Source organism: Perognathus longimembris, chromosome 6 (genome assembly GCF_023159225.1).
Source record: "Perognathus longimembris pacificus isolate PPM17 chromosome 6, ASM2315922v1, whole genome shotgun sequence".
In the NCBI taxonomy this organism is placed as follows: Eukaryota; Metazoa; Chordata; class Mammalia; order Rodentia; family Heteromyidae; genus Perognathus; species Perognathus longimembris.
In genome coordinates this window covers 35,200,800-35,272,888 of record NC_063166.1, presented here as the reverse complement: position 1 = coordinate 35,272,888, position 72,089 = coordinate 35,200,800, and positions in this window count along the sequence as shown.

Here is a 72,089-nt window from a genome sequence, read left to right as displayed (position 1 = left end):
CAAGTAGTAGAGCACCAGTCTTGAGCAAAAAAGTGAGAATGTGAGGCCCTGAGTTCAAGTTCCAGTACTAGCACCAAAAAAGAAAAGGCCATAGGAATGTATCTTGTAATCCTCAGATTGTGGCCTGCATGGCTCACTGGAGAGGTGGCTACTTGCCCCCCCCACCCCCAATTTTCCATGTGGCCACCATTTGCAAATTAGTGTAAAGGCAGTATCACAGTATCTGAAAAATTGCACTGACTCACATGCTAATTAATCCTGTAAAGACTACTGTTCTCTGCTTCAAGCCTTACCTGTTTAAACCAGGAGTCACCAGTGTTGCATATGAATATAAATAATGATGGTCTTCTCCCTCCCCTCTCCTGTTGGACAGCTACATAGCCCTTCTGGAAAACACACACACACACACACACACACACACACACACACCACACCACACACACACACACACACACACACACACAAAAGCACTTCTGATGCTCAAACTCTGCAGAGCTAGCTGCTCCATAGAGATGGTAGTCTGCTCCTTGGCTGGCAGGCTCCTTCCAGTGCGTGCTTGCTGATTCCCCACCATGCTCGTCAGAGCCATCCTGGGAGGTTGGATGGAAAGTTTTCCAAGGCTGTTTCTTCACAATTATCTCAGAGCCCAGAGTACTCTGTGCCTGGGAGCCTGGCCCCCCAGAAGTTTCCATACAGCCAGGGCTGTCTTCTGGGTCCCACTGAAGTGCTAGAAACCTAGCTTCAGGCCACATCTGCATGGCTGTGAAAGCTTCTGGAACTGGGACCTGTGTGTTCTCAATCAGCGGTCCTCACAGTGTCCTCCTCTTCTGCACGATTCTACCTGAAAGTGTGGCACAGTGCAACTTCATGGTGAAATGCAGTCAGGTGCTGCATATTCATGTTTTGGTCCAAAACAAGGCAACAACTAAGGTTCCAAAAAATTACAATGGAGCTGAAAAATTCTCATCATCTAATGACTTTGTAGACTCCACAAAATCAAAACACATCCAGCCAGGGTGTGTTTCTCACATGTCTGTGGTGACACTGGTACAAATACACCTACCACACTGTCAGTCATAAAAATCAGCACATACAATTATCTCCCATGCAGAACACTTGGTAATGATAGCCAGCTACACTCTGGTTTATGTGTTTACTTTATTGTATGTTTGTTATACAGTATACCCTTTCTATTTATAGAAAAAGTTGTGAATAGTGAGCTGTGTGATCAGGCTGAACAGCCTCACACCTCTGTGTTTATGTCTTGATTGTCTCTGGAGGTCATGTGACTGCCCTAGAGCAGGCAGGTTCATGAATGACACACTAGGAGGTTCACACAACACACAACTACCACATATCATCACTATTCTCAGAGAATGTCCCCACTGCTAAGTGACACAAAGGATCAGATGGACCACTAGTTGAGATGCCAGGAAGAATTCCCCAAGTCTCTCTACTGTGTAGAGTCACAGAGAACTTAAGGGCCTTCAGCCATCTTTCTCCTTTCCATCTCTGTGAATCTGACTTATGTGGGAATCCGATGAGCACATAGCATTTGTCCCTTTGTGTCAGGCTTGTTTCAAGGCTCAGCCATGTTGTAGCATGTGTCAGATTCCCCCTTCTTTTCTCAATGGTGAGCAATGTTCCATTGTGTGTAAATGCCACGTCTCCTGAGTAGCTAGGATTATAGGTATGAGCCACCAGCATCTAGCTAGCATTAATTTTTTATATTTATGCTGGTACTGGGGCTTGAACTCAGGGCCTCTTGACATTGCTTGGCGTTATTGCTCAAGGCTGGTGTTCTACCACTTGAGTCATACCAGTACTTCTGGATTTTTGCTGGTAAACTGGAGATAGGTATCTCACAGACTTTTCTTCTTGGGTTGGCCTCAAATTGAAATTTTCAGATTTCAGCCTCCTGAGTTGCTAGAATTACAGGCACATGTGGCACATGCCACATTATTATTTATTTTTATTTTTTTGCCAGTCCTGGGGCTTGAACTCAGGGCCTGAGCACTGTCCCTGCCTTCTTTTTTTTTTTTTTTTTTTTTGGCTAGTCCTGGGGCTTGGACTCAGGGCCTAAGCACTGTGCCTGCCTTCTTTTTGCTCAAGGCTAGCACTCTACCACTTGATCCACAGTGCCACTCCTGGCTTTGTTTATGTGGTATGGAGGAATTGAACCCAGAGCTTCATGTATACAAGGCAAACATTCTACCACTAGGCCATATTCCCAGCCCCACATTATTATTTTTATGATTTGTCTTACTGGGTATACGGTAGTATTACTATATAGATTTGATTTATGTTTTCCTAATGATTATTGTAAAGATCTGTAAAAGCTCTTGCATTAATTTTGTTTGTTTCATTGTTTTTATTTTGTGGTGTGGGGATCAAATCCAAGAGCTCATGCTCGTAAGCACATGGTCTACCACTGGTCATAGGCCCTTGCTTCTCCTATTTCATTGATTTGTAGATTCATGGGATTGTTTTCAAGGTAGCAGGTAGAACCATTTAGAGTCAACAGGTGCTAATGTATCAAGCAGAACTGTCTCCCTGAGCCCTGCAGCAAGCATGTGGTAGAGAACTGGAATATTGAGTTGTTCTAAATGGAGGAATCATTAGATGTTCTTGATCATGGTGGGGAGTGGGCAGTTAGAAGGCTGAGATAGAGATACACTTGCCATAGGAAGAGCAGCTCAGGAAGCCACTGAAATCAGACGATCAGCAAGTGAAGGCTTCCTACTTCTCAGCATTCCCAAAGTAGACCCTGAAACCTGGATTTCTGTGAAGGATTTTATTAATTAAATAGTATCAGACAGACTAACAAAGAAGATGGAAGCAGGATGAGGGAAGAGGGAGATCTCTCAATGCTACAATATTAGCCAAGTATTAGTGGTATGTATTTGTAATTCTAGAACTCAGGAGGCTGAGACAAGAGGATCACCATTTTGAGGCCATCCTGGGCCACATAATGAGGCACTGTTTTGACAAACACTGTGGTTTCATACAGAGGTCCCGTAGAAAGCAGTGTCCACCTTACTCTGTGGTGAGCCACACTGCTCAGGATGTGCTAAGGGTCTGGACTCAAGGTTGAGGAGTTGGGCTTTCTCACTCTGGCATGGTAGTCCACCATGAAGGGCTCCGTGTATACAGTGGAGCGCTGCTACTGCTGCTGTGCGGGCCCAAATAAGGCAGATGACTGGGGTGTTAGGGGAGGGAACAAGCAAAGGACTGTGTGCTAGCCTGTCTGCATCCATTTCCTGAGCGTTATTAGAATAGTACAGACTAGATAACCAACAAACAGTAGAGGTTTCTTGGTCTAATGCTCTGGAGCCTGGGAAGGAAGTTCAAGATCAAGAGGTGACATCTTGTTTACTTCTAGTGAGGGCCTTTTGTAGCTTCAACTCATGGCAGAGGGCAGCACACAGTATCAGAGACCAAGGTAGCCAGAGAAATCTCTCTCATATGACAAAGCCCCTTCAAGTAAGCTGCCCACCTATTCTTCCATGAGTGGATATTTCCATTTACTTTGGACAGGTCTCACTTCCCCATACCTTCCAATGGCAATTGCATTTCAACATGAGCTTCCAAGTAGAAATTCCACATTCAAATCATAGCAGAGCTCCTGAGAACCCTGGTGGCCTGCTGCTCAGAGCAAGGGAGGGGTGAGATGACGCAGCTTACAGTGGCCCTGCCAGGGTAGGAGCATACCAAAGGTACCACTCTTTGACAGAGACCAAAAGAGAAAATCAAAATGATTCTGGTTTGGCATATGCTGATATTTTGGGTTTGGGTACATGAAGGCCACACTGGACACATGAAGGGGCTGCAGGTCGGTGATCTGGGAGGTGTATTAGGCCCCAAAGTGCAGTACAATCAGAGCCAGGGGAACACAGAGGGCCTTTGGAGCAGACTTCTGTGGATACAAGTCATCCCAGACATGCAAGGCCTTAGTGGGTAGAGTCAGACAGCATCCCAGGGGAGGAATGAGGCAACTTGTTCATCAGCCAGGATTCATTGTGAGAACGTAATTGCATGGTACAATAGTAATGGTTGACAGTCCTAAGCCTTGATCTTGTACCCTGCCCAGTGTCCAAAAGTCCTGTCCAGATGTGATCTGACTTCACCTCTAAAAGCGGCTTGCTACTGTTATCTAACTCCACCGGTGGGACCATGAAGACACAGGGACCAAGGTCACTCTACAAATAGGAAGATGTTCATTTTCAGTCTTAGTAATGGTCTCTAATAATACTTGTTTAGGGAAAACACTCCTATGGTAGAGATGATCACAGGAGCATTGCTCTAATTGTTTAGTTGTGCCTCCTGGGGCGTTGTGGTCATATGAGATAATACACTAAGGGCTTCCCACTTGCCAGGCTTGCTTACTTGGCTGACATTCTACCAAGTTGAGCGGCACCCCACAGCCCAGCTTTTTGCTGGTTAATTGGATAGGAAGTCTTGCAAACTTTTCTGCCAAGGCTGGTTTTGAAACTTGATCCTTTAGGTCTCCTGAGTAGCTAGGGTTACAAGCATGAGACACCACTGCCTGGCCACAGCGCCTCCTGGTCTTTCAACTCAGTCAAGTTTCCCTCCTCTCTCGGGGTTGTCCTGAGAACTGAGCCATTCAGTCTTGCTATAACAAAGTACACTTTTTGTGGGGGTCAGTTGTGGGGCTTGAACTCTGGGTGTGTGCACTGTCCCCCAGCTCTTCAGCTCAAGGCTCTAACTCTACCACTTGAGCCACAGTGCCACTTCACAATTTATTTTTCGTAACCATTTACTGACATTTACTCAGCACCTTGTACAGCATGAGGCTATCTGGGCCCAGCACCTTGCCTACATCAGAAAGGGCCATTTTTACATGGACTTTTATGATGGCTCCTTGCTGCTGCCCATATTGGCATAAATACAGAGAGGCCTCCAGCATCAGGTGTTTGCTGTAACCCATTTTCCAAGCTGCATGTGACATGTGTCTCCTTTTTCTCTGAGAGACAACAGGCTAACACAGTGGTGTGCCTTTTATAAACAAACTCTTAGAGAAGAAGGTGGAACCTTTTCTGTGTGGCAGAGAACAACAGATAGGACAAGGTGAGACTGTGAGCATATGTGCTGAGAGGGTGATGGGTGCTCATGCCCTTCATCCTGACCAAACCCAAGTCTTCTAATCTCATTGTTCTTCCAGAGGATATAGTGTGACATGGCAGTGGGCAGGGGCAATGCTGCTGTAGATGGCTTGTGCAGAGCAGCCCTAGCATGTGTCTGTTGTCCCAACATGAACTCCTGTGACTGTGGTCACCTCTCCTTTAACTCTGATAATGTTTGTATGCATCCTCATTTTTCATCTGTTTGAGACTTGCCTCTTTGTGATATTTAACTTTGTTTAGTTCTCACTAAATTTGTGCCTGAAATTTTATAATACTTGGTTTATAAGTATTCTACAGGAAACCAGTTGGAGAAATACTGAGTGGTAAACAGCCAGGAAAGTACAAGGAACACTGGATATAAGATTGTAAAGGGCTGGAGAAGGTAGCTGAAGGCTAGAGCACTTTTCCAGCAGGTGTAAAGCCCTAGATTCTAATGGCAGCACTGTAAAATTGGAAGAGAGAGAGAGAGAGAGAGAGAGAGAGAGAGAGAGAGAGGAAGGAGGAGGAGGAAGAGGAGGAGGAGGAGGAGGAGGAAGAGGAGGAGGAGGAGGAGGAGGAGACTGTACATATGTTAGAACAAATGGATTTCTAGTAGTAACGAACAAAAACAACCCAAAGATCATGATGAATAGACTGTGTTACAGTAAAGCATTACACAAATGTCTGTGATCATTGTATTTCTGTATATGAGTCATATGGAGGGCTAATCCATCCAGCATCCCACTTTCTTATAAACTCATCTGAATATTTCTCATTTAAACTTAGTATTGAATTGTAGATCTAGATTTGAATCTGTTAACTCTGCTACTTGGGTGAATCATGTGATCTTCTTAATATTTCTTCCATCTATTTTGAATGAAGATAAAATTAACTTCTACCCTAAGCCATGCTTAACAAAATGCTACTAGTGATAAAATGTTAAATAGCACATTCATGGATTTTAATGTAAAATAAAAAAAAATGCACACAAAAAACAAAAACCATATGAATGAGGACTCATGGGGTTTTTGTGAGAATGAAAGAAACTGCCTGCATACACAGCCTACACTGGGCTTGGTGCACAGTAGGTCCTTTGTAGTAGCTTTATGTGGAATTTGTAATATATGAGATGTAGCTACCACTAATTGCCTACGAGATCATTGTAGGGTTCCTAGATACATATGCTGATACTGTGGCTTGACCTCAGGGTATTAAATTCTTGCTTGGCCTTTTCTGTTCAAGGTTCTTGCCCTACACTTGAAATATCCCTCTACTTCTGACTTTTTGTTGTTGTTAATTGGAGCTAAGAAGTTCTCAGATTTATCTGCCTAGGCTGGCTTCACATGGCTTTCCTCAGAACTCAGTCTCCTGAATAGCTAAGATTTTAGGCACCAGCCACCAAAACTGGTCTCCAAGGGAAATTTTCTTTTGTGCCTTTTCATCTCCTACAGTCAAAACAACTTAAAAAATGTGTCTTGGCTTCTCTAACCAGTTCCTCCCTAATTAGAATAAGAGACTGTGGGCATGAGTTGAGTTCATCACAGAAAGCTCCAGTGGCATGGTTGTCATTGTGGCTGGCTGTGGCCAGGACTGATATCATCTGATCATCTCACTTCCTTCAGCCTGTTTTTCTCTTTATGTATGTGTTTATGTAACTAAAAGGGAAAGTTTCTGCCAAAACTCCAGAGGGAAGTGGTATCTATTTTTGTGCCCATGAAGTCTTTGTTTCATAGTATTTCCACTGTGAGAGAATTGGGACTATCCATCCATCTGTCCATCCATCACCATTTACTAGATGTTTATTGCAGACTAAACAAGAATGTCCCAGATCCTGATGCCATGTAGGAGTATCGATTTTTCTCTGCTCATTAAACAATTAAAAATAAAGGAAGTGTTTAAAGCAGACATCAAGTTTATTTAAGCAAAAGGAAAGGAGCAAAAGGAAGGTAGCAAAGGACTCTCCTAAAGAGGGGGCCCAAAAGGTGCAGCCAATGGAGTCCTTTCAAAAAGAAGGCTTTACAATACAGGACTCCTCCCATATCTCCTCTCCTAGGTCTTACATTGCTGGCTTGATGGCTCATGCATGCTCCCCTGGCTCTTTTCATTGGTTGAGTGGACACCCAGAGCATTATGGGAAGAAGCATTTTAGTGGGTACTAAGACACTATGGGAACAAGAAGTGCATGATGGGCACATGTTATCTGCCATTTGTAATGTCTACCATCTCTACCTAATAGTTCTCTTTTCTTTCCCTTCATCTCATGGAACTTTGACTCTCAAAGAGATGATAGAGCACCTATGCCCAATGGAGGCCCACACATACTGACCTGTTCATTACCTGCAACCAGGACTCTTGTCATCAACAGTCCGGAATAAGCCATGACTAAATTATAACTCACAATTCAAAGTCCCAATCTAACCCGAGTTTTAGACTTCAAACCCAAACTCCAGAAGTTCCAAATGGCAGATCCCTACCTCCCTAATAGAGATAGGATAAAGGGCAGAGAAAGGAGAAAGGAGATTAATTACATGACACATGACACACAAATGCCATAGGAAAATAGACTGTTAATATCTTTTCAGCCATCTTCGAGTTACAAATATTTGCCTTGAATTAAATAGAAAGAGTTCCAGGAAGAGCTGTGAGGCTATGTATAGTTAAAACAACTCCAATCACAGATACACACAGGTGGTCAGAGGTGTTCTGATAGTCCATTGTCTCAGAATTGGTCAGATGGAGCCTTGTTTCAAAATGAGTCATTGACACCTGAAAGGTGATCCATTCTGTCTGTGCCATCCTGGCTTCCAACATGGTTGCAAAGGGACTGTGGAAGAGAATTGCTCAGGACTAAGGACATGGATACAAAGTGGAGGTTGCTGGGATCCCAGGTGATTTGTGGGCCAAAGTAAGGGGTCAGAGTTTCTCAGACAAAAAGGAAAAAAATTCAACCCTTAAACACCATTTACATTGATATCTAGTTTTAAGAAAATAAATGAAATAAAGATTGAATTCTTTTTACTTGTTGGTGGTCAGTCAGACTGTTGTCTCTATCTAAGGCAGATGGGGAAATTATATTATTGTTAACAATACCAATAGACTCAGAAATTAGAATCAGGAAGTAAACTGGAAAACGCAGTTATGTTCCCATCCATCACCTTTGAAATGTTAAGTTACAAAAACAGGAGACATGAAAGAGCTAGCTATATATTCCTTTTCTTCTGAAATGATTAAAAAGCTGCAAACTCCCCTTTTCTGGAAATGGGTTGAGAAAGAAAGAACAGAAGACCTCTCTGGAGGAACTCTTATTCACCCAGAACCGTTGTGTAAGTAATAGCAATTCTGTTTGTTTGTTTTTGTTTGTTTTTGGTTTTTTGGCCAGTCCTGGGCCTTGGACTCAGGGCCTGAGCACTGTCCCTGGCTTCCTTTTGCTCAAGGCTAGCACTCTGCCACTTGAGCCACAGCGCCACTTCTGGCCGTTTTCTGTATATGTGGTGCTGGGGAATCGAACCCAGGGCCTCATGTATACGAGGCAAGCTCTCTTGCCACTAGGCCATATCCCCAGCCCGTAATAGCAATTCTGATATGACAGGACCACATGTATTCTCCCAGCTCATCAAGTATGAAGACTATATAGGAACCACCATTTTGATTGAGTCTCTAACTCCCATTTCCTGCATGAGGCAATGTATCTTGTCTATTTCTCCTCTGTTTGCTCTGCTAGACTAAAATACACCCTTGCTGAAAATTTCAGCTATGAGACACTCCTGTTCCTGAAATGCTTTCTGTAAGTGGATCTCAAAGACAGGTGATTTTGCATGGAAATTGAGAAGCAGAGGGGAGCTTCCCCTATCCTTCATTGATACATCCTCCAAGCAGAGTTGTAGGTTTACGATTGTCTGATACTTATGGTCATCTCCACTTCTAAGATGAAGTTGTTCAGACTTGCCATTCAGTATTGGACATGAAGGTTTGGGAGTCTCCTGCAACATGTTTATACTATACAAAGCTGGATGCATTTGCTACAACACAGTGAAAGGGCCAAGGCTTCTGCTCAATCTGGGGGAACACCTGTGAGTAGGGTACATGTCCTCCTATTACCAGATTGCTGACTGGTGATGCTCCAGGGAGGAGGGCTCCAAAAAGGAAGGATGCCTCTGCCTGACCCTTGGATGTTTTTGTTATTGCAGACAAGAATTCAAGGACATATTGAAGTTCGAGGCTAAGAATGTTTGTTGGTTAAACAAACAAAGTAAGGATAGAAGATAGTTCACAACCCAGACATGGATATGAGTACAACAAAAACAAAGTCAATGAGTGTTTAACATCACATGTATTTATGGTTAAAAAAAGTAGGCTGCAGGTTGCTCATTTCACATTAAGGTAAGTATTCCCATTTGCTCTGACAATGGGCACATTTATTCACTCTTGTTAGGCTTTTCATAAATTGGGCTTAGAGATTTTAAGGTGGAAATGTTTGTTAAACTTTGGTTTCTGATGTCTGGGCATCCCTTCAAAGAAAGGCTTGATTAAAGCCCAGATGCCCTATAATAGATGAGTGGATCAAAAAAAAAATGTGGTGTATATACATAGTGGAATTGTACTCATCCATTAGAAAGGTTATGTCCTTTGCAGGGAAATGGAGGTAAGCCAAGGTCAGAGAGACAAACAGTGCTTGTTTTCTCTCATACATGGAAGCTAGATATAAAATAAAATTGGACATAATAACTTATATTGGACTCTAGGCATCCACACACAAGCATACTAAAGGAGGACACTGTTGGAATAGGAACCCAAAGACATAACAGCTCTGAACATTTACGGTACCATTTATTCAAATGAATTCCAGAAAACGGAAACGTGGGATTTGTTGTTTGTTGTTATTGTTTCTCTCTCTCTGTCTCTCTCTTTCTCTCTCTGTGTATGGGGGGGGCTACAGAAATGCAGGGAGGAAGGGTAAACAAATTCAGTCATGGTATTCAGTATATACTATGTACAAAATTATGCAATTTGTGAGCAGGGATGGGAGGGAGAAACTGGGGGGAAATGAAGGAATAGGTAACATTGTTCAAAAAGAATTATACTCATTACCTGACTTATGAAATGGTAACCTCTTTGTACAATATCTTAATAATAACAATAAAATTTTATAGTTTTTAGTAAAAGGAAAGGCTAGAATTTACCACATGCTTCCTTCAACATGGGTGTACATCATTGACATAAGCAAAACTTTTAAATACATTTTCTTTTTTTTTTTTTTTTGGCCAGTCCTGGGCCTTGAACTCAGGGCCTGAGCACTGTCCCTGGCTTCTTTTTGCTCAAGGCTAGCACTCTGCCACTTGAGCCACAGCGCCACTTCTGGCCATTTTCTATATATGTGGTGCTGGGGAATTGAACCCAGGGCCTCATGTATACAGGGCAAGCACTCTTGCCACTAGGCCATATCCCCAGCCCTTTTAAATACATTTTGTTCCATGAGGAATCATTTTTCCAAGTGTGTGTTTTTTCCAGGATATGATATATCTCTTTCTTTAAGAGAAAGAGGGAACAGATGTTGCTAAACAAAAAGAAAGTAATTTACATATCACCTGAAATGGAAGAAATGGTATTAGTGTTAAAGTCCATAAACTTTGTAAGCTACACAGAGTAGAATGATAATTTTCATCAGTGTGAAGTTTAAAATGTGTAGTGTGAAATATATGTAGTAAATTAAACTCAATCAAAAAACAAATCCTTGATCAGTTTTCAGAGGATACTAATTATTTTGGGTAAGCAGACAAAGTTAGAAAGAGAAAACTGCTCATTTCTTTTTCTCTCTCTAATATTGCAGCTTATGAGGAGTATAAGGCTTAAGGCAAAGAAGGTAGTACTCAATTTCTCATAGAGCTTGTCACTAATACAGTGTTGATTTCTGCACATCTGACTACTGTTTTCAATTGCTGATCTCTCTATCTACCCTGCATCGCTCCTAAAGTGTCTTCAGATTTGAGGGTGGGAAGTACAGATTTTCTAAAGTTAGGAGAAAAAAAGAGAGGCATGTGTAAGTGGCAAAAATGTTCAGGCATAACGGATGAAACTGTAACCTCTCTGTACATCAGTTTTATAATAAAAACTTCAAAAAAAATGTTCAGGCATGTAAATATCAGGTTGTAAATTAACAATTACCTAACACACCAGGCACTGGATCAAGGGTTAAAGCCAGATGAGATAGACAAAATCCCCGAGATTCTTATCTCCAACTAACCTGCAAAAAGCTGGAAGAGGACATGTGGCTCAAAGGGTAGAGAACCAGCTCATAGGCAAAGAAGCCCAGAGATTATGAGGCCTTGAGTTCGATCCCCAGTACTGGCGTACACACACACACACACACACACACACACACACACACACACACACACTGCTCAGTCATCAACAGTCTAACATTAAGCCAAGAATTTTCTAAGGTCAGAATTTAGAGTGTAATGCAAAACAAAATCCGAATTTCTCTGTCTCTAATAACAAGGCTGTCTTAAGAATACTGGTCAGCTCTTAGTAATAGTTGCAAAAAATGGGTTAATGGAAAGATTTTATACTTTGTCAAGATAATTTCTTGTCAGGTTTTTAAATACTTAGAAAATGGAATGTTGACTGTATCAGAGTTCAATTATCTGTGTATATGTAAGACTACAACTGTGGTGCAACTATTATTTTTAGTAACTCTGGCACTATTAGTGCCTGTATATCTGTGACTAATAGTATGTAGATCTATGCATCTGAACTTTATTGTAATTACTATCCAAAAATGCTGTATGTAATAGAAATAACTCAACTAATTGCTAAACCGTTTATAAGATTTTAACCATCACTATTGTAAGTTTTTTCTCTCCTGGAGTTTTTGCGATCAAGACCATGGAAAATAACTCTAGCAAGTACTCATTTGTCAAATGAATTAAGTTTTAAGTATTTGCCTCAGTTAATTTTGTTTTGTATTTTTCCATAAAGTTTTATAACTTTTGTCAGTTGATGTAGGGGACACTTGGCACTTCTCCAGCCAGCAGGAGAAGCGCTGAGCGTATCCCAGGGGAGTAGAGCCAAGAAGAGGTAGAGAGCCGCATAAAGCCCACTGTTCCCAGAAAAGACACGCAGGGGATCCCGGGAGAAGTCAAAGCAAACATCCGAGGATTTATTTTGGGATTGCATTTATAAAGCAGTAATGGCGGCAGGAAGGGGAGGGATTTGGAGCGGCTAGCTAGGCATTGTGATAGGCTGGTTAGGCTGTCCACCAAGAGTGACATCATGGGACTTCCCCTAAGGGCGGTTGTCAGGGCCCCCAGGACCACCTCTGGGTTCATCACCCGCGGCCATCTTGGCGCACACGTTGTCAGAGGCAGGAGGCAGGGCTGGTTAGAGCTGCCTTTCCCTTTCTGGACCCGGAGAAGGCAGGTGGGGCTAGCAGCCACACGGCCCCAGGGCTGGAGAAGAGGGGGCCCACTAGGACCGCCTCTTAAAGCTGCAAGCCAGTGCCCCACAAGTTGACATTCTGCAGAAGTTTAGCCTCTAACAAAAGCAACCTGTGTAGAATTTTTGAGATGCTAGGACATGACCTATAGGACTGACAAAACTAGACTCCATAAAACTATCAGGTAAGACAACTCCAAAAGCCACTCTACAATCCTTTTGTTAGCTTAAATTTGGCCAAAAGGATCTGATTAGCACTGACTCCCACTGACCTGTTCCGTTTCCTTTGCCATAACACAGACTAGATCATCTTGGAGAAAGCTAATCCCAGGGACAGAGGATTTTTCTTTTTGGCAACCACAGACAGTTTAAAGAAACACTGCACAGAAAAGGGAGGGAAGTTGTCAGAAGACAAATGGAGTCACTTGTGCCATCCCTTCCCAACAGTAATCCGAGAGACTTTAAAGGGGGTATTCGTACATTCCTGGCCATCTGACATTGAAGCCTTCCAGGCATCTCTGACAGAAGGTAAACACATTTTGGGCCAAGGCTCTCTATTTAATAGAGACAAAGATGACTACTACTACTTCTATCCTTCTAATAGTCTATGCTCATGGAATTATTTAGGACAATTTACTTTATTAAATGTCTTCTGATTTTGCTTCCCGCTTGTTTTCTGCTTTACAGTAAGTACTTTTGACATATATTTCAGCTATTTAATCACGTTCATGGGTATGTAAAATAAGATTATCTGAAACCCTAATTCTATCAATATGAAGAATATTTAAACAAAAAGAATTGTAAGAGATGCTAAAAACAAACAAGCAACAACAACAACAAAAAAACCCTGCTTTTGTTGGGCCCAAGAATTAACCAAAAGGAGCACAAAGCTTGCATCTTTATCTCTGTCTCTCCAGTCACTTTGCAATTACTTGGAATCAGAGAAGGACAGAACTTACCACTGCTTAAGCACCTCTTTGTAGGAACTGAAACTACCTCTAAGAGTGTCCTCAGGACCCTCCGCCAAACAATAATGGCTTGTTTATCTAGTGCAGTGATGACAGGGTAACCGTCTCTGGAGCCCTTTCCAAAGGAAGGTCTGAAATCTGATCCAGGTTTGACTAACGACTAGAATCTTTTATCAGTTCATGCCTCCCTCCTCCTGCCCCCACTTCTCTGCCTATTTATGTATAACATCCAGGGCCCTGGATGTTCTGAAGGGCTGTTTTCCTTTGGCTACTGTGGACTAAGTCTCTATTCTCTGCCCTTTACCATGCCTTTTTGGCATATAGAGGTAAGAAGCTGAACCTGGCTTGTAGAGCATCTGGAGTTTGGGCCTGAGGGATGAAAACTGTTTTTTTCCAGCACCCATGGCTCATGCCTTTTATCCTAGCTACCAAGTAGTCTGAGATCTGAGTATTGTAGTTCAAAGCTAGTTCAGGCAGAAAAGTCTATGAGACTCTTTTCTCGAAAATGAGAAATGGCTCAAGTGGTAGAGCATCAGCCTTAAGCAGAAAAAGCCAACCCAGAGAGCAAGACCCTGAGTTCGAGTCCTAGACACACACACACACACACACACACACACACACACACACACACCCTCTGGTTTCAAAAATATAGATTTTAGGTGGATATTTGAATCTAGTATTGGCCATTAATAAGCAAGTGGCCATGAAGAAGTTACTTAAGTTCTTTATGCCTTGACTTCCTTATTTGGTAAGTGGGGAAAACAATAGCTCACTCAGACTATTGATGCTGAATTCAATGAATATATAAATGTACTTAACCCCCAGCACTGGTGACTGGAAGTTTGTAAGCACCCAATAAAAGTTAGATACTATTATTACCCACACTGAGTAACTCATGAGACTGTTGTCACTCTGAAAATTTAAAGCAATAGTGTGTATAAGTAGGTGTTTGGTAAACTATAAGTAACACTCTATTGTCTTACTTATCATTTGTCATGGTAATAGCTGTGGTTGTAGTGATTTTTTACTATGAATTTTCTTTGTAATTACATGCTCCATGAAGGGCCAAATGACTCTGTTACTTCTTTTTTTTTTTTTTTTTTTTTTTGGCCAGTCCTGGGCCTTGAACTCAGGGCCTGAGCACTGTCCCTGGCTTCTTTTTGCTCAAGGCTAGCACTCTGCCACTTGAGCCACAGCACCACTTCTGGCCATTTTCTGTATATGTGGTGCTGGGGAATCGAACCCAGGGCCTCATGTATACAAGGCAAGCACTCTTGCCACTAGGCCATATCCCCAGCCCTCTGTTACTTCTTACCTAAGAAAATGTAGATTTGAACCAAACATCTTTGATTCTCAGGAACAAAACATAGACTGTATTGAAGCAAGAGCAAACTCGCCCAGAGTGACTGTTAAAAGTGAAATAAACCATTGTAGAAAATGTACTGGATCTTCCCATACACAGTTGTTTCTCCCTCCTACCCACCAGCATTTATTCCTGGGCAAGGATTCCTGCCAGCTATTACAGTTGGAAATGTGTGGCCAATGATGTCCTGTATATCAAGAAAAGATTCATCCAGGGGCTTGAGGGGAGATGCCACAGGTACTTAAGACTGACAGCTGTCCCCACTGGAATCCCACTAGTGGGATTCAGCTCTCTGAAAGCAGGCTGAATTTCTCAGCAAGGAAAGGAAGAACTCCAAACACCAACTGGCCCTCATAACACTGGATGGGTACGGTACATGGTGACACTTCCTTCTCTCATCCCTGTGGCAGACATCACTAACAGATGATGTTGTTTTTTTCCTGCCAAAGCAAGACAGAGGTTCAGAATTCTTCCCAACCAGATGTGTTACTGGGAGACTTGGGTTCTTATGCAGGATGGGATCCAATTTTAATACAGTTCCCACTAGAATCTATCCAATATTCCCAAGGATGGTGGCAATGGCAGACCCTGTTGGCTTCCTACTTACTTGTTATTCTTCTCTTCCTTTTGCTTGGTAGAGTCTATATTGTGCTATTGAGGTATTTCATTTCCCAGCCTCCTTCACAGTTGCAATGGTCATGTGTCCTAATCCTGGTCAAGGGGACATAGGGAATGCCTACTACATAACTTCTGGTGGTAATTTTCTCCCTGATAAGAAGATACTTACAGAGTGACACATAATCTTTTGTAGTTGAGACTTGCTTGAGGATGCCATGACTGAGCTACAGCAATTGTCTCATACCTATAAATAACTAACAATAAAGGCAAAAATCAATACTATGTGAATGGTGGGGTGGAGGAGAGAATGAACTTGAATCCCACTCTTAGTTGGATAGTCTGTTGTCTGTGGCCCTAAGAATTTTATATATTTTGGCTGGTCCTGGGGCTTGAACTCTAGATCTGGCCTCTATCCCTGAGCTTCTTTTGTTTAAGGCTAGCACTTGAGCCACAGTGCCATTTCTGGCTTTTTTGAGTAGTTTATTAGAGATAAGAGTTTTCACCTGGACTGGCTTTGAACTGCAATTCTCAGATACCAACCTCTTGAGTAGCTAGGATTACAGGCATGAGCCATGAGTGCCTAGCTCAAAGTATTATTATTATTATTATTATTATTATTATTATTATTATTGTGTACTAGTATTGATACTTGAACTTAGAGCCTTGCATTCTCACTTGACATTTCAGCTCAAGGCTGGCATTCTACCATTGAGCCACACCTTCATTTCTGGTCTTTTTCTGGCAGTTCAGAATCTACATGGTAGCACCAGTCCTGTGTACTCAGGCTAAATCTTGAATTAGAGGCTAGTGGCTTAAGAAGAGATGGTGGAGGAGTCAGGATCCATGTGCACTTTCAAGCCCAGCAGTGAAAACAGTGGTGGCTCTGTCTACAGCTACATCTAAGGTCTGGTTAGACTAAACTTGATAATTCCCAGCTACAGAAGTGGTGGCACTGGTACAAAGCAGAGAGCAGTTACTGACTATATTATTTCTTTTTTTCCAGTACTGGAGATTGAATTCTGGGCCTTGATATTTCTAGGCAAGTATCCTGCCACTTGAACTATACCCCTAGTCCTTTGGGCCTTAGTTTGTTTGTCATATAAAGTCTCATGCTTTCACTTGGGCTGCCTCAAACTGTGATCTTCCTATCTCTGCCTCCTGAGTAGCTAGAATTAAAGGCATGCACCATCATACCTGGTTCTGACTGCAAAACTTCGAAGCCTGGCTCTCTACCCTCCCAAGAGGTGTTTTTGTTGCTGTTAATTATTTGCTTATTTTTAGCATCTCAATATCTTTTAAATTCTCATTTTGCTTAATCTAGCAAATTTGGTTTCTGCTTATGTGACTTTCTATAATAAAATACCTGAAACTATATAATTTATAAAGACCAAAAATGTATTTCTCAGGGTTCTGGGGGCTGCAAAGTCTAAGAACAATAGAACCTACTTTCTCAATTGTTTGGTAAAAGATGTATCCTCCAGAGAAGAGGAATGATTTGGCCCTACCTGGGAGAGCAAGCTGACTGAATGTATCAAGATGCTGGCTCTACAAGGGACTTAATCCCACCTATCACATACAAGTACAAGGCCTCGGGGCCTACCTAACCATCTCTAAAGGCCTTAATATATGACATTAGCAACACATGGAACTTGGAAGAAAAAAAAGCCACATTCAAACCATAGCACTGCTGCTTACCACTAATGATCCTGACTGACACTGTAGCACATAGCCAATGGCCACTATGGATTCCTGTCTGAAAGAAGCCCATTGTTAGTAAACTACTCCCTGCATAGAAACAGATCCAACTTTACATCCCAGTGTGTTGAGAAAAGTCTCCATAAGTTTCTGTTTACTCATTTGGATTTCCATAGTGAGAAAGATGATGAAACTCAATTTGTTATAGTAATCCTCCAAAACCACACACAAAACTATCTCTGGTTTCTACTTCCAGGGAGGAAATGAGATCTTCACTTGTCTCTCTCCTTTCCAGTTGCTCAGAATGTTCTCATTGACCTAGTTTCTATAGCTAAGAGCTTCTTTTGCAAACAGTCGACAGCCAGCTAATTCAGAATGTGTTCTAGCTGTGATAGGATCCTTTCCTGCTTCCCACAGATGTCAGCCTCCTTGTAAGCTTCATGTGTCATAACCTTCAGCCTTTAAACCAGCCCTATGCTTATGGGGACACCTGAGATATGGGGCCAGCCAGCTGGCTCTGGCTTACAGCAATTCCCCTTCAGATTCTATTTTAAGTTCTTTGATGGGATGTTGTAAGTGAAGCCTGAAATCTCAGCCAGAAGTGATAGAAAGCCAGAAGAAGACCCAATGTCAGACCAGATGTCAGACACCAGGTAAAGACTAAAGGTAGTCTTATTGGATTCTAAACAAAGTGCTATTGCAAATATTGATTTCCCATCTCCTTTCTCATCTGCAGCCCCTTCTGTCTTCAGATGATTCATAATAAAAATAGCTACTTTTAATGAGCACTTAATTTAGTCATCAGCCTTGCAACAAACTAGACGTTATTCTTGTATAAATAACATATCATATTTACAATTTAATTTTCCTATCTCTTTTGTAAGGTAATCATTATCACTCTTGCCTTAGTCTGTTTACTAGCATATGAATGGACTACCACAGCCTAGGTAATTTATAGAACTACAGAGGTTGATCTAGCCCAATGTTAGCATTTCCCTAGCCTCAGGTCCTTAGTTCCTCCCATTAGCCCCCAGATCCACTCATACCTAATGAGCCACCCCTACTCACTACCTAACTACTTCCCCTTTACCCCCAGAGAGAGAAGCTGCCACCTGGATAAGGTGCAGATGCTATGTAGCTCCCTCTCCCGTGGGAACCATGGCCCCACTAAATAAACCTCCTTATGAACCTTCTTCTCCTGCCTGCGATTATCTCCGCATGGTCCTCTGGGATGGCCAATACCTATGCTTTCATTGGTGCCGAACCTGGGATAGGCTCCCCGGTGGATTTGCTCCCCCCATTTCTGGGGGTCCCAGCTGCTTCCGGGACCTATTCTGCTGTCCTAAGCCCACCCAGACGACCACCGAGGTAACTACTCCTGTGAGCGCTCTACTTCCATCCACCACAACAATCTACAAATTTGCCCTCACACCCAGGGTAAGTGATCATCTAAAGGAGGGCTCGGATCCGATTTTCCGATTTACCGTAGGGCCACAGGGCCATGGCTTCTGGGCCACACCAAAAATCTTGGCGTCAAGTTCCGAGCCCCACTCAATGACCGTAGCATAGGGCCACAGGGCCGCAGCCACAGGGCCAACTCCGCGCTCAGTCCGAGACATAGTGATTGGGGTGACGATTCCATCACTGATTGTCTCTCACATTTCAGCTGACCAGAGTAATATCGAGGATGCTTGGTATTGACTCCTCAGCTCCGCTAATCACTTACCATGGGAGGGGCACAATCATCCACCACAACAGATTTGAAACTCCAACCAGGGTGAGTGACCATTACCCGGGATCTTGGATTTTCTCTAGTTCAGCTCTGCTGGTCACTCATCAAGTGGGGAACAGTCTAAAGCTGCTCACAATCTTACAAATTTGGACTTACATAACTTCAATGAGTGCTCGGGCAGATGGAGTTCTCTCTCTCTCTCTGTCTCTCTCTCTCTCTCTCTCTCTCTCTCTCTCTTACTGTCTCTCTCTAAACTCTGCCTGCCTGCCTGTGATGGGCTGGTACTAGCTTCCAAAGGTACCAATATTTGTTTAACATCTGCTTTGATTGATGTTTGTTAAGCTTGGAGATTCGATTAAGTTCTGCTTGTTGTTGGCTAAATCCTGTTTTCTCTAGCATTGACCACGTGGACAATAGAATTAATTCTAGCAAGTGCCATCTTGGTTCCATCAAAGTTCCAAAAAACTCTTGGAGGTGGAGTCCCACCCATTCCCCAGGTAATGGGCATGCCAAATTCCTCGAATTCCTTGAGGCAGGGCCGGGACTTGGGAGACTCAAGCTCCTGGTAACCCCCCCCCCCCCCCCCACTAAATTCTGTAACTGCCTTGCAATTCAAATGCTAAACTGGTTTCTCAAAATGTGGCTTCTTCATTTCCTCACCGGATAATCTGTAAAAATTTTTGTTTCCTAGGAAAGGTTTTTTTGTTTTCTAACTGACCACATGGTTCTAAAATATGGGCAAAATAATATAATTTTGCCATTGGAATTCCAAAAAACTTACATGGCCAATTTAAAAAAAAATTCTAAGCATGCCTCAAAGCTTGTGCACTAGTGTCTGTATGTCTGTCTGTCTGTCTGTGTTGGTAAAACATGTAAAAATCTGGCATCATGGTTTCAAAATTACTTGCTTTTGACTACTATTTTAACTTACTTTAATTCTTGTGTTAAACTGTTCTTTGCAGCCTGTGGGTGGAGTCACAGTGAACAGCCTAGAGGCAGTCCTGACTCTTATCACCAGACTCCAAGCCAAAAGAAAAAAAAAAACCCAGGTTTTAAACCCAAACTGAACATGTTTGGGTGCAAGAAAAATTCCAAAATGGGGGCTGGGGATATAGCCTAGTGGCAAGAGTGCCTGCCTCGGATACACGAGGCCCTAGGTTCAATTCCCCAGCACCACATATACAGAAAACGGCCAGAAGCGGCGCTGTGGCTCAAGTGGCAGAGTGCTAGCCTTGAGCGGGAAGAAGCCAGGGACAGTGCTCAGGCCCTGAGTCCAAGGCCCAGGACTGGCCAAAAAAAAAAAAAAAAAAAAAAAAAATTCCAAAATGTTCTAATATACAGCATGTGGTATAAGTACAATGATGTAAAACCAGTGTGTTATTCCTTATGTCCATCTATGCTAAGAGTCAAGTGTACATCTGATCCTGACAATTCTTTGGTATAGACTAAGATTTTGCTTCTCCATTTTTTCTCTCCTATGCTCTCATAAACTCTTTAAGATCAAGGGACCAGAATCATTTTGGAATGAGTGTGGCTGCTAACCTCAACTTTCCTGACCCAGGATTAATATTTTGCTTTATAGGATGCAGGTCGAAATGTGTGCTAGCTGCATGGACTGTTGAAATGTGTGCTAGCCACATGGACTGTGGCAGCCCGTGGCTACAGGAAGCTGCCTCCACAGTTTGCTCCCAAACTGCCTGGTTTCACTACTAGTGATTCCTTATTCTCTCTCTCGTGCATGGAAAAATGCTCAGGAAATCTAGGAGTCACTGGTGATCTTCCTGTGAAGATTTTGACAGGCCCAGAGTGCTCCTGCCCTGGCTCTGGACCACCACCCCCAGGTTAGAGTTGGGTTTATAGCAGGCCTATGATGACAGAGTTGCAACTGAGACTTACTCCAAGGTTAAAAAACATCAGAGTTGTGTTTGGTGGCCACAGAATTGCATTGGGGTAGCATTGGTGTCTTCCCCCTCCATGTCTCAGAAACTGTCATGACTGCTGCAGACTGCAGACTTGGTTGGCCTTTGGTCTGTGTGGATTTTGTGACTAGCAAGATGGTTAAAGGCCCAAGCCTCCTAAAATCTTTTAAAGTTGTCCCCCTGCTTAAACCAGTAGGGAACCAGCCTACAAAAGCCATAGTATTCAGAGTAAGCAACCAGGGAATACTGGGAGATTTCAAATGTCTTTAACCAGTCTGTGTAGAAATTTACAGGCAACCCAGCAATGACAATCTATCCAGGGGACTCTGAGAGATGCCACTACAGCCTTGCCCAGATCCAACCCATCTCTCTTGCCTGCCTCCATCACACCTGAATAATGAAGCCTGCTGATCCAGGATGGAAGGCACAGCCACTTCGGATCTGCTGAAGCTGAGACTTTTACATTGTCCTGACCCTTTGCCCTCTTAATTGTTATTCATTTGTGCTCTCTTCCACCTGCCAGTAAGGTTAAATGATATGATTTGATTTGATGGCACATGGATCTCATTCAGTCTGCTGTTCTCTAAGTGTTACATCAGAACTCTGGCAAGTACTTGTTGGTCAATTCTCAACAAGTTACAGGTAAGCTCTACTCCTATTGTTCTCCTGTTGCTCTAATTGGAACTAAAAAGGGCTTTTATGGCTAAGACTCCTTGGATTGCAGTTCGAAGCCAGCCCTGGCAGAGAGAAAAAATCCGTCTAAAACTCCATCTCCCAACTAACCAGCAAAGAGCCAGACTGGAAGCTTGGCTCAAGAGAACCAGCCAAATGCTGAAAGTGGCACCGTGGCTCAAGTGGTAGAGCACTAGCCTTGAGCAGAAGTGCTCAGAGACAGTGCCCAGGCCTTGAGTTCAAACCCTGTAAATGCCAACTGGGACCAGCTATCCAAGCAATGAGCACCTAGACCTTCAGGATGAGGTCAATCCTGACAACGAGGAACCATGAAGAGGAGTAAGAGGAGATGAAGTCTCATCTTAAATGGAGTCAATTTAAACTTGCCCTTTCAAAATTAATCAGAGCAGGGAGATCAAGATGAATAGTTGTTTACCCACCTAATGTCCATACCTGTTCATTTTCCATCTGGACAGAAACTTGCATTCTTGCCTTTGTTACTTGCTATTTGTACACACACACACACACACACACACACACACACACACACACACACACACACACACACATATATTAGCCTCTGACTGGTTACTCCCAACCAGTCCACTATCCCTAAACACTTCTTTCCTGCCCCCAGTCCAGTTATTCCTCCTTCCTTGTAATGGACCACCATTGGGTTTATGTTCCAAATGGAACTTTTCTGGCTTGTGCCCAGGGTGTGTTCTCCCATGTTGTTCATGTTACCTGGTCCTGTGAACTTGTCAGCCTTTTGCCTGACCTTTTCAAAAGTCTCTTTTAACAGGATAACATCCCTCACCCAGGTCGCCACCTAGGAACTTGCAGTTCAAGGCCATCCTCTTACTACACTGCTGTGCCCAGCGCAGATCTGGACCCTGAAGACCCCAGGCCCAGGGACTCCTTGATGTGCCCAAGATGCAGGAGGTAGCCAGAGGAGACCATGACACCCATTGGCCCTATTAACCATTCTCATGGAAATGATGAGGACTTTTACCAACCAAACTGGACGGTACCAGGCCAAATCACGAATCAGGGACCCCTGACTACTTCACCCCTTTATAGCAGGAAGTAGCTCCAGAAGAGACAATCTCCGCCCATACTCCTGGCCTGGTACCCCTCCTCTGTTATTAATAAACAATAAATGGGGGAATGTTAGCATTTCCCTAGCCTCAGGTCCTCAGCTCCTCCCACTAGCCCCCAGATCCACCCATACCTAATGAGCCATCCCTACTCATTACCTAACTACTTCCCCTTTACCCGCAGAGAGAGAAGCTGCCACCTGGATAAGGTGCAGACGCCATGTAGCTCCCTCTCCCGTGGGAACCATGGCCCCACTAATAAACCTCCTTCTTCTCCTGCCTGCGATTATCTCCGCATGGTCCTCTGGGATGGCCGATACCTACGCTTTCACCCATGTTTCTAGCAGCTGGGAAGTTCTAGAGCATGGTGCCATTAGGAGCTTGCCACAGAAGGCTTTCTTGCTTATTCATGATTTGGTGGAAAACACTACATATCCAGATAGAGCAAGTGTACCACAAAGCTAGCCAAACACAACCCACAGATCCATGACCACATGTGTGGGTCAATCCATTTGTAAGAGAAATCCCTTAGGGCTTAATCATCTCTTCACAGAGTCATCTGTTCTCACCTTTTTTTTTTCCAGAGAAAAAGCTTTCTTTCTTGTTTTAATGACCACAATAGAAAATACAGCAATGATAGTAATAATTCAATCACAGGGAGATCTCACCACCACATTTTCACTACTTGGAAAGCAAAGAACACACTGAACTTACACAGTAAGGCAGAGCCTCTTCTCTGTGGTACAAGTCAGTGGCCACATGGCTAAACCAGATGCTTGGGGAAGAAAGGCCTAGAAGGATAGTGAAAAATGCCTTTTTGTCAAGTAAATTATGGGCATTTACAATTCAAGTAGGAAAAAGTGGATAAGAGGCCGAAACAGGGCACTCCTGCATGAATACCCAGAGCAGGCAGGGCAGGTGTTGACATTATGGAGCAGAGAGATAATCTGGATGCTTCAGCCTGGAGGATGGGGCTGAGCACATGAACAAAGCTAGAAGTCAGAAAAGATGCCGAGGGGCCTCAATGGCTGTCTCCCAACCTCCTGGGTACCCCACTCCCAATCTCTCCCCAAAGGAGCTCCTCAGAGGCTGGTCTTCTGAGTCCCAGAAACACAAGTTGTTGGGGGGACTTGAAAGTGACTAGTACAGCCTCCAGTTTCTTTCTTCCTTTTTTCTTTCTTTCTTTTTTTTTCTTCAAATTTTTATTATCAAACTGATGTACAAAGAGGTTACAGTTTCATACATTAGGCATTGGATACATTTCTTGTACTGTTTGTTACCTTGTCCCTCATACCCCCCTCCCTCCTCCCCCTTTCCCTTTCCCCCATGAGGTGTTCAGTTCACTTACACCAAACAGTTTTGCAAGTATTGTTTTGTAGTTGTCTTTTTTTACCCTGTGTCTCTCAATTTTGATATTCCCTTTCAATTTCCTAGTTCTAATACCAGTATACACAGTTTCCAATGTATTCAGATAAGATTACAAAGATAGTGTAGGTACAACCACAGGAAGGTGATACAGGAACATCATCAATAATAGAAGCTACAGATACACATGGGATGTTGAAAGTAGTTACAACTGTGATATAACAATCGTTTCCGTAACATGGAGTTCATTTCACTTAGTATCATCTTATGTGTTCATAAGGGTATAGCTATTGGGCTCTTGTGATCCTCTGCTGTGACTTGTGTAAACCTGTACTAATTATTCCCAATAAGGGAGACCATAGAGTCCATGTTTCTTTGCGTCTGGCTCACTTCACTTAGTATAATTTTTTCCAAGTTCTACCATTTCCTTACAAATGGGGCAATGTCATTCTTTCTGATAGAGGCATAAAATTCCACTGTGTATATGTACCACATTTTCCTGAACCATTCGTCTACTGAGGGGCATCTGGGTTGGTTCCAGATTCTCGCTATGACAAATTGTGCTGCAATGAACATTGTTGTGCTTGTGGCATTACTGTGATTTTGTTTGCAGTCTTTTGGATAGATACCCAAAAGTGGGGCTGCTGGGTCATAGGGGAGTTCTATGTTTAGCCTTCTGAGGAATCTCCATGCTGCTTGCCAGAGTGGCTGAACCAGTTTACATTCCCACCAACAATGAAGTAGGGTTCCCTTTTGGCCACATCCCCTCCAACACTTGTTATTGTTGGTTTTCTTGACATATGACATTCTTAATAGGGTGAGATGAAATCTCAATGTTGTTTTGATTTGCAATTCTTTTATAGCCAGTGATGAAGAGCACTTTTCATATGTCTCTTGGCCATTCTCATTTCCTCATCAGAGAAGTCTCTTTGTAAGTCTTTAGCCCACCTGATGAGAGGGCTATTGGTTCTTTGCGGTTTTGTTTTGGAGGAAGGTAATTTTTTTAGTTCTGTGTATATTTTAGATATGAGACCTTTGTCCGTTGAATGGCCGGTAAAGATCTTCTCCCAGTCTGTGGGCTTTCTGTTTATCGTACGAGCTATGTCCTTTGCTGTGCAGAAGCCCTGCAGTTTGACGCAGTCCCATTTGTCCATCCTTTCTTTGATTTGTAGCCTTTCTGGGTCTTTGTTAAGGAAGTTCCATCCTGTGCCAAGGAGCCCAAGTGTTTCTCCTACTCCCTCCTTTAGTGTTTTCAGGGTGTCTGTTTTGATTTTGAGGTCTTTAATCCATTTGGAATTGATTTTGGTGCAGGGTGATATATAAGGATCTAGTTTTAGTTTGTTGCAGGTGTTGAACCAGTTTTGCCAGCACCATTTGTTAAAGAGGCTATCTTTCTTCCATATTATTGTTTTAGCTCCTTTATCAAAGATTCAGTAGGCATAGTTCTGTGTGTTCATTTCTGGGACTTCAATTCTGTTCCATTGGTCTTCAGGCCTGTTCCGGTGACAATACCAAGCTGTTTATGTTACTATAGCTTTATAATACAACTTGAAGTTGGGTATTGTAATTCCTCTAGCACTGTTCTTTCTGCTTAGGATTGTTTTTGCTATTCTAGGTCTTTTATTGTTCCATATGAATTCTGGATTGCTTCCTCTATTTCATTAAAAAATGGTGTTGGGATATTAATGGGTATTGCATTGAATTTGTAGATACCTTTGGCAATATTGCCATTTTGATTATATTAATCCACCCAATCCAGGAGCATGGGAGGTTTTTCCCTTTCCTTAGTTCTGACTTAATTTCATTTTTCAAGCTTTTAAAGTTCTCATCAAAGAGGTTTTTCACTTCTTTGGTTAAGGTTATTCCTAAGTATTTTATGTTTTTTGGGACTATTCCAAATGGAGTTGCTTTCTTGATTTCAGCCTCAGTCTTCGGGTCATTGGCATAAAGAAAGGCCGTTGATTTTTGAGGGTTTATTTTATATCCTGCAACTTTGCCAAAATTTTGGATCAGCTCTAGTAGCTTGGGGGGTAGACTTTATGGGGTTCTTTAGGTATAGGAATATGTCATCTGCAAAGAGAGAAAACTAAACTTCATCTTTTCCTATTTGGATCCCCTTTATATTTTCTTCTTGCCTAATTGCTATGGCTAGGAATTCTAGTACTATGTTGAAGAGCAGGGGAGAGTGGACATCCCTGCCTTGTTCCTGATTTTAAAGGGAATGGCTTTAGTTTTTCACCACTTAGAGTTATGGAGTTATGCTTGCTGTTGGTTTGTCATAAACTGCCTTAATTATATTCAGGAATGTTCCCTGGAATCTCAGTTTTTCCAGGGCTTTTAGCATAAATGGGTGCTGGATTTTATCGAACGCTTTTTCCGCATCCAGAGATAAAACCATGTGGTTTTTTACCTTGCTCCGGTTGATGTGGTGGATTACATTAATTGAGTTGCTTATATTAAACCAACTTTGCATCCCTGGGATGAATCCAATTTGATCGTGGTGTATGATTTTTTTGATGACCCGTTGAAGTCGATTGGCCAGAATTTCGTTGAGAATTTTTGTGTCTAAGTTCATCAGGGAAATCGGTCTATAGTCCTCTTTCCGTGATGAGTCTCTGCCTGGTTTTGGGATGAGGGTTATACTGGCTTCATAGAATGAGTCTGGTAGTGAACATTCTCTTTCAATTTCATTGAAGTGTTTGAGAAATATTGGTGTGAGTTCTGTTTTGAAGGCCTTGTAGAATTCTGCAGTGAATCCGTCTAGACCTGGGCTTTTCTTGGATGGGAGATCTCTTATTGGGGTTTCTATTTCAATGCTGGATATGGATCTTTTTAGAAGGTTTAAATCTTCATGATTGAGCTTGGGAATATGATTTTTTTTCTAGGAAATCATCCATTTCTTCCAAGTTCTTGAATTTGTTGGCATAAAGGTTTGCAAAATAGTCCCTTATTATTTTCTGAATTTCGGTTATTTCTGTGGTGATGTTGCCTGTTTCATCTCTTATCTTGTTTATTTGAGCGTGCTGCCTTTGTTTTTTAGTCAGGTTTGCCAGGGGTCTGTCTATCTTGTTGATTTTTTCAAAGAACCAACTCTTTGTTTTGTTGATTCTTTTGATGGTTTTTTTCATCTCTAATTGATTTAATTCTTATTTGATTTTAATTATTTGCTTCCATCTATTGACTTGGGGTTTGGCTTGTTGTTCTCTTTCAAAGAAATTAAGGTATTTCCTTAAATTATTGAGTTGCTGTTTCTCCAGTTTGTTGGTGTACGCACTCCGAGATATAAATTTTCCTCTGAGTACTGCTTTTGCTGTGTCCCAAAGGAGCTGGTACTTTGTGTCCTCATCTTGGTTGAATTCCATAAACATTTGAATTTCTGTTCTAATTTCTTCAATGACCCACTGATGGTTCAGCAGTGTGTTGTTTAGTCTCCATGAATTTTAGGATTTTCTGTGGTGGCTGTTTGAGTTGAGCTCTAATTTTATTCCATTGAGGTCTGAGAGAATGTAGGAAATTATTTTGATACTTCTGAATTTGTACAGATTTTCTTTGTGCCCTAAGATGTGATCTATTTTGGAGAGTGTTCCATGTGCTGCGGAGAAGAATGTGTATTCAGTTGTTGCTGGGTGAAATATTCTGTAGATGTCGGTTAAATCTAGTTGGTCTATGCAATTACTTAGTTCTGTAGTTTCTTTGTTCAGTTTTTGGCGTGTTGATCTGTCTAGAGGTGATAGTGGAGTGTTAAAGTCCCCAACTATTAAGGTGTTTGGGTCTATGAGTGTTTTTAGAGTCAGTAGTGTTTGTTTGATGAAGTTGGGTGCTCCTGTATTTGGTGTGTAGATATTTAGAATGGCTATATCTTCCTGTAGGAGAGATCCCTTTACTAGTATGTAGTAACCTTCTTTGTCTCTTCTTACCTTTTTTCATTTGACGTCAATTTTTTCTGATACTAGGATTGCAACTCCAGCCTGCTTATGGGGGCCATTTGCTTGATAGATTTGATTCCAGCCTTTCACTTTTAGAAGATGTTTACTTTTGCTGGATAGATGTGTCTCTTGGAGGCAGCAGAAAGATGGATCTTGTTTTTTGATCCAACTTATGAGCCTATGTCGTTTGATTGGAGAATTAAGTCCATTAATGTTGAGAGTTAGGCTTGAGAGATGATCGTTTGATCCTTTCATTATCACTATCTTGCTAAAATCTGTGTCCTCCTATGTCTTTGTTTTGTTTTGTTTTTTGTTTTTTGCCAGTCCTGGGGCTTGGACTCAGGACCTGAGCACTGTCCCTGGCTTCTATTTGCTCAAGGCTAGCACTGTGTCACTTGAGCCACTGCGCCACTTCTGGCCATTTTCTATGTATGTGGTGCTGGGGAATTGAACCCAGGCCTTCACGTATACAAGGCAAGCAGTCTTGCCACTAGGCCATATTCCCAGCCCCTCTTCCCATTTCTTGATCTGATGTTTACTAGTTAGGGTTCATTTCTCTGTCTGTATTGGGATCTTGATTATTTTCCCTGTACAGTACATCTTTGAGGATTTTCTGTAAAGCTGCTTTGGTGGATATATATTGTTTCTGTTTTTCCTTACTGTGGAAGACTTTTGTTTGACCTTCGTCTATGAATGAGAGTTTGGCTAGGTACAGTATTCTTGGTTGGTAGTTATTTTTATTTAGTGTCTGGTATACCTCATTCCAGGCTCTCCCTGCTTTCATGGTCTCTGCTGAGATGTCTGGGGTAATTCTGATTGCTTTTCCTTTATATGTGATTGTTTGCTTCTCCCTAACAGCCTTAAGGATTCTTTTCTTGTACTTTATTGATCCTGTTTTTATCACAATGTGTTGGTGGGATGTCCTATTCTGGTCTGGTCGGTTTGGGGTTCTAAATGCTTCTTGTATCTGTATAGGCCTTTCCTTCTGGATATTTGGAAGTTCTCAGCTAATATTCTGTTAAATATGTTGCCTATCCCATTAACTTCTTTCTCCAAGTTTTCCTCAATACTTATTATCCTTAAATTGGGCTTCCTGATCGTTTCTTGAATCTCCTGTAGCAATCTGTTTTGTTGATTGGACTGGATTTGTATTGATTTTTTCTCTTTCTCCATAGATTCTAGGGAATCTTCAGCTCCTGAGATTCGATCCTCTGCTTCAGTTATTTCGGACTGTAGGCTAGCTACTTGATTTTGAATATCTTTTCCTTCTGACTGGTCTTTCCTGATGATTTCCGTGTTATCTCTTAGGTCTTGCATGGATTTCTTTACTTCATTAATTTGGTTTTGAGTGCTGTCTCTCAAATCTTTTACCTCAGTAGCTATCTTTTCATTTGACTCTTGAATATCATTTATCTTTCTATTTGTTGAGGCTATGAAATCATCTATTACTTTATGGAAGGATTGCTGTATTGATTCAAACTTTTCATTTAACATGTTTATCAGTAGACTTTGTAGAGCGTTTTGAGGGTTCTCTTCTATGTCTTTGACTGCTCTGTTTCCTGCTTGTTTTGAGTGGGAGAAAAGACTCCATTGTTTGCCATCTTTCTTGTGTTCCTTCTGCCCATTTGGATTGGGAATGCCAATCTACAAGCACCTGTGAGCACCGTTTAATACCCAAAGCAGCCCTTACCAAGCACTGTTGTGTAAATCTTATAAGTTCACAATTATATACAGATACCTTGTATACTTGTCTATAAAATTAGATTTGGTGTTTCTAAAGAATACAATTTCAATATAACAACCAATCCTGGGCCCTGTATTCAGTAGTTTCTTATTTACTGTTACAACCCTATGAGCAATTCTTGTTCTTATATTAAGTTCTTTTTGGACTGGCTTTCTTTATGAACCCCTTTGATTCACTGTGATTAAGCAGGGATACCCTCTATCCAATAACCAGGAGTCAAAGGAACCTGGAAGTCCTGGCAGTAAGTCAGGAGGGTAAGTTAGAGGTAGTAAAGAGAATAGAGTAAAATGTATTGAGGGGGTTGATGATTTTGGTTTAGTTTCAGTGGCGTGGAAATGTGGAGAAGAGTAGAATCAGTAGAAAGAACAAGGTTAAAATGATAAACAATTGAGAGTTAGCAGAAAAGAGTGGAGGTAATATTCGTAGGAAAGTAATTTTTAAAGAAAGAGAATGTGAAGGGACAAATAAAGAAAAAATACTGGAAGACAGATGCACAAAACAGAGAAAAATTATTTTAAAAAGAATAAAATAAAAAGGAAAAATCCAGATAAACGAACAACCAAAAAAAACCCAAAACACTTGATAAAACAAACAGGTAAAAATGGAAAACAAGGGTTGGGAATATGGCCTAGTGGCAAGAGTGCTTGCCTACTACACTTGAAGCTCTCGGTTCAATTCCCCAGCACCACATATATGGAAAATGGCCAGAAGGGGCGCTGTGGCTCAGGTGGCAGTGTGCTAGCCTTGAGCAGGAAGCAGCGAGGGATGGTGCTCAGGCCTTGAGTCCAAGGCCCAGGACTGGCAAAAAAAAAAAAAAAAAAAAAGAGGAAAACAAAAAAACCAACGACGTTTTAGAAGTGAAAAAATTTAAAAAAAAATTTTTTTAAAGTTTAAAAAATGTTTGAAAAGAAAAAAAAATGGACTCCGCCTTGTTTGGGTGGTCTTTCCCCAGTCTCTGGTTTCCTTGCGATGGTCTACAGTCTTTTTTCCTGATTGGCTGGTTTGACTTGCTTTCAGTTTGCAGGGTGTGGATCTGTTTTGACCCTTCTCCCCTGTTGGTGCAATCCTGGGTTTCTGTGGTTCACACAGCTTGCAGGTAGTCCTTGGGCATCCTCTGTAGATGGGGATGTGAGCAGTCTCGGGAACTGTGGCTCCTCTGTCTGCTGTGGGGCCGTGGCCTTTAACGCCTGGCTTTGAATAGGCTGTGCACTCAGCAGGGTGGGGTGCCTCTGGCCTGGTTTACCCGGTTGAGAGTTGCTTGCTTGGGGGAGGTTCCTCCCTCCTGGGTGGGGAGGCCACCTGGTGGAGCTGGCTATGGAATTCAGCTCCGTTTCCGGCTCAGAATTGGGCTTCCTCTGTGATGGGACCATTTATCTGTCTCAGGAACTGTTTGTTCCCCCTTCTGTTGTTTCCATGCCACTAGTAGCTGCTTGCCGCTTTTGCCTGGGCAGGGGGTGTTCTCCTGGGCGGAGCTGCCTCTCACTGGTTGGTCCCTCTTGCCCTTTTCAAAGATGGCTCCTTTGTCCTCGCTTTCCCCAGGCCTGCTTTAGTTCCAATCTGGTCTGACCCTATGCCAGTGGCAAAGATGGCGCTTTGCTCTGGCAGTGGAGGAAGGGCTACCTTCCAGAAGCTGCTCTGTGGGCACGAGTGAGAATATCTTTCGTGGGGTACTCACTCTTTCTCTGCAATTTCACCCCGTCCTTGCTCAGCTGCCATCAGGAGGATTTTTCCCTGGTCTACGCTGTGTGCTTTAGCCGCGCGGAGTGCTGGTTGCTGTGCCAGGCACTGTGCCAGTGCCGGCACTGGCGCTGCGGCGGGACGCCACCCGGAGCTCAAATCTGTGTTTTCAGACAAGCAAAGTCTATTTTTCCTTCCTGGCCAGAATCCTCATACTGTTAGAACTTACTCTGGCTGTCTTTCTAGGAGTAAAAGTTTCTATGGGGCGAGAAAATTGCGATGTCAGAGGGAGCTCAGCTAGGGCTCTGCTGCTCCTCCGCCGTCTTCCCGGAAGTCCCCCTTTTTTATTTCTGTTTCTAGGGATTGAGCCCAGGACTTCACACAGGCTAAGCAAGTGCTCTACCCCTCTGTCCATGCTCCCAGCTCTGGTTGTCTTTCTATTTTGTTTTTGAAACAGGGTCTCTCTGCTAACTTTGTCCAGGCTGGCCTTGAGCTCAGGATCCTTCTGCCTCTGCCTCCTGAAAAAGTGGGATTGAAAGCGTGCATTACACACCTGGCTCCAGCCTTTGCTTTCTGCTATTCTCTCATTCAGGATGGGGTCCCCTTCAAAGTCCTCAGAGTACAGAAATAGAGTCCTGTGAATTTCTAAAGTCCAATTTGATTTGCTAGGAATTCCAGACCTTTGCCTTCAGCTACAATTTTCTGGAATCAACCACTGCTCAGTTGATTTCCGTCAATGATTCACAAATGAGCAAAAGTGGGGATGTCCACAAGTCTGGAATAGATAGTTGAGGCTCACACAGGGCACCCAGCCTGTCCCTCTACAGAGTTTGGAGCCTGGTTAGCAGTTTTTCTGTAGGTCCATCCTGCAGTGGGCAGAATGCTCAGCCTCCAGCCGCTGGCTGCCTCCACCACAGCTCCAAGCTAGCTGTGACACTGCCAAGTTCCCCCAGGGGGACAGGAGAACACCTGTGTGTGTGTATTTTAGAAGCAGCAATCTGGTGGGAATGCATGCTATGGGAACCCTGCTCTCCTGGCTTCTATCACTCTTCTGACTCACAGAGACCCGGGCAGTGAGAAGCTGACACAGGGGACCAGGCTACCCTCCACTCAGAGTGGGGCTCAGTGTAGAATGAGGAGTTGGGGGCACCCAGATGCTGAGGTACACACACCATCTCAGCATAAGCTATGTGATTTGCTGGGGTTTGTGCCCAGGGCAAAAGGAGACTGATGCCTCTCCCTGGGGACACAGGGCTTGAAGGAGGACCTGAGGCAGTGTGGGGGGGTGTCCGGCTGGAGCCATCTGGGTGGGGCACGACCATTGCCATGGTTACCAGACAGCATCCAGCCTGGGAATGGCCTCTCCAAGGCCCCTGTGTGGATCTTTCTCTGAGTTCCTTTTCTACCTCAGTGGCACATTTTTAAGGTTTGCAGTGACTCTGGTTCAACACGAGTGGGTGTGTTCATCTTACATCCTGAGAGTCATTTGTCTTTCAGGCGGTGATGTTTCTCATGCTGGGAAGAATCATGTCCCTTCCTTGCTCAGTGTGCTCCCTGTGGCTCCTGGTCACTGTCTGTGGTATTTCTCTAACTCTGATCTCAAGATTCTGTTCCTCTAGGTTTCCTGGACTTCATCTGGGCTATGGACTCTATGACTCTGGGATCTTCACGCCAGATCACCCACCCTCTCCCCATCTTCTCACTGAGTGACCTAGGTCAGGGCCCATGGGGCAGGCTGGGCGGGAGAGGCTGGAACAGGGGAGTACAGACAATGCAGGCTCCAACAGCTCCCTGCAGCCCTGGTCTCACCTTTTAAACATACCCATCAAGAAGAGTTTTGATGGAGATGTTTAAACCATAATAACACTCATTTCAATGTAGGAAACCTCAGATACAGAGTGGCTGGGACGTTCTCATCCAAAAGTAGGAGAGGAGAAAAGTTGACATGGCCAGAGAGTGAGTCATTGTGCCAGGAAAGGCTGAACATCAGCCTCCTTGGCCAAAAGCCCTGGTTCATATCATTTGCCTATTCCTTGGAGTAAATATTATTCTCACTGCTGAGTGCAGGTCACCAATGTGCGGGAGGGGATGTGCACACTTGGCTCTTAGCCAGCTCAACTACCTCAGTGGCTCCTGTGGTTAGCAGATGGAGTGTTCAAGGATATAAATGCAATTCTAATTTGCCTATTGGTAGTATTTTGGCTCTGTGGTCCTCTAATAGTTTGGTAAAACCATAGTGTCAGGCTGTAGATATAGCTCAGCCCTGAAGTACTTGCCTAGCATGTGCCCAACCCTGGATTCCATCCCCAGCACTGCCAGGGGAAAGAGAGGGAAAGAAAGAGAAACACAGAAGATAGGGACACAGAGACAGACAGACACAGAGAGAGAGAGAGAGAGAGAGAGAGAGAGAGAGAGAGAGAGAGAGAGAGAGAGAGAGAAAACAAAGGAGTTTGCTAATGTGATACTTTACCTAAGCCTTTTTCTCAGAGGGTGTAGGACACCTGACCTTACTGTCCATCTGTGGGTACTCACCCACTCCCTATGAAGTTATATTTATACTAAGGGAAGCAGTGTGGCTTATGGCAGCTCCTCTTTATAAAAGCAAATAGTTAAAGAAAAGCCTTTTGCTGTGACTTAAGAGATGTAAGGCAAGGATTTGCTTCCAAGAATGATTACCCCTACAGGTATGCAAAATATCTGGGCCAACATTAAATTTAATCTATGATTTTATTCCTGTCAGCTACAGACCTCATCATTCCCCTATGTCTGGGATGCTCTTGTTTAAACATCAAAACAAAGTGCTTCTTGCTTAAGCCCTGCTTACACGCAAAGAGTGTAGCCTCATCAACAGGAAGGTGTCATAGAATGTTGATAGCTAGAGATGCTAGCTTTTCTGTTTCTCAAATGACCCTGCATAGAAAAGTGAGTTAACATAAACACTGTTTCAGTAGAGGAAAGACAGATTTCTGACTCTCAGTAAATCTCAAAAAGACTTCCAGGTCTTTTATATGAAGTTAGTGAAATTATAAGCAATCATTGAGCTGAGCACTAATGGCTCACACTTATAATGCTAGCTTCTAAGGAGGCAGAAATCTGAGAAACAAGGTTCAAAGCCAGCTTGGACAGATAGATCCAAGAGAATCATATTTCCAATTCCACTAAAAATCTGCAAATATAAAGAAGTATGGCTCAAGTGATGGAGTGCTAGCCTTGAGCAGAAAAGCCAAGCAAGAGCACAAGGCCCTGAGTTCAAGCCCCAGTACTGGCCCCAAAAATTGATAATTGGTGGCTTAGTTGTGGAATGGTATCATAGGCAGGCATGTATGATCTGGGCAGCTGTTCTATTCTTTCCACAAACTTACTGAATGTGTCTTAGGTGCCAGCCACTGTGCACTGGCCCAAGGATACACAGAAGAGTAAAACACAGGCAAGCCCAGGTAATGAGGCAGATGAATGCTATCTGGATTAGCAGTCCACAGCTTGAGGCCCTAGCCTAGCCCACAGCCTGGGCTTATTAGAACACAGTCCCACCAGGTCATTTTCTCATCTTCTGTAACCTGAACTCTGGCTGGTGAGAGTAGCTGGGACAGAGACTATATGTTTGCAAAGCAATGAAAGTAACTATGTCCATATACATTCTCAGAATTACTAACAGTAAACTTAAGTATTAAGAGATAAACTTAAAAGTAATGACAAAATATGATTTAGTAAATTAATAAGTCAGGAATAACATTGCTTATCATCTCTCTCAAATATTATACACTGTACATAATCGTATGTGCTGGACTTTTATATGACTGTCAGGGTAAAGGGGATGCACAACCCACTGACCTCAGGATGCTATGACCTCAGGATGGCTAGGATGTCATTGACCACAGGAATTTTACAGCTCCATTAGAGTTTCATGGCATAGCCATATTACCTGTAACCTGTTGTTCACCAAAATGTCACTGTTCAGTGACATTATCTGGAGCCACGGAGAAGGAGTTTGCCACTCTGTGGTCTAAAGAAAGAGTATGCGGGCCCAGACTAAGGTGCCAGTGGGAATAAAGATGAGGAAGCAGAGGAGGAAATGTGGGAAGTGGAATCCATAGGGCGTGGATGAGAACTGAGAAAGGGCACAGGACCAAAGATAACGCCCATGCTGCGGGAGTCCAGAGCAAGGAGATCTCTGCTTGTAGGTTGTCTCTTTCCCACCCCATGGGCCTTGAATATATGGCATCCCCTGCATATCCGATTGCCCAGAAACATGATGTCTTTATATGTTTTCAAACATTCCCCATGTATTCCTGCAAATGTCTTATTGCAAGGGAGGATCTTTATATGTCAAAGGATCTTTATTTGTCTTTATATAGAGAAACTTTAAGTATCAGAGGATCCTCTCTTTCTTTTTCTTAGAAATTTTAGGAATATTTAGGGAATTTGGGAATATTGCCAACTGCTTTATTTAATGATGCCATAGAAATCAAATAACAGATGGATAGTAGAGTAATATGGAACTTGGCAAGTTAAAACCTATAAAAATGTTTTTCATAACTAGTAGCATGACTAGACTAAACCAAAATAAAGCACTATTTGGTAATTTAATCTTTAATAGGTAAAAATATAGCAAAGCAGCAACTGTGTGATTTGGGAGTAAATGCATTATTTCCTTACCTTAATTAGGGAATTTATGATAGGATGAAGGTACCTCAGTTGTGATATTGTAGTGTTGAATGTGAACTAGACCTCCTTGGGCTCTTCCTTGTGGACAAACTTTAAGAGACTGAGGATGTTCAGGGGGAAGGCAGGAGGGCTCTGCAAGCAGTAGAATCCCCCCTTGCTTCCTACCATTTTTAATCTTCCTATAGCTGGACTTTTGTTTGTTTTGTGTGTACTGGGGCTTGAACTTAGAAACTTGCTCTCTCACTTGGGCTTTTTTTGCTCAAGGAGGTGCTCTGCCACTTGAGCCACACCTTCACTTCCAGGGTTTTTTTTTCTTGGTGAATTGGAAGTAAGAGTTTCTCAAATTGTCTGCCTAGAGTGGCTTTGATAGAACTTCAGTCCTCAGATCTCAGCCTCCTGTATAGCTAGAATTTCAGGTGTAAGCTACCAGTGCCCAGCTATAGCTCATCTTTGAGACTAACGAATAGCTTGTGTTTGGCATAATTGCTTGTGTTTGGGTTGCTGGCTTTGCAGAAAAATCACAAATAATGAAAATGAGGCAAGAGAATCCCAGGAGACGGAGTGGATACTTCTGACTGAAGAGGTTTCTGCAGACCTTAAGGAATGGGCTCCCCAATCAGCAGAGTCCAAGTCAGGACAGGACATGGTCGGTCAGGAAACAGATACTGAGCTGGCATGATTGGATTTTCAGGTGGGGGGACTGGAGAGAAGAAAGGAAAAGAAAAACAACTGAAGAGGCAGGAAATCTGGATATTTGTGGAAACCTTTTCTGTCTCTCTGCCCTGACCTGATATTTGGTCTCAGCACCTTATGCTTGGTTCTTCTGCTGAGCCATGCCATCAACTTGTGATTAATTTTGAATATAGGTGAGGTATTCCTAAAGACCAGGGTGGGGACTGGCATCCTTTCAAGCCTTTCCTTGGGTAGAAATTATTGTCCAGCAAGTGGCAATCTGTAGAGCAGCATTAGAGAGCTAGATGCCCTGTGTTGTGGGTTTTCCTCTCTCATTACCAACATCTCCTTTCTGGTCCCTCTGTAATTTGTGCTTGATTACCTATTACTGATTGCCAGTGTTGTTAACAGTGAGTGGACAAGACATTTGGGAAGCATGAGCTGTTGAACAAGCTCTACTCTGAAATATAATAGTTTGGTTGGGTTTTCATTTGCCTGGGGCTGCTGTGAAAATTTTTAAAACACATGATCTGGGTCTGGCCTGGAAGGAAAATAGAGAATCTTAAAAAAATGACAAGTGCAGGTGTGTGAATGCAGTCCGTTACTTAAAGTCAAGATGTCACAGATTTCGGTGGAGTTGAGTTTCTATCTTTTTCAAGGTCTTAAGTCAAAAGCAATGCATAACTCTTGAAGATAGTTTCTGAGATTCCTACAAATAGCAACAATAAGAATGTAGAGCAAATTCAGGATCTCTGTAATAAATTAAAAATAAGCGGTGTTTTTTTATGTATGTGTGTGCTGGTAGTAAGAAATGGGGACCCCGCACTCTTACTTGAGGCTTTTACTCAAGTCTGGTGCTCTACCACCTGAGCAACACTTCTACTTCCACCACTTTATGGTTAATTGGAGATAAAGAAATTTTATAGATTTTTCTCCCTAAGCTGGCTTTGAACCTCAACTCTCAGACTTAGTTTTCTGAGTAGCTAGGATTTCAGGTGCTGTTTTCTAGTGTGGTATTTAGCCCATATGGTGATCCCAAGGTTTTACAGAAGCAAAATAAAACAACTCTCTCTCTCTATCTATCTCTCTCTCTCTTTATCTCTATCTCTCTCTCTTTTTTTAATGAGTTGGGACCCACTTTCCTAGGTAATAGCTACACACTCCATGGATGAATTGCTCGGTTTCTTAAGAGAGTAAGTCCTCAGATACCAAAACAACGTCTAGGAAGACAGTGAGGAGAGATGAGAATTCATGCGAGAATTCTTCATTGCCTCTGCTGAAAAAAGCCAGTTGTGAGCCAGCCTACCCTTGATGTCTTGATCAGCAAGAACCCACAGACATCTAGTGTTCTTTCCCATTATCACTTACATAATCAGTAGGACCCCAAAATAACATGACCTGCTGTATCCCTGGGAGGCCACAGGGGCAGAGCTGAGCACAGTGTGTGTACAGGACAATGACCTGGCCAGAGTGATCAGAGCAGAGAGACACATGTAGGCACGTGGCAGGGTGACAGGAAAGTTCTAGATCTTGATTGTGATGGTTTTTATACACTGTTTGCACATGCAAAATCACACAGGATTGCACCCTTGAAGTAGGATGGCTTTCTGATACAGCTTGACAAATTCATTTATTTATTATAAATACATACTCCAACAAGAAAAGCCCAAAAGAAGAACATTAAGAAAATCTCTAGGGGCTGGGGATATGGCCTAGTGGCAAGAGCGCTTGCCTCATATACATGAAGCCCTCGGTTTGATTCCCCAGCACCACATATACAGAAAATGGCCAGAAGTGGCGCTGTGGCTCGAGTGGCAGAGTGCTAGCCTTGAGCAAAAGGAAGCCAGAGACAGTGCTCAGGCCCTGAGTCCAAGACCCAGGACTGGCAAAAAAAAAAAAAAGAAAGAAAGAAAATCTCTTACCTGCCTAGCAAGTGAGAGACCCTGGGCTTAATCCCCAGTACTGCTAAAAACAGAAAAACATAGAATCACCTCTGACTTTGAGATTCAGCCTTTTATTTTTGACATAATAGAACTGAGATTAAATTGTTCATGTTTTATGATGATATTCTAAAAGTTAAATTTTCATATATTAGGAAAATACAACTATATGGACATAGCAAGTTACTTACCTAGTGCCCATGTGGGGGAGATTTAATCTCTTTTTTTTTTTAACTTTTCTAACCCATTGGCAAGCCTCAATTGCATCAGTACCCATAATATTATGGTATTGTGTATAGACCCTTAATAGTCCCAGAATAGTGAATGCATACTATATAACATATATGCATATCTGCAAATGATATATAATATATTATGTATATACACACATAATATATGTCATTGTACAAAGGGGCTTCAATTCAACTCAGTTTATGAGTATAATGCATCTTTTTATGTGTGTGCTGATACTGATAAAAGAAACCCGCCATTATCAGAACTAGCTCAGCCTGGTAGGGGGAAAGCCTGCTATTGCCAATTTTTACTGTAACTATTGGGGTAAACTGAAAATCAAAAAGCCTGTGCTCAACCCAGAACTAACACCCAGAAGCCAAGTCCTACAAAAGGATGGTGCTGCTCTCAGTTGGATTCAGACTTTGAAGTAGCAATTCCTCTGGACCCACTCATATAATAAACCCAAGTTCTCTAACCTTCTGAATGATGCTTATTTCCTCCCAAAGTATACTCTCCCTAATAATACTGGGACTTGAACCCAGGGCCTCATGCTCTTGCTTGGCTGGTGCTCTACCACTTGAACCATACTGCTGTTTCCAGATTTTTTCTGGTTACTTGGAGATAAGAGTCTCTTAGATTTTTCTCAGGCTAGTTTTATGCCACAATTGTGAGACCTCAGGCTCCTCAGTAACCAAGGTTACAAGCATGGCCAGACTAGTACAATGAATCTTAATCCATGCTACTCACTTCCATCCTTCTCCCCCATCAGTCCTAACCCCACCCATCCCCTCAAGTTTCCTTGCTCCATTTTCACATGTGTACATTGAATATTTTGACTGAGTGAATATGTGCATTTGATTAAAAGATGTGATAACTTTGAGGACTCCTGATACACACTAAATTTGTGTTCTTCTGGTTGTCCTCATAGGTGACAAACTATCACGGTTGGAAAGTGTCTTTTAAGTACTTAAAATGCATGTAGAGGAGCTATGTCTTCTAACGAAGTAGAAAGACAGGCTGTGGGACCAAACGGTTTTTTTTCAAACATTTTTATTAGTACATATTAATTGTACAATGGGTTTTATCAGGCTATTTAGAATGTATATAATGTAATTTTGATATAAATTAGTAGAAAAGCAGGCCGAGATAGCTTGCAGATGGTAGGATAAATTAAAACTTGCCTGACAAGAAAATGGAGGAAGGGGGCCACATAAGAATGAGGAAGTAAGAAGTGGTGCTGTGGCTCAAGTGGTACAGTGCTAGACTTGAGCTGAAGAGCTTAGGGATAGCCCTGAAGCCTAGAGTTCAAGCCTCACCACTGACAAAAAAAAAAAAAAAAAAAGAGCAAAAGAATGAGGAAGTAAAAAGGACAAAAGGACAAAGACATAGGATGAGGCGGTAAAATCTGGTGTCACAACCTTACAGGAAATGAAAGCCCACCAATCCGAGGCCATCTTCAAGGACTCCAATTCTCACTATTTAACCCTAGGCCAAGCTCTTTAGTGAGGAATGGAACCAAGATGGTTGAGATAGGCTAGAGTGTTGTCTTCCTGTTGCACATCTGTACCCCATGCTCTTTCTCAGACATATTCCTTATTAATAAACTTTAAAAAAATCTTATGTTTTCATCTTGCATAAATTTTTCTCTTGCCGGACTCAAGGACCAAGTTTGTTTAGCTGTCTAAATGTTTTGATAACATGTTTGGTGCATTGGTCAGGAATTTAAGGATTGAGTATGTCAGTATGCCTGCTTCTGACTTTTTGACTCATTAAATAGTAACACTTTGGTCAAATTCATCTATGCTACTAATTTTAAATCACCTCTTCCTCATTTCCCCCTCTATTTTAAGTTTTTGGTAAATTTCATTGTGCAATTTTCATATACAATATCTCTCTCTCTCTCTCTCTCTCTCTCTCTCTCTCTCTCTCCTCTGCTGGTACTTGAATTCAAGTTCTGGGCACTGTCTCTTAGCTTATTCACTCAAAGATGTTGCTCAACCACTTGAATCTTTTCAGTACTTCATGAAAGTGGATCTCTACTTCCAGCTTTTGCTGGCTAATTGAAGATAAGAGTTCCATGGACTTTTCTGCCTGGGCTGGCTTTGATCCTTGATCCGCAGGTCTCAGCCTTCTGAGTAGATAGGATTACAGGCATGAGCCACCATTGCTTGGCTTTTTAAGTATATTTAAGTTAATGATCTTTCAATTAATAAAAGTCATTCCGTATTGATTGATCCTCCTTTTATTACTGGTACAAAAAGGACACACCTTTACAAATGGAGATTTCCTCTATAGATGTTTGTTTCTCTTCTAAAAATAGATCCTTTAAGCTGTTTTCAGAGCTTCTCCTGGCATTATCCTTATGCCAAAGAAGCACATCAGGAGTGGGTGTATTAAATCATATCATGGGTAACATGGTCTTGTGAGTAATGTGCATAAGTATGTATGTTCATGTTATACACACATGTCCATGAGTTTATACACAGCTGTATCATTGCATGTATATGGATTATTTCTTTTCATAGCTACTGCCTGGCAAGGTGAGTAGCAAGGTCCAGTCCCCTGCCCCAGGGCCACACTGTCAGCATGACTCAGTCCCAGCATGTAGAATCCACCCCTAAAGGAAATGATCTTCCTGGCTATGAAACTATGGACCTTGCCTGGTTTGTGCCATTACCACCTGTGATGAGTAATTTGGGAGACAACACTGAGATCATCTCTCTAGGGGAGCTGCTTCAACACAGGCTGGCTCTTCCCTGACACCTGGAAGGTTCCTTATGGTTCGTAGTCTCATGGGCCCTCCCAGATTCATGATGACTTCTCCTACATAACGTCTTCAAAGACCCTATTCCCCAATAAAGCCATTCTCACCAGGACTGGAGTTTAGGACTTGAAACTATCCTAAGTAAGGCCATATTCACCAAGTATAAGAGCCTCAACCTCTGTTGTGGGAAACATAATTAAGCCTAGAGCAATGGTTTCACTTCCTTTGTCTTAGTAAAGCCAACTTTTCCTACTTACTGTTCACAGCCAAGAAATGTCCTGTGTTAAAGGCCAACCTATTGGGCTGGTAATGTGGCTTAGCGGTATAGTACTTGCCTAGCATGCATAAAGCCCTGGGTTTAATTCCTCAGTACCACATAAACAGAAAAGGCCAGAACTGGCACTGTGGCTCAAGTGGCAGAGTGCTATCCTTGAGCAAAAAGAGGCTCAGGACAGTGCCCAGGACCCGAGTTCAAACCCCAGGACCAAAAAAAATGTAACCCCAAGAAATGAATGTTTCAGGAGCAAAGCTGATGGTAGGGTTACAGGAGACAGAAGTGGAAGAAAATGGATTGTCAATGTATCCTGACCAGTAGAGTGGAGAAGTCATGAGCCAAGAATGTTCCAGATGGTGAGATCACTTTACCCAAAAGAGTGAACAGTCATATGGCCACTGCCAGGTCAAGTTACAATATCAAATTACAATATAATGTCAGTCATCTTCTGGTGTTAGAAAGTATAGAACATTACCTCCAAGGAAAAGGCTAGAGAAAACCATCACTTCACAGAGCTAAAGGCTGCTCCTATTCTTGGGAACAGAGGACCTGACTTTCTAGGCCCTTTCAGTTTAGATTATGTGATTCTGAGGATTTGCCAGTGAGCAGAGACACGGAACTGGGCCCCCAAGTGACTTATTTTAATAGGGCTTGGAGCATGCATTGCTTGCATATGTGCAAAGTCAAAACACAACTCTGGAAGGCAACTGATGAAGACTCACAAAAATGCTATGGAATGCTTGCTGCAGGATTGTGGAACACTGGCTAGTGGCCTACTCAGCTCTGGCAGAAAGAACAGGACAGAAAGTATGAACAGGAAGAGGACAGGACTGTTAAGCCTGGAGTTAGCTGGTGTTGGCCAGATGACTTGTGAGTGTAATTAGGTACCTGTGTTCAAATGTATGCAGATGTGTATGAGTGCATGCGTATGTGTGCAATTATCTGTATGCAACTGTGCATACAACTATGTGCAAGCATGTGTGGAGGTATGTACAGATGTGTGTTGTGTGTGCAACCACAAGTGTATGGGCATGCAAATATGTGTATGTGTGCAAGTGTGTGCCACTGTGTGTAAGTATTTGTGCATGTATGCACAAGTGTGTGGGTATGTGAACAAATGTGTGCTTGTTCCTAGTTACTCAGGATGTTGTTAATTATTTTGGATCCATCAGCCTGGATGTAGAGCAGTCTGCAGATGGATTTTCCAGGTCTGAGATCCTAGAACTCCAGGTGTCCAGCCAGAATAGGGTCACCAGTCCCTAGGAAGGGAAGACCATGTCCAGTTGCAGGTCCCACACTAGGGAGCTGTGGAGAAGTAGAGTAGCACCTCCATTGGGAAGGTTCCACATCTATGAATTTTATCAATGGCAGATCAAAATTGTAATGAGGCCTCTGGACTGGATAAGTAAAGACTTTTCTTCTTACATTTTAACCACCCCGATACAGTGTAATGATTGCTTACCTAGCATTATATATAATCTGAAGGCTAAAATATGTGGACAAATGTGTAGGGTGGATGAAAATACCACATTATTTTATGTAGAGGATTTGCGTCTCTACCGTTGGTGTCCCTGGGGATCATGGCACCAATTCCCCATGTACTAAGGGACTATGCTGTACATCTTTAACAGAATAAGGAAAAATTCTAAGCAGTGCTCACAGTATGGTATGCTTATATAAGAAAGGGGAAAAAAGATGAATTTGTATCTGCTTGTACTTAGGTGGGAGGATATATAAGAAGCTGATAAAGGCTATTACCTGTAGAAGGCAAAATTGGAAGGAGGGAAGTGGGGAAGAATGGTAAATTCTCTTCCACACAACTTCTTAGACAATGGTCTTTGAACTATGTGATAATATCTTTTTTTTTTTTTTGCCAGTCCTGGGCCTTGGACTCAGGGCCTGAGCACTGTCCCTGGCTTCTTCCCGCTCAAGGCTAGCACTCTGCCACTTGAGCCACAGCGCCGCTTCTGGCCATTTTCTGTATATGTGGTGCTGGGGAATCGAACCTAGGGCCTCGTGTATCCGAGGCAGGCACTCTTGCCACTAGGCTATATCCCCAGCCCTGATAATATCTTTTTAGAAAATTAAAATACAACAAATGAATAAGTAAAACTTTGTTTTACTTCAGTGTCTACACTAGCTGGGGACAGGCCTTGGGGATGGTTGAGGCATTTTGTAGATATCAAAACAGCCCATGGAGCCTCAGGACTTGGCTGGGATACTATTGGTGGTGGGATTTGAATCCGAAGGCCTGGACTCCTACTCCAGACCCTCTTTACTTCATGCCTTTTCTAGAGTAAGGGATTTTGCATTTACTCAAGTGCCCTCTTGGATAGAGTACAAAGAACAGAATCTCCTGATCATCCCATGGCATTCTTGGCAACTTCTAGATAGTGAATGTATAAGAATTGTAAAAAAAAAAAAAAAATGCACATCACTTCCTGTTTTATAGTTCTAACCACAGTGCTTTATCTGGAGACACCCCTATTCACTTAAGTGGGGCCACCCACCCTTGGTGGTCCTTGCCTATATCCATAGGATGCCTTGCTTCCTCACTGAAGCACTTTCTCTGATGACTTGGTGGAAGCCATAGCTCCTGAAATGCATTTAGGGTAAAGCCACAGGGTGGCGAAGTACCCCAGCCTGCCCCAGAGTTCCTGAGCCAGACTTCTTGTTTCAGGGTTTCAGAGTTTACTGACCTCAGATTTTTAAATTACAGGAGCTCCATATGTCAGGTACCAGCACTCACTCCATATGCCAAAAAAGAAACATGGTGAGAGGGAAAGGAGATATACTACATGGCAGCCATGGAAAAATAGCATATCAATACATCATCAGACAACTTGCCTTAAATATGGGAAACTGGGGGCAGGGAATGAGAAAGATATGCATAGTTAAAACAGTTCCAAATCACAGGCAGGCTCAATCAGAGGTAGCTTCAGGTGTTCTAACAATCCATTGTCTCAGAATTGTTCTGTTAGGGCCTAGTTACAATAAGAGTCATTGATATTTGGCAGTTGGCCCAGCCCTTTCTGGATTCCAAGATGGGTTCAAAGTGACTCCAGAAGAGAATGGCTACAGATGTGGACATAAAGAAAAAATGGAGAAATTAGAGAAATTAGAAATTAATTCATAGGCCCAAGTCAGAAGGCAGTGTTTCTCAGAAATAAATAAATAAATAAAAATAAAATTTAAAAATTTATTTATTCAAGTGATGTACAGAGGGTTTATAGTTTCACACATAAGGCAGTGCATACATTTCTTATCCAACTTACTTCCTCCCTCTCCTCCCCTGCCTTCCCCACTCACATTTCCCTCCCCCTCATGAGTTGTACAGTGGTTTACAGAATATAATTTTATAAGTATTACTGTCACATTGGTTTGTCTTTTATCCTTTGTCTTTTCATTTTGATATTCCCCTTCCCTTCCCTTCCCTAGTTCCAATATAAATGTATACAATATCCAGGGTACCAAACTCTGTTACAGTGATATAATAATTTTTATAATGTTTTAAAAATAATTTTTAGAAAGCTTTGAAGTTGTCTCTCACATCTGGGCATTGAAATGGAGTTAATCCCAACTCCTTTCAAAGGAGGGATAATGCTGTTAATTGGTGCCCAAGAGTATGCCTTATTCTCAGTGTTCATGGAAGAAAAGGGTACAAGGAGAGCGGGGAGCAACTGGAGGCACATTGGGCTAAATGTTACCTGAAATCAGCCACCAACCACATGACAAACGTGGCCATGGCACTGTTTGTGATGGGTATGTATTCATCCGTTAGATGTTGAATAGAAACATTTAAAATAGGACAAGCAATTGCTGAGGATGTAAATTAGTACCACTACTATCAAAAACAGTATGGTGAGTCTTAAAAAGATTCAAAGTGGAAGTACCAAATGCACTAGCAATACCAGTACTAGGTAGGCACCCAGAGGAAATGGGAAGGTACCTGCACTCCTGTATTCATGACAGCAGCATTCACAATATCCTAGAAGTAGAATCATCCTAAGTGGACAAGCGTATGAAGAGAACATGACATACAACAATGGAATACTACTCAGCCAGAAAAAGAATGAAATCCTGTCATTCATTACATGGAGGGAACTGGAGACTACCATGCTATATGAAATAGTCAGGCACAGAAAGACAAGTACCATGTGATCTCACTCACATGTAGAATCTAAAATAGTAGATCGAGAAGTTGAGAGTACTATGGTTGTTCCTCCAAGAGGCTGGGGACTGGGAGGAAGAGAGCAAAAGGTTTACAATGAGTGCTGTTACAGTTAGATAGAAACAAGAAGTTCTACTGTGCTGTTGCACAATAGGGTGGCTATAAAATAACACTGATGCATATTTTAAAAAGCTAGAAGAATGGAATTTGAGCATTTCATTATAGAAATCATAATTTTTGAGGAGATAAATTTGTTTAATCTTATTTAAATGATATACAATATATACAACTATGAAAACAATACATAGTACCTCATAAATGTATACAATTGTTTTATAGGTTTTAATTGTTTTTATAGGTCAGTTAAAAATAAATTTAGAGAACAGGGCCAGGCTGGGAAAGGGGACCCAGCGCCAGTAAACGGGACTGCAGACCATCAGCAACCAGAGAAGCAACAGCCAAAAAGTCACGCAAGGAGGGCAGAGTCCAGACAGCAGGAGCTGCACGGGCCCCAGATGGAGCACAGACTGACCGAGACAGATGGCGGCGCGGGACCAGAGGCGCAGGACCGAACAGCCGGGAACAGACAACAACAGCAGGGGAACCAGGCGGTACAGATTGGGAGAGCCAGACGGGAAAAGCGAGGACTGCCACCACCAAGCGAATGATCACCACACCCCAGCAACCTAGCCCCAAAAATCCCACAGCAGCGTGGGACACACACACAATCCAGGACCAGTAAGTTTCCCATTGCCCACCCCCTATGGGAGACCAGCTCTAGCAGAGACTCAAACCCTACAAAGAAGCTAGAGCTCCCTCCTTCCCCCTCCCTACCCCGAGGAAACAAAGGAGCCCCATATCTTGCGGCTATAGGACCCTACAGCCTCTGGGAGGACACAGGAGCTAGCAGAGGCAGAGCAGCACCCAACAAAGTGACCAGGAAACACCTTAGACAGGCTTCCCCCAAAGCCCCAGCTGGGGATCCTGAACCTCTCCGCACCAACCCTGCCCCCCCCGCCCCCCTGCCAAGCAGAGGCCCGGGGACTGGTAGGCCTTGGAACGCCACCTGAGGCGCCCTGGTCTGGGCAGACTTTTTGAACAACAGTCACAGGTGGTATGCAATACCAGCCCAGCAGGGACACCTGGGCCTGAACACACGCCCCGCCCCCCTCACAGCGGAGGTGCAGAGAGTCTGTGGGCACCAACCCACGCCCAGACACTTGAACCTGCTGGGGTCCACGCATACTGCCCCCCACAGCAGACTCACGAGAGGGCACAAGCAACCTCCAACAACTCAGGGCAGCATGCCCCCAAAGGAAACACCAGAGAGCACATGCACATGCCCCCCCGGAGGGCCAGTGTGGGTCAGCGTGCTAGCCCTCCAGCAGAAGGATCTCCTGTCCAACCCCCTGCAGGAGCACACAAGCAGGCAAGCTGCCCCCTCAGCAGCAACACCCGCTCTGATAGGCGCACTCCCCAGAGGTGGGTGGGCCATCCCTCAACAGCAACACCTGTTCCAACAGGAGCACTCTGCACAGGTGGGTGAGCCGCCTCTCAGTGGCAATTCTCAATCTGAGAGGTGAGCTCCTTTGACCACGGTACCTATTGGGAAAAGAACCAAAGAAGAGAAAAGTCTCCATGCCACGCTGAATCAGCAACCCACAAACCCCCATCAGGGGCACACTAGGGTCAGCACAACACAGTGGCAGGGCACAGTCCTGCAGAGAAAGACACAGAACCTACCCACCCCCAAGTGCAGAGAGAGTGACCACCTCAGCAACAACCAAGATGGTCACGCTCACCCACTAGGCAACAGCCAAACTCAAACCCAGAGCCAGGACACAAACAAGTCTCCACTGACACACCAGTGAGAACCAGCACAAAGCCAAGCCAAGATTGCCACCTACAGATCTCCAGATGTGCAAATCACAAAGAAATATTACAAATTTCATGAAAGGTCAAGCCAACTCGCCAGCTCCAAAAAGTAGTATGACTGAAGAGGAGATGGAGAATAAAAAATCAAATGAGAATAAGATAGAAGAAATGATTGAAAGCCTCATGACTGAATTAAGAAAACAGATACAGGAGCTTAGAATGGAAGTCTCGAAAAATCTACAGGAAATCAAGAAAGAAATGGAAGCAAAAATGGGTACAGTACACTTCTCCATTAAAGAAGACCTTAATATCCTGAGAAACAAAATGCATGAAAAAATAGATTCAAAATACAACTCTTTAAAAGAAGAAATCTCCACAATGAGAGCTGATCTGGCAACCATAAACAACTCGCTGTCATCCATAAACACCACACTCGAAGCCACATCACAAAAATTGATCATATCAAATCCCGAATCTCTCTTTTGGACGATGATACAGCTGATAAGGACCAGAAAATTACCACACTCCAAAAAACAGTTAAACTCCAGGGCAGACTAGTCCAGGAGCTTGTGGACAAAGACAAGAGATATAATCTGCGTATAATTGGAATAGAGGAAGGAGCTGAGTACCAGAGCAAATGGCTACAACATATTTTCAATAGAGTTATTGCAGAAAACTCCCCCAATTTCACAAGGGACCTCGCCCAAGTAACGGAAGCCTATAGGACACCTGGCAGACCAGACCCTAGAAAATCCTCGCCCAGGCACATAATAATCAGGACTTCAGATCTCAAGAATAAAGAGCAAATTTTGACTGCAGCCAAAAGGAAGAAAGAGCTATATTACAATGGAAAAAGGATCAGAATCACAGCAGACCTCTCCACACAAACCTACAATGCATGAGGAGCATGGAAAAACACAATCCAAGTCCTCCAGACCAAGAATTGCCAACCCAGAATTAGATATCCAGCAAAACTAGAATTCACCTTCAAGGGAAAAACCAGATCTTTCCATAGCAAAGAGGATCTAAAGGAGTATGTGAATAAAAAACCAGCCTTACAGCGAATTCTAAGATGGGAACCCCACCCAACAGAAAACGTACAGGACCCCCAGACAGAAACAGAAAGAAACTACAATAACCAGAGCCCAACAGGAAGAGCTGCTCAATAAAGACAAAAAAAAAGGAAGAGAAAAAACAGCCTAACAGGAAAATGGAAAGGAAAAAAACACTCTTATCCATGATCTCTTTGAATATAAACGGTATAAACTCTCTGATAAAGAGGAGCAGACTGACAGAGTGGATCTGTAAACAAAAAGTTGCTATCTGTTGTCTTCAAGAGACCATCTTACAGGAGGGGACAAAAACAGGCTCCAAATGAAAGGATGGAGCAAGATCTTCCAAGCAAACGCACCTACCAAAACGGCAGGTGTAGCCATCCTGATTTCAGACAAGCTGGACTTCTCATTAAAATCAACTCAAAAAGACAAAGAAGGGCACTGCATTTTAATACAAGGAAAAATCCAGAATCAAGACATCATGGTGATGAATTTATACTCACCGAACAAAAGAGGCCCTACATATGTCAAGCAAATTCTCACAGAACTACAGAACAAGATAGACCCAAACACAATCATAGTGGGAGACATTAATACCCCACTCTCTCCAAGAGACAGATCCAACACCCAGAGGATTAGCAAGGGAGCTGAAGACCTAAGTTACACCATATCCCAAATGGATCTGATAGATCTGTACAGAGTCTTTCACCCTACAGAGACCCAATACACATTCTTCTCAGCAGCCCATGGAACATACTCCAAAATAGATCATGTCATAGCCCACACAAAGAACCTCAGCAAATACAAAAGCATTGACATCATCCCATGTATTATATCTGACCACAGTGGAATCAAGGTAACCCTCAATAACAAAGGAAACCACAGAGGCTATACAAATACTTTGAGACTAAACCCCTCACTGTTATCTAACACTTAGGTCACAGACCAAATTAAGGAGGAATTAATGAATTCATAAGCCACAACGACGATGAAAATACATCACAAAGAAACCTATGGGATACAGCTAAGGCAGTGCTGAGGGGCAAGATCATTGCCCTCAGCAATCACATTAAAAGAATGGAAGCAGAGCAGGTGAATACCCTCACGATGAAACTAAAACATCTGGAGAAACAAGAAATAATCGAATCTAAAATGACTAGGAGGAGAGAGATCACAAAGACTAAAGAAGAGATAAATCTGATTGAAAATAGAAAGACCATTCAACAAATAAATAAAACTAAAAGCTGATTTTTTGAGAAAATAAATAAAATTGACAGACCCCTCGCAAGACTTACAAAAAAAGAAGAGAAGAGACTCATATTCGTAAAATCAGGGACTCCACCGGAAAAATTACAACAAATACACACGATATTCAAACAATCATAAGGAACTATTTCCAGAACCTCTACTCACTAAAGAATGATAATTTTACAGAAATGGATCAATTCTTAGAGAAGTATAAACTGCCCAAACTGAATCAAGAAGAAATAAATCAACTAAATAAACCAATACGTACAGCAAAATACAGGGGGTAATCAAGAGCCTCCCAACAAAGAAAAGGCCAGGCCCAGATGGATTCACCAATGAATTCTATAAAACCTTTAGTTAGGAGCTAATACCAATACTCCTCAAACTCTTCTGTGAAATAGAAGCAGAGGGAGAAATCCCAAACTCATTTTATGAAGCTAATATACTCATCCCCAAACCAGGCAAAGACCCAACAAAAAAAGAGAACTACAGACCAGCATCACTAATGAACACAGACGCAAAGCTCCTCAATAAAATATTAGCTAACAGGATCCAGAAACTGATCAAGAAAATTATACATCATGACCAAGTAGGCTTCATCCCACAGACACAAGGATCGTTCAACATCCGTAAATCTATTAATGTAATTCACCACATAAACAGAACCAAAATCAAGAATCACATTGTCATCTCAGTCGATGCCCAACAAGCCTTTGACAAAATACAACATCCATACTTATTAAAAGCTCTGGAGAGAACAGGAATAGATGGAACACTTCTTAAAACAATAAAAGCCATATACAACAGACCAACTGCTAATATCATATTAAATGGGGAGAAACTAAAATCATTCCCCCTAAACTCAGGAACAAGACAAGGATGCCCACTCTCCCCACTTCTTTTCAACATAGTGCTGGAACCCTAGCCATAGCAATAAGGCAAGAGGAGGACATCAAAGGGATCTTCATCGGCAAAGAAGAAATTAAACTATCCCTATTCGCAGATGACATGGTCTTACATTTGAAGGATCCAAAAAACTCAGTCCCCAAACTCCTACACCTAATAAACCATTTTGGCAAAGTAGCAGGACACAAAATCAATCCACAAAAGTCAGGAGCTTTTCTGTACACCAGCAATGCACACGCAGAAAAGGAAACTATGGAAATAACACCATTTATAATAGCTAAAAATGAATAAATTACCTAGGGATCAACCTAATCAAAGATGTGAAGGACCTTTTTAATGATAACTATAAAAATCTAAAAAGGGAAATCAAAGAGAACACAAGGAGATGGAAAGACCTCCCATGCTCATGGGTAGGCAGAATCAATATAGTGAAAATGGCCATATTGCCCAAAATGTTGTATAAATTCAATGCAATCCCCATCAAGATCCCAGCTACATTCTTCACTGGAATAGAGAAAGCAACCCATAAATTCATATGGAACAGTAAAAGACCTAGAATAGCCAAAGCAATTCTAGGCAAAAAAACAGCAGTGCAGGAGGTATCACAATACCAGACTTCAACCTCTATTATAGAGCCATCATAACAAAAACAGCCTGGTATTGGTATAAAAACAGATTGGAAGACCAATGGAATAGAATTGAAGATCCAGAAATAAAACCGCACTCTTAGAGTCAGCTGATATTCGACAAAGGAGCTAAAGACATACAATGGAAAAAACATAGCCTCTTCAAATACTGGTGCTGGGAAAACTGGGCAGCTATATGTAGAAAACTCAAAGTAGACCCTAGTTTATCACCATGCACCAAGATCAACTCAAAATGGATCAAGGACCTCAACATCAGACCTGAATCCTTGAAACTACTGAAGGACAGAGTAGGAAAGACGCTAGAACTTATAGGCACAGGAAGGAACTTCCTGAATATAGTCCCAGGGACACAACAGATAGGGGAGAGACTCGACAAATGGGACTACTACAAAATAAAAAGCTTCTGCACAGCTAAAGACATAGCCACCAAACTAGAAAGACAGCCAACCATATAGAAAAGGATCTTTACCATCACAGCAACAAAGGCCTAATATCCGTCATCTACAGAGAACTCAAAAAACTAAGCCCCTCCAAGCCCAGTAAACCAATTAGGAAATGGGCAAAGGAGCTAAAGAGAGACTTCACAAGAGAAGAGATAAAAATGGCAAAGAAACATATGAGGAAATGTTCAACATCCCTGGCAATAAAGGAAATGCTAATAAAAACAATGCTGAGATACCACCTCACTCCAGTTAGAATGGCCTAAACTCTGAACCCAGGCAACAACAAATGCTGGAAGAGGTGCGGGGAAAGAGGAACCCTTCTCCATTGTTGGTGGGAGTGCAAATTTGTACAACCACTTTGGAGAACAGTATGGAAGTTCCTCAAAAAGCTCAACATAGACCTACCCTATGACCCAGCCATACCACTCCTAGGCATCTATCCTGAACATCAGGTCTCAGGATATCAAAAAGACATCTGCACTTCCATATTTATCACCGCACAATTCATTATAGCCAAAATATGGAAACAACCCAGATGCCCCTCCACAGATGAATGGATCCAAAACATATGGCACCTATACACAATGGAATACTACATAGTGATTAGAAATGGTGAAATATTGGTATTCACAGGGAAATGGTCAGAACTTGAACAAATATTTGTTGGGGATTATTATGGCCTGGGGAAGGCTGCCCTTCCACCAGCCTTGGGACAATGGAAGTCCCTCCCACCTTCTGGCCTCCACCCCTTGGGAGGTGAACACGTGCGTGCCACCATGATGGGGTTGTCCCGCCCACAAAGGGAAGTTTCGTGATGTCACTTGATGAACGTGACCCCTAGCCTATGACTGGCCCTTTGGCCGGCCCCCTTTCTTTCCCGCCATTACTTCTATATAAGTGCCCTTCCATATTAAAGTCTTTGAGACGCTTCCCACCACCGCAGCGTGTCCCTGATGCCTTCCTTTTCGCCTCCGCCCTTGGTAACATGTGGGGGGACTGGGGGGAGGGGAGGCTTCAGCAACCCTTCCTCAACTTAGCGCTTGCCCATGTGAGCACGCCTTTGGCCTTCTGCTGGTGGAGGGCCAGGCTGAGTGCTCTTTCATAGAGTTTGTGGTTACCATTCTCCCCGTGGGGGGAGAAAGGGGTTGTCCAAACCCCAACAAATATTGTTGAGCAAGACAAGCCTAGAACACAGAAAACAAAGGGGCATGATCTCCTTGATATATGACTGTTAAGGTGGGGGAGGGGGAGACAGTAGAGAACAGGTCTGCGAAACCAAAAGCTTCTTGTCAAATGGTATTTTCCACAGGTTTGGGTCAGCGACCCTACATTATGTAACTAAAACCAAACAACTACTCAACATATAAAGGTCAAAAATAGACCTCTCAGTGGATCAGAATAGCTCAAAAGCTATGTATGTATGTTCATAGAAGACAAGGATAAGAAAACTCTATTGTTGATGTTACATTTAAAGTTCTAGGTGAATTTCCTTTGGTGTAGGCCATGTGGCTACTGTATATGTTATTGGTACACTGTGTCATGTATATATGTCTACCTGATCTAGGGAAGGGAAAGAAAAACAGGGTGTAAGATATCACAAGAAATGTACACACTGCCCTATTGTGTAACTGTACCCCTTTTGCACAACACCTTGTCAAAAAAATTTAATTAATTAATAAATTTAAAAAAATAAATAAATTTAGAGCTTCAGGTATCTCAGTGGTAAGAGTGTTTGCCAAGCATGCTCAAGGCTCTGGATTTTGTCCCCAGCACTGCAGAAGTATAAAATCAATTGATAAGTAAATAAATAAGTAGATAATAAATTAAAAACTAAAATCAAGATCACAATTGTGATAATACTGGTTCTTCATTTCTAGTGTTGAATGCATCTGGATAATGCACCAGCATGTGTATACACACACACACACACACACACACACACACACACACACACGATCCAACCCTAGGACTTCCTACTATCCTGGTCTTGACGGTGCTGTTTATCAGCTTCTATATCTACATCCTGTAAGGAAGCATCTGCTGCAGGCCACTGACTCATTACCAAAGTTAAGATTTCCAAATCTGAAACAAAAACCACGTTCATCTGAATGGGATCAGAACCAGCAACATGCAAAGCACAATCGCTGGGGAGACTGTACCTTTCATTTGTATTAAATAGCAAACCACTAAGAACAAGTTTTGCTCATTCTAATCTCCATAGAATTGCCCAAATATGTCACAGACCACCAGCCATCAGAAGTACGGTGTTCTGGTAAGAACGTTAGTCAGGTAAAGGTTGGTGCACTGCCTTTTGGGACTTTGTGATAAACTTCTTGCCTTCTGCAAGCCTCTTCTGCAAGGTGCAAATTGTTCTGTTCTGAGAACTGCATGAAACTATGCATGTAAAGGCATTTAGCATAGCTGCTGAGATATCTTAAGAGTTAAGTAAATGTTGGCAGCTGTTGTTATTGCTGTGCTATCATTGGTGCCGGTCATCAAATAGCCATCCATCTCCCTGCTTTGTCCCTTTCCTCTTAGTGTCCCCACTCTGAGTCTCTGTGACTCAACATTCATTACCATTCCTAAAATTATTTACTCTCTTGGAATCCTTGATTCGCCTTTGTTTTGTCTCGAATGTGTCAGTACTTTGGCTTTAACTAAGGGTCTGGTACTCTTGCTCAAGGCCTGGGCATGATAACTTAATCTCTACTTCTGGCTTTTTGGTGGTTAATTGGAGATAAAAGTGTCATAAACTTTTCTTTAAACCTCAGATCTCAGCCTTCTGAGCACAGGATTAAAGGTATGTACCACTGATTCTCAATGATTGAAAGTTTTTGTCTATTGAACTATTGAAAAGCAATTCCATTTCCTAAGTCTTGTGGAATTAAAAAAAACATAACCACAAGTCCTTTCTCCAATATTGGAATCTTCAACTGGGTTTGATGGAGGAAGTGATGTGCAGCCTATAATCAGGACTTTAAGAAGCCTGCATTTTCCACTGGTGCTTTCAGGAATGTCCACTTAATAGCCTGCAAAGGATCAACCATGGAAGCAAGGTCATCTTATACCCAGGACAACAGAAGCCACCTGAGTGACTCAGACTAGACTAACAGAACAATCGCAGTTGAGACAATATCAGATTCTTCAGCAAATAAATGATGGTCTTCTCATACAGAAATCATGGATTATAGACAAATTATGATCTAGAAATGAGTAAATAATATAATGAAACTCTGAGCCAGTTAGGCTGAGTATAGAAAAGTGAGGAGTGCTTTAGTAATAGAGAGATGACAACTAGGCTCATCGAGGAGATGAGATCCTCATTTAAGGTTGGAAAAAGGCAGTATGCATTATGTAGTAGCAGGACAATTGGAGAAAATTTCACCTGTGGCAGCTCAGAATAATCAAGTACTTAATGATTTGAGTACCTCCAGTTAAGAACATCTTTACATATATTTCTGAGGGTTATTTCAATGCTCTTAGCTATGTGTGATAGAGGGATGAACTAAGGAGAAAGGATTGGGGTTTCAGGCAGCTTTTAGAGGAAATATAGAAGTTTTAGGACTTAATGAGTTGGAAAAATGCAGCTAAATAAAATGGTGTGGCATGGTCAAGTCAAAAGAGATCTGTCTTAACATAACATGTGCTGTGGCTTTTGGAGCATGAGATAAACACTATCTAATTCACAAGAAACTCTAAGAGACTTTAAGAACATTTACCTGAGGACAGGACCAGCTTAGATAAAAAGAAACCAAATCTGGTCACACTGAGAAGAGAACTCACTAGCATTTCTTTGAGTGAAAAGATAGGGAGACACTAACCACAGACCTTTTATAAGGAAGAGAAAGGACCACCCAGAAAATAAGTAGTCAGAAACTGGAAGGCTGAGTTATGAAACACTTAGAGTAACAGACTTGAGAATCACTCCAGAGAGCAGAGCTAAGGTCATGCAGGGTCATCCCTGAGACAGCTGATCTTAGAATTCCTGTGTACCAGGAATTGTGAACAGGAATTGAACTGCATACTGCCAGGCCTGCTGTCCCTCACCCTTTCTAACAGGAATGTGTATGCCAATGACTCTGGCTGCTTTGCCATTACAGGTTGGTAGTGGGGAGCCTGGCTGTTTATTTCAGAAGCCTCCAAATCAAGGGAAACTATACCTTTCAGGAACCTTACATGTGTCTGCCAGTACTGAGGTTTGAACTTAGAGCCTGGTTGCTGTCCCTTAGCTTCTTTGCTCATGGCTGGTGCTCTACCATTTGAAGCATAGCTCTACTCTGGCTTTTCGCTGATTAATTAGAGATAAGAGTCTCATGCACTTTCCTTCCTGGGCTGGCTTTGAACCATAATACTCAGATCTCAGAGTCTCCTGAGTAACTAGGATTATAGACATGAGCTACCAGTATTCAATAATGAGTGAAATTTTGCATGGGGAAATACTATAAATCATCATGGGGCAGATCAAAAATACTGCAAATTATTTGCTACTCCTCCCACCAAGAAATAAAGTATATTGCTACCTTGCAACACCTACATACTACCCACAACCCCAACAACAAAAGAAAGAAAAAGAAAAAAATACCTGGTCCTGACTTGCAACTTGCTATAATGATAATTTTTGTGTATATATAGGTGTGTGCAAATTCCATCTGGCAGGGTTCTTTTACTCCATCCAGGTAGAAATGATGGATAGGCAAGAGATGAGTTCCTCCAGTTATTCCAGGCTCTTGCAGGTATTTGCAAGTGGCAGAGTGAATGACAATGGACAACAGCAGTCAGCTCTGGGCCTTTAATGGGGCAACGGCATAGGGTTTGGGCCTTGGGGCTCAGCCTGCACAGGATTCAGACCCTAAATGTTACTGTTCCCTCTGTAGAAGAGGGTATTAGGAGGCAGGGGAGATCTGCCATTGGTGGTGGTCTTCACTCTGGTCAGTTTCACCCAGGCTACTCAGCTTGTCAGCCTTACTCTTTAGTGTTGCCAGGAAGTATGGCTCTTACTGCTCACAAAATGAGTTGAGCAGGGACAAGAGTGTCTGCACCAATCACAGTAGTTCCTGTTGTTTGCAGCAATCATCACGCAAGTCCATTATGCAAATGAAGAATTGTGTATACACCAATCAAAGGTCTTCTTCTGGGCGGATGCACATACAAACACACACACACACCTCCTCTCAGCACTGCCATCCCCTAGGTGGAAATGGCAGTTGTAGCAGTTGATCTACATTGAGTCAAATTTTGGTACAGGCTGCTTGCTGGGATAGCACCTTCTGGCATTGGACCCATGCTTTGAATATTGACATAAAGGTAGTCTGGCTACCTGGCTGGCAGTCATTTATTTGCTAGATAGCCAGGGCCCTGAAGAAAGGTGTAGCAGCCGTCACTTTGGGAAACAGGCCTCCTCTGTACCCAACATTGCAGCACATTTAAAGTAAAAATAAAAGCTTTTATTTTTTAATATGTTTTATTTATTTGCGTTTCAGTTCTAGAGCTTGAATTCGCAGCAAAGCTCCCTCACTTAGCTTCTTTTTCTCAAAACTGGCACTCCACTATTTGAGTCAAACTTCCACTTCTGTGTGTGTGTGTGTGTGTGTGTGTGTGTGCGCGCGCGTGCCAATCCTGAGGCTTGAACTCGGGGTCTGAGTGCTGCCTCTGAGCTTTTTCACTCACGGCTACCAGTCTACCACTTTGAGCTACAGATCTACTTCTGGCTTTCTGATGGTTAATTGGAGATAATAATCTCACGGACTATCTGCCTGGGATGGCTTCAAATTGTGATCCTCAGATCTCAGCCTCATTACAGATCACAGCTAGGATTACAGATTTGAGCCAGCCACCAGTGCCCAGCATGAAAAAATATAAGCTTTTAAAAGGGTGCTTGCAACAAAGGTTTATCACCCAAACTCCTTTAACAGTACTTAATGGTGCTTTAACAATGTAAATCTTCTGTCCCAGTGTAAGGTAAATCCACAATCATCTGTCCATTTGTGCATATCACATAACACACACGCACATATATATATACACATAAAATATGCATGTGCATACCTATATCTATTTATAACATATAATTTATTTTTGCAGTGTGGAGATGGAATCCTGGGCCTTGTACATGTAAGCTCTACCATTAAACATAAAATCCTTGCTTTAACAAATAAGAGGTTCCAGAAGTACATTGTGCAGATTCTGGGCAAATCTGTTGGAACTCCTGCATCTTCCACTCCTCTCTTAAATACTGCTACTGCCACTACCACATGGCCAAATGAACAGGAACTAAAGTACCTCAGTCAACACTGCTACCAACTTCCAGCTATATGAATGACATTGTATGTCATCATGGTCCTGTGGACTGCAAGAAGAATGCAATGGCAAGAATGACCCCAAGAAAAGAAACATTAGGAGACTTTCAGCTAATGTCAACTCAATTAATCAATCACAGGATAGTGGGCAAATAGATGACTATTTGTACTACCAAGTTGCAGGGCATCTAATTACATAATCATAGTTATTATTAAGACACAGGAATGACTACTGCTGTCACAGGTGACCTAGTTGCAAAAATACAAAGAAATGTGATATTGCCCAGGGTTATTTGACCAGGCCTCCATGCCTGTAGCTCTGCTGTCACTACAGACTCTGGAGCCCTAGAGAGGACTGCCACCTTATGACAAAGAGCAAACATGAACAAGTTCACACATGCACACACAAACACACACACATAGATCTAGGAAGCTTGGTGATCTATTGTGACTCTCAAACATTACTGTGAATCAAGAGCAGTCATACTCAGCTGATCGTTCCTTTGTTTTGTTTGTAATCTGTCAATACTGGGGTTTGAACTCAAGGCCTGGGCACCATTCCTTTTCTGTTTTTGCTCAAGACTCGTCCTCTACCACTTGAGCCATACCTCCACTTCTGAATTTTTTTTTTTTTTGCTGGTTAATTGGAGATAAGTCTCATAGATTTTCCTGCCTGAGCTGGCTTTGAACTGTGATTCTCATGTCTTGCCCTCCTGAGTAGCTAGGATGACAGATGTGAGCTACTTTATCTGGGAACCAGCTTTTTGATGGTTGCTAGGGTGGGCCTTAGATCCTGCTTTTCAAGTAACACCCACACTACAGATCTGCAGGCTATGTGGAATAGCCACAGTCAAGTGAGACTGCCTGAAGCCTGGCATGGCTCAGCCTCAGCTGCGTGTTGGATTCACATAACTGGTTGGCTATTTGGTGCCATGTCCAGAAATTCTGGTCTAGACTAAGGATGGGGTTTGGTATTTCCAGTCTGTAGCCTAGGCTAAGGTTCCCTGCCCTAAACAGAGTGGTTGTGGTACCTTGGAAAGGGGTCCCCATTCATTCTGGAGATTGTACCTAGACCACAGTAAGGGAGCTACACTTACTCCCTCATACAGTAGAAGCTACTGGAGTAAGGCTTCCAGGAAAGAGTAGGCTGTGGTGTGCAAAGCCTGTGCTCCAGGGTTGGAAGCACAGAATGGTCATAGGTACATGGTCCTGATCATCTTGAGCTTGTCTCCTTCACCTTCTCCTGTAAACAAGCCATCTCTGTTAGAGGCAACATTTGTCAACTGCCTGGCTCCAATTAGAGATTCAGTCAATAGGAGCTATTATTCATAAATAGGGCATCAACATCAGCACAACAATGTTCATTGCAGCACAATTCGTCATAGCGAGAATCTGGAACCAACCCAGATGCCCCTCCATAGACGAATGGTTCAGGAAAATGTGGTACATATACACAGTGGAATTTTATGCCTCTATCAGAAAGAATGACATTGTCCCATTTGTAAGGAAATGGAAGGACTTGGAAAAAGTTATACTAAGTGAAGTGAGCCAGACCCAAAGAAACATGGACTCTATGGTCTCCCTTATTGGGAATAATTAGTACAGGTTTAGGCAAGTCATAGCAGAGCATCACAAGGCCCAATAGCTATACCCTTATGAACACATAAGATGATGCTAAGTGAAATGAACTCCATGTTATGGAAACAATTGTTATATCACAGTTGTAACTACTTTCAACGTCCCATGTGTATCTGTAGCTTCTATTATTGATGATGTTCTTGTATCACCTTCCTGTGGTTGTACCTACACTATCTTTGTAATCTTATCTGAGTATATTGGAAACCATGTATACTGGTATTGGAAACAGGAAATTGAAAGGGAATACCAAAATTGAGAGACACAGGGTAAAAAAAGACAAACAACTACAAAAGCAATACTTGCAAAACTGTTTGGTGTAAGTGAACTGAACACCTCCGGGGGTGGGGGAAGGGAAAGGGGGAGGAGGAAGGGGGGTATGAGGGACAAGGTAACAAACAGTACAAGAAATGTATCCAATGCCTAACGCATGAAACTGTAACCTCTCTGTACATCAGTTTGATAATAAAAAATTTGAAAAATAAATAAATAAATAAATAGGGCATCAATGGGCCTGAACAACCAGTTTTGTGAAATTGAGCACAGTTGATATCCAGGGTTAATGTTTGCCAGAAGAAACCCCCATATTGGAAGAGAGAATGCTAGACCCCCACCCTTACGTGTGATAGCTTAATGTCACTGTCAGCTTTACTCCTGATATGAAGCCAAGACCTGAGAACTGCTTCATTTTAAAGATTCCACAGGTAAAAATTCTAAATATTTTAGAATTTAATATCCTTTTCAGAATGAATTCTTTCTGTGTTGCAAAATGAAAGAATTTTACTTAAAAACAAAATTCTTTTATTATATAGCAAGGTATGTGACATAACCCCCACATCACATCAACTGGGAGCTCAAGAGGTGGTAGATTTATTTGTTCACATTTTTTAAAAAGCAACTGTGTAAATAATTCTTGGGAGGTTTGGCTTTGCTCTGCTGCTCATGAAGTATGTAATGGCTTCAGGATGAGATAGCACATTTTAACAATCAAGGCCTTAGTCACTGGCGTGGGTGAGTTTTGTTGTTGTTGTTGTTGTTGTTTGGTGGAAGGGCAGGGCAGGGTAAGGTTCTGTGGAGATGACCATGTGGGAGAGCCAGAAAAAGATGGTTACATTTTGAAGGTTTCAGTTCTATGTCAATTGGCCTTAATTTTTGGCCTATGGCGAGGTATCATGGTAGGAAGCATATTGCAGAATAAAGCCAAGAGAAAGGGGAAAAGATAAAGGACCTTGGCTTCCACAAATCCCTTTGAGGCCACACCCCCACCTACCCAGAGACCTTCCATTAGGCTCTAACCCTTAAAGGTTCCATTGCCTCCCAATAATACTAACCTGGGCCTAAGCTTTAGACATAGATCCTTTAGGGACTGGAGATCCAAACTGTATGAAAAAGTGGCAGGATAGAGAAAAAAAAGCAGACAAAGAAGGAAGAAGGCAAAGAAGAAGGAGTTAATGTTGTTGTTATAGGGGACAATGAAATGGTAGTAACCAGAGCCTGAAAGGCAAGCTTCCTATACCACAGCACTCTCTTGTCACTATATTATGTCTTTTAAAACCCCTATTCTTCCTCTGTTCCTGTATTCCCTCAGACCTGTGATCCTTTTAAATGACTGAAGTACCAAATGTGACATATATCCAAAAGTAAGAAGTGAACATCTCTCTTCCTACCCCACCCTTGGATCTTGGTCTTCACCATTCACTGTTCTTCAGTACAACCTGAGAACATATTAATGAGCAAGCATTCCTGGGACCTATGCTGAGCACCTGATGGCTCAGGCCTTGAGGATGGAGTCTAAGAGAGCCTCATTAACAAGCGCCCAATGTACCCTGTGCCAGTGCCCACTGACTTCTCCTCTAAGTTTCTCTGCATCCAGCTGGCCTGCCCTTTCGTAATGGGACTGCTCTGTGTATTTTTATGTTCATCTGTGCGTGCATGCTTTGTGACATGGAACACACAGAGCCATAGCCATGCTCTTTGTCTGGTAAAACCAGTATAACATTAGATAAGTTATGAGAAGCCTTAGAACCTTCCTCCAGACTTTTTCCTGCAGTACCAGCCTCAATCCTTTCTCCTTCTGCAGACCAGCCTGCACAGTCACCTGAAGCCATGCTCAGTACTAGTGACTGGCTAGATCTGGCTGGTTCTCATCTGCAGATGGCAACAGATTAGGTTTCCAGCTGCTCCTAAGTGGCTTTGTACCTGTTCCCTTGGACAGTTACTATTTTGTGGTGAGTAAATATTCGGAAGGATGTCTCTGTGTCTGAGCAGACAGAATACCAGGACTGGTTCCCCGCTAGAACCAGAACCACAACCACAACCCTGGGGAGCAGGGCAAGGTGTTCAGGGGCAAAAACAGGCCTGCACTGAATCAGGACTCTTGCTGTGAGCTGTTTTACTTTGGGAAATCAACTTCCAATCCTCAATTTTTTTTTTTTTTTTTTTTTTTTTTTTTTTTGGCCAGTCCTGGGCCTTGGACTCAGGGCCTGAGCACTGTCCCTGGCTTCCTTTTGCTCAAGGCTAGCACTCTGCCACTTGAGCCACAGCGCCACTTCTGGCCGTTTTCTGTATATGTAGTGCTGGGGAATCGAACCCAGGGCCTCATGTATACGAGGCAAGCTCTCTTGCCACTAGGCCATATCCCCAGCCCCCAATCCTCAATTTTCTCACTTGTCAAATAGACAACATAAATGTCATGAACACTCAATAGAATGTCCCAGAGTGAGTTTTGTATGCACAGAGCAAATTCATTCAATTGACAGGTGTCCATTGCCAATGTTGTTCATTGGTTCAAGTGTTCATTTGTTTCTGCACCTACTGACAGCCACATTCTTAAGAAGCCACAGTGCAGAGTGAGGAACATGGCCTTCCCTGCTTGATGGAGTCCCCACTTGGAGATGGCCATCATTAACATTATTGTTGCTTCCAGGCCATCTGTCATCCCAGGGCTGTGCCTTGACATGATCTATGTGAGCTAATGTAGATCAGCAAAACAGCAAGACATATTGGCAACTTCCATAGGTGTCACATGATAGATGGGTCCAAACTTATGGAATCCATAGCAGTCAGGGTGTTGAATAATTCAGGTTTTTATATACTAGATAAATGATAACCTATAAGTCCACCTGATGCCCATCCAAACTGTCAATTCCTTCAAGTAGAAAATGTGACAGCACGCAATGCTGGGAGCTCACACCCATAATCCTAGCTACTCAGGAGGCTGAGATCTGTAGAACATGGTTTGAAGCCAGCCTGGGCAGACAAATTTGTGACACTCTAATCTTTAATTAACCAATTAAAAAAAAGCCAGAAGCAGAGGTGTGGCTCAAGTGGTAGAGTGCCAGCTTTGAGTGAAAAAGCCAATGGAGAGTGTGAAGCCTTAAATGCAAGCCCCAGTTCTGGCACCAGAGAGAGAGAGAGAAAGAGAAAGAGAGAGAGAGAGAGAGAGAGAGAGAGAGAGAGAGAGAGAGAGCACTTAATTCCTACATGTGCTTGTCTCAACTGGGGGAATATTGTCGTTCATCTCCCATACACCACTTGAATTCAGTCAGCTCATGTGGCCCACACAACAACCAATAAGATTCTGAGACAAATAATGCACAGTAAAGACTGAGTGGTTTATTTTTATTGCATAAATTTTAAACTAATACATATCCAAGAAATTGTTTGTATCCAGAGAATTACAAACGAACTTGAGAGATAATAAGAACCCCCCCTCAAAAAGGAAAAAGAAATTGAGAGTATTAGAGTTTGAATTCAAGGCCTTGCACTTTATAGGAAAGCACTCTGCCATTTGAGCCACACTTCAGCCCTTTTTACTTTGTTTTTCTGATAAGGCCTCACTGTACTTTTGAACTCTTGAACAGCAGTCTGCCCATTTAGACTCTCCTGCAGGGTGAGTTACAACCACACCCATTTGTTGGTTGAGATAGATTCTTGTTAACTTTTTGCCTGGGCTGGTGTTTAATCACCATCTTCCTGATTTCCACCTCCTGAGTAGTTGGATTTGTAGGCATGCATGACCACACCTAGCTAAAAAATGTTTTTGAGGTAAAGAAAGCCAAGAAAAAATAATTTTGAAATCTCTTTTAAGTAAGTTTGAGTTATTTCCATTCTTTTTGTGTGTGAATGACTAACCATGACCCAATCACAAGTCATAGAAAGACTGAAATAAAAGTCAAGTCCAAATACTATGGTCTATTGCATGTATCTGATAAAGCCTCAAGAAAGCTATACACAAGTTGTATCAAAATAAAAAATCCTTTTCTTACCATTCTGTAAGTGGAGAATAAATTTTAAAAAGAAAAATTGGCTTAAAACAGGGCAACTGTATAGCTGTTGCTGCATCCTTACCTGTGGGAAAAGCTCAACTGGGTTGAGGTTCTGGTATTGGTAAGATTTCAATGTGTGAGCATGAGGTACTCACCTGATTAGTAATTCAGCAAGTAGAATCTATTGTTTATTTTTTATTAAAATCACATTTGCTAAATGTCTCTCCATGGTAAATACTAGGAATGTAATAATGAGCTAACCACATCCTCCCCACAGAGAGCTGGCAGACAGAGAGGAGAGAACTAGAGGTCAGTCGACAAGAGAGGAGAGAACTTGAGGTCAGTGTGGTGGTAAAGAGCCAGATGAACTCCAGCCTAGCCACATGTCCCAGCCATGGCTGTAGGAAAGCTGAGAATAAAAGCAGGAACCCATGTATTATTTAGCCAGACTGCCATTTGTCAAAACATGTGTACTTCCAGAGAGTGGGGACAGAAATGTGGCTGCATTTGCTCTGGACAGGTTGAAGGCTGTTACAATTCTGCAAATCCTAATGTCACAGGCAGGCAGTAAGACTTTGCCTGGCAGCTCTTGGTTTAGGCAGAAGTCAGCCAACTTGTTTCTGAAGGGCCAGGTAGTAAACATTTTGACCTGGGGGGTGAGGGGAGGCCGAGGCCAGGAGTGAGGTCTCTGTCCCAGTGGCACACCTTAAAGAATAAACAGTCTTAGCTGGGCATACCAGTGGCTCATGCCTGCAATCCTAGCTATTTAGGATGCTGAGATCTGGAGGATTGCAGTTTGAGGCTACCAACTCCAGCAGAAAAGTCTGTCTGACTGTTTCCAAAATAACCAGCAAAAAGCCAGGTTAGATGCATGGCTCAGTGGTAAAGTACCAGCTTTGCAAGCTTGAGGCCCTGAATTCAAACACCAGTACACACACACACACACACACACACACACACACACACACATACACCCACACACCTCACACACACACATACCACAAAAGTTTTAAATACAGCTCACCTAAGGGCATGGCTGTGTTCCATTAGAGCAATGGTTGGCAGCCAGAGTGGCCCAATAACTCCAGGCCACAACAGAGTCATCACTGTCCATTGGTAAAAGCCTATTTATTTGGTGATACTGTGTTTTGGGGTGGCAGCACCTTAGGACAAAGGACCAAAAGAAAATTCCCTGTCAAATGAGATGCCGAAAGCACATATGGCGATTGTCTCCTTGTGTTTTGGCTTCCATCCTCACTGCAGCCTTTGTGAACTGGCTTTGGGCAAGGCATGAACCCGTGGAAACCTTGTTTGTCAACTGGAAAATGGAGGTAAAAATACCACTGCCTGGGAGTCATGGAGTGGAGGTTTCATTTGCCTTTCTCAACCGATCCCTCGCCTTTGCTCCGCCACCCCCCCCCCCCATCCCAAATACACCACACTCATTCTCTCCTTTCTATGAAACCCAGCCTTCAAGGTTCTCAGGCCAGGAGATCAAACCTCCAATTAATTACTCTTTGGGCAGGTGGATCTTCATAAACATGGAGACACCATTTTCCAAACTCATTTTCTAAAAGTCCAGCCAGGCCAGTGAAAGAACATTGTGCAGCTCCATATTTGTCTTGAAGAAATGTTTTCCACTTATGTTTTAAATGAAAGGTTTTGTTCCTTCTTCATTTCTACTGGTGTCCCTGGCAACAGAGCCTGCATACCAACACTTTACTCTTTCCTCCTCTACAGGGCAAGACTTGAAGATTAAAGGCAATTAGCCAAGCAACCAAATAGCTTCTGTCTCTTGCAGGACCAGGCCGGCATGCCAAAGTGGTGACCTCACAGCCCAGTAGGGCCCTGCACTTCCTGTTTCTTTCCTCCTGAATCCTATCAGCCTTATCATTAGGCTCTGGGCTCATTTCCCTGTTCCACAAACCTTTGCAGTTACAGGGAAGAGAGCCAAGTGTAATCAAAACAGAAAGTTTCAAGTCTCTTTTTTTCTTGCAGAGACAGAACACATGTTCTTGAGGCTCAAAGTAAAAGCTCACCATCTGGCTTCTTTTGGAGGGTTTTGGCTGCCCTCTGGCTCCTAGGTCAGACAGTACAACTTCATCTGGAAAACTCACCGGACCCCCATGGGCCAAGTCCTAGCCAACGTGGTTGTCAACCTTTGTGTGTGTCTAGTCTTGTCACCTGTGGGCTATGTGCTCCAGGAAAAGGCTCCCCGGAATGTAGGCCCAGCTGAACATTCGCAGGCATTTATAAAGTACACAGCACAGTAACTTACCATACAGAGATTATTTCCTGGGTCTATCCCTCTTTGTCTCACCCCTCATATCCCCCCACACCCCGCACCCCAAGAGGGAAGCACTGATAGGTAAAGGGGAAGTCCAACTAGGAACTTGGATATATGACTGAAACTAAAACATCAGTGATGGTACAGGGTAGGTCAAAATCAGGAGCTCTCCAGATACTCAACAGGGTCTTCTTACCTGCTCACAAACACATATTTCTATATTTACTCAGCACCTACTGTGTGCTAGGCCCAACTGTAAGGGTTTTGCTTGCCCTAATTTCACCTTTCCTATGACCCTATGAAATACTCCAGTGGTCATTGCCACTTTACAGATGAGGAAACTGAGGTAGTGGGTAGTATCTTGCCTGAGGTCAGACAGCTAACAAATCTTAGAATCTAGAGCCAATGTAAGAGGTCTGGACAACTGTGTATGTAAATGTGCCAGGAAATAGAAGCATATAGGCATAAATAGACACGCAGTTATGAAAAGGTCTGGGTATTGTATTAAAATAAAGTAATACTGGGCATGAGATGTGACATTCATGCTTATAAGAGCCACACTGGTGTGAGATTATGCAAGTTAAGTACATGAGTATAGGGAATGTATCATTGAGCATTTCTTCATTCTGGGTGTCTGGCTTAGATACACATCCCTAGCTGATTATTGCCTATTGTGCCTTTAGAGACCTTAGAACCTACTTTGACTGTAATGCTTTGAGTAATGCTGTTTTCTAAAAATATTGGCCTGGCCAGGCTTGTCTACATTTAATTGGCTTCTCTGAAGCTTCTGTAGATAATAGTTATTTTCAAAAGGCTCTGATCATGGAACTCTGAGTCTCCCAGCTGGTATCTAACAAGGGGAGGAGATGTTTGTCAGCCCAGAAGCCAGCTCAGGCCAAAGCTTATTTGAATGACAGTACTGTGGGTCCCTCTAAATTGACCAGCCAGCTACTGAGCTCTGAGGATTAGCACTCAACCCCCCCCCCCCATCTCCTCTCTGACAGCTGTTCCATCTCCTTTCAAAGAAGCAAGCTGTGTTTAATTTTGATTTTAAAGAAGCTTCAGAGGGCTGGGATGTAGCTCAGTGGCAACACGCTTGCCTAGCAAGTGCAACGTCCTGGGTTCAATCCCCAGTACCAAAAAAGAAAACACACACACAAAAAAATACAGTTTAAAAAAAAATAAAAAGAAGCTTCAGAGCAAAAGTGTTTCTTTCATATTTGTTTATTTTTCAGTTGTGGTCAAATACACATAAAATTTACCATCTGCTCTATTTTTATTCTTTAGTCTTGATTAATTTTGCTGTGTATTAGAGAATCAAACTATAATGCAGCTACTTGTTAAGTGTTGTGTGTGTAGAGTGGTAATTTCTGATATACATTAAGCAAAACCCCTTTCCAGACTGTATCCAGGCTCACACTTACAATCCTAGCTACTCAAGAGGCTGAGATCTGAGGATCAGTTTGAAGCCAGCCTGATGGGGGAGGGGAACAGGTGAAAGTTTTAATCTCCAGTTAACTAGCAAAAATCTATAACTGGGGTTGTTGCTCAAGTGGTAGAATGCTAACCATTAGCAGAAAAAGGATAATAAGAGGCCCTGAGTTCAAACTGCAGTACCAGCACAAAAAATAAATACTAAATAAAAACAATTTTTGTACTGAGCACTGGTAAATCACACCTGTGATCCTAGCTACTCAGGAGGCTGAGAGCTGAGGATTGCATTTCAAAGACAGCTGGGGTAGGAAAGTCCATAAGACTCTTATCTTTAATTAACTACCAGAAAACAGGAAAGGGTGCTGAAACTCAAAGTGGTAGAGCACTAGCATTGAGCAAAAGAGCTCAGCAACAGTGCCCAGGCCCTGAGTTCAAGCCCCATGATGGACAAAAAATAATAATAGCAGTAATAATTTTTGCTTTTCTACTTGTTTTCAATTATAAATAATCATATACCTATTCCTTGGTCTAATCTATATATAGTGTAATTATATATATATATATATATATATATATATATCCAGTGTGTGATATAGTGATTATATATGTGTGTGTGCGTGTGAGTGTATAGTGATATGCACACACATTGTGTCTGTGTGTGTGATGATTAAATCAAGGTAATGGGCATATCTATCATCTCAAATGTTTATGATTTCCCTGGGTTGGTAACACTCATATTTTCCCTATTGACTATTAAAAAAACATTTGATTAACTGTCCATCATGATTATTGTATGTTCTGTAAAACAGTAGGAATTGTTCCTTCTATCCAGCTATCTTGTGCCAATTAAACCTTCTCTACTCCTCCCCAACTCTTCCAGCCTTCAGAATCTACTTTCTACTCTCTACTTTTATGAGGTCAACTGTTTTTAAATTTTTTATTTTTATTGTCAAGGTGATGTACAATGGAGTTACAGTTACATACGTAAGATAGTGAGTACATTGCTTATCAAACTTGTTATCTCCTCCCTCATTTTTCTCCCACCTTCCCTCCTCCCCAAGCCAACCTGAGTTGTGCAGTTTACAACATACTGTCTTTTAAGTATTGCTGTTGCGTTGTTTTGCCCTTTACAAAGGATAAAGGGCAAACCTATGAGGTCAACTTCTTAAGCTTCTACACATGAGTGAACACATGTGGGATTTGTCTTTCTGTGTCTGGTCTAGTTCACTTCACATGTTTTCTAGGCTTATCTATGCTGCAGGATTATATTCACTCATGTTATGGTTTAGTAATACTCTGTTGTGAATATGTGTCATACTTTTTGATGGTTTTTTGTTTTGTTTTTTGCCAGTCCTGGGGCTTGAACTCAGGGCCTGAGTACTGTCCCTAGCTTCTTTTTGTTCAAGGCTAGCACTCTATCACTTGAGCCACAGAGCCACTTACAGCTTTTTCTATATATGTGGTGCTGAGGAATGGAACTCAGGACTTTATGTATTTGAGGCGAGCAGTTTACCACTAGGCCATATTCCCAGCCCCATGCCCCACTTTGTTTTTCTGAATAATTACTTATTTATTGTCAAAGTGATATACAGAGGGGTTACAGTTTCATATGTAAGGCAGTGGGTACATTTCTTGTACAATTTGTTACCTCCTCTCTCATTTCCCCCTTCTCCCTCCTCCTTTCCCTCTCCCCCATGAGTTGTTCAGTTGGTTTACACCAAATGGTTTTGTAAGTCCATGTCACACTTTTTAACCCATGCATCTATTCGTTGACACTCAGAGCATCTTAACTATTTTTTAAATTGTAATGAAAATATTAGCATATATTGATTGTACAAAATAAGGAGTCTTAACCTGATGCCAGTGGCCCACACCTCTAATCCTAGTTACTTAAGTGGCTGAGATCTGAGGATGACAGTTCAAAGCCAGCTCTGGCAGGAAAGTCCTTGGGATTCTTATCTCCAATTAACTACCAGAAAACCAGAAGTGGTGCTGTGGCTCAAAGTGGTAGAATGCTAGCCTTGGGCAAGAATGCTCAGAGAAAGTATGTAGGCCCTGAGTTCAAGCCCTATGACCACAGTAAATAAATAAACAAATAAATAAGGAGTTTTATTGTGACATTTTCATATACGCATGTTTTCTGCTTTGATCATATTTGCCCCTTTATTACTCTTTCTTATCTCTCCTTTCCCCTGCCCTTTTCCTTTTATATCCCTAATAGTTCTTTCTTTCCTTTCCCAACCCCCCCACCCCCCCAGATTTCACAAATGAAAGAAAACATGTGAGAGTCATCTTTGAGCAGCTGGCTTACTTTACTTAACAAGATGATCTCCAGTTGTATCCATTTTCCTACAGATGTCATATTTGTATTCTTTTGAACCATTTATAGCTTGGTTGTGCAACTATCTAATTCCTTATTATTTTCTCCCTCCTTAGAAAGCATTATTTAGCTTTCTTATTAGCTTCTTTGTTTTTAATCGCACTAAAGTTTGAACTCAGGGTCTTATACTTGCTAGGCAGGTGTTCTGCTGAACCACACCTCCAGCATTGCTTTTCACTATTTATTTTAATTTATTTTAGGTTTTTAAAATAATTTATTGCAAAACTGATGTACAGAGGGCTCATGGTTATATGTCAGGTAAATTACATTTCCTTTTGAACAGTGTCACCCCCTCCTAATTCTCTGATTATTTTTGAGATAGGGTCTTGCTTCCTGTCCAGGAGTATGCTTGAACTTTGATCTGCCTGTTTAGTCGTTGTGTTATTGCTAGGCTGACAGACATGCATGCCACCAAGTTAAGCTTCCCTCCATTAAGATGGAACCTCACAGACTTTTCTGTGCAGGCTAACTTGGAACTGGGAACCTCTGATCCTAGCCTCCCATGTAGCTAGGATTAAAGGTGTGAGCCACTGGTACCAGGTTCACCATTTTACTTTTGTTCTCTATAAATTTGATTGCTCTAGGTACTGAGTATCTTCCTTCATAAAGCTGCATATTTTGGTTTATGCATTCACCCATCAATGGACTCCAACTCTTGGCTCTTGTGAATAATGCTGCTGTGTACACATATCTGACTTGTTTTCAATTACTTGGGGGTATAAATCCAGAAGTGAAACTTCTGGGTCACATGATAATTCCATATTTAGCTTTTGATGACTTCCATGGTGTTGCAGTTCTTTTTGTAAAGAGCTATGTACGATTGGCAGGTATGTTTGCCAGTGCCTATGATCAATTTTGTCTTATCTGTCAGTCTGTGTGCATGCTGGTCCTGGAGCTTGAACTCAGGGCCTGGGCACTGTCCCTGAGTTCCTTTGCTTCCAGGCTAGTGTTCTACCACTTGAACCACAGCTCTACCTCAGACTTTTTGTTGGTTTCTTGGAAAGAAGTCTCATGAACTTTCTTGCCCAGGATGGCTTCAACCCACAATTCTCAGATCTCACCCACCTGACTAGCTAGTAGTACAAGTGTGCACCACCAGCACCTGGCCCTATGATCAACTATAAAAGATAGATCACAGCCAGGTGCCAGTGAGCTTGAGGGCTAGGGTGAACTGGTGAAGCCCAAGAAAACCTAGAGAGCCCATACCCTACCTGAGGAACAACTGTTTTCCCTTCTAGCCACTTGTGCTGTGGGAATATAGGTCCAGTTTTCTAGATCTTTCTAGTATCAAGAAAAATAAACTGAATTTTAATCTAAAATCCCTTTCATTTTTATTTAACTTTCTTATCTCCCAAGGCACTTCGGTAGCTTCAACAAAAATACATATTAAATAATATGTATTTTAACCAGGTGAAGTCAATGTTTCAGGAGTACCAGAAACAATTACCCTGAACATAAAGCACCTCCCAGTAATGTTACAGGACTGAACTGAGCATCTTCTTCTTTTATTTAAAAAAATACTGTAATTTTCCCTATGATTAGGTATCCTAAGAGGAACATGT